Source organism: Periophthalmus magnuspinnatus, chromosome 8, assembly GCF_009829125.3.
Source record: "Periophthalmus magnuspinnatus isolate fPerMag1 chromosome 8, fPerMag1.2.pri, whole genome shotgun sequence".
NCBI classification, from domain to species: Eukaryota; Metazoa; Chordata; class Actinopteri; order Gobiiformes; family Gobiidae; genus Periophthalmus; species Periophthalmus magnuspinnatus.
In genome coordinates this window covers 8,619,636-8,691,724 of record NC_047133.1, presented here as the reverse complement: position 1 = coordinate 8,691,724, position 72,089 = coordinate 8,619,636, and the positions used below count along the sequence as shown (strand labels likewise).

At 40.6% G+C, this 72,089-nt stretch overlaps 1 protein-coding gene across 6 annotated transcripts; it reads right to left on the bottom strand.

Moving 5' to 3' along the window:
- Nucleotides 1-30,736: 30,736 nt before the first annotated feature.
- med25 (mediator complex subunit 25) lies at nt 30,737-68,382 on the bottom strand. Of its 6 annotated transcripts, none has more exons than XM_033971424.2 (20): nt 68,234-68,382; nt 66,871-67,014; nt 66,021-66,066; nt 65,704-65,828; nt 65,211-65,309; nt 64,459-64,579; nt 63,882-64,038; nt 62,545-62,657; nt 62,158-62,215; nt 61,699-61,937; nt 61,079-61,177; nt 54,183-54,268; nt 53,721-53,778; nt 53,034-53,141; nt 50,242-50,418; nt 39,799-39,918; nt 37,940-38,011; nt 35,087-35,248; nt 34,774-34,894; nt 30,737-33,038 (listed from the first exon to the last, which is right to left on the bottom strand). In XM_033971424.2, exons 2-20 carry the CDS (start codon nt 67,008-67,010, stop codon nt 32,938-32,940), a joined length of 2,202 nt encoding a protein of 733 aa, XP_033827315.1. In that variant the 5' UTR covers nt 67,011-67,014; nt 68,234-68,382; the 3' UTR covers nt 30,737-32,937. The 6 variants fall into 6 exon arrangements, with proteins under 6 accessions (XP_033827315.1, XP_033827314.1, XP_033827316.1 ...); XM_033971423.2 differs by having other exon boundaries at nt 34,774-34,897; nt 68,234-68,344; XM_033971425.2 differs by having other exon boundaries at nt 34,774-34,897; nt 39,799-39,915; nt 68,234-68,344.
- Nucleotides 68,383-72,089: the final 3,707 nt, after the last annotated feature.

Genomic DNA, 72,089 nt, shown 5'->3' with positions numbered 1-72,089 from the left:
CCCCTCTTTTTTCTGTCCTTTCCTCTCTCTCCTTTCCTCCCTGTCCTCTCTCCTACAATCTTTTCCTCCTCACCTCCCCTCCTCTTTTTTCACTCTCTCTTCTCCCCTCTCTCCCTTGCTGTTCTCCTTCCCCTCTATTTTCACTCCCTCTTTTCTATTTCCTCTCTTCTTTATCCTACATCCCTCTCTTTTCTCCTCCTTCCTACTACAACTACTTTTACTCACTCACTTTCTCTCCATCTCTCTTTTCTCTTATAATTTTTCCTCCCCTCCCCTCTTTCTATCCTCTCTCTCCTCCCTCCCTTCCTTCTTCCCTCCCTCCATCCCTTTCTGTCCTCCCTCCCTCTTTCTATTCTCTCTCTCCTCCCTCCCTTCCTTCTTCCCTCCTCCCTCTCTCTTCTCCTTCCCTCCCTCCATCCCTTTCTCTACTCCCTCTCTCCATTCCTCTCTCTCCTCCTTCTCTCCCTCTCTCCATCCTTCCTTCCATCCCTTTCTCTCCTCCCTCCCTCCATTCCTCTCTCTCCTCCTTCTCTCCCTCTCTCTCCCTCTCTCTTCTCCTTCCCTCCCTCCATCCCTTTCTCTACTCCCTCTCTCTCCTCCTTCTCTCCCTCTCTCATCCCTCTCTCCCTCTCTCTTGTCCTTCCCTCCCTCCATCCCTTTCTCTACTCCCTCCCTCCATTCCTCTCTCCCCTCCTTCTCTCCCTCTCTCATCCCTCTCTCTTCCTGGCCTGGAGTCACATGTATCTTGTGATTCTGTCGTTCCTCTTTGACTCACTTCATATTCAAATGTTCAGATGCATTTTCACTATTTTTATCCTGTCACATGATGATAAACAAAACACGCCTCATAACACGGAACCTTCTATTCATGTCCACTTAAAGCCTCAGTGTGGAACTTTTTACACTACACATACACTCAAATACCAGCGTGTTTTCTTTATTTAGTTTGCGTTTATTCCACTGAAATATGCGTCCCTAGAGGGCTTGCATCTCCACAAACCTGACTCTTATTTGGCCTGGAGGAGGGACAGCTGCTGTTCGTTTCCATGGAAATGTTCCTTTGGCTCTAATATTCCACAGTATGGGAAACATTAAAGGTACCATGAACTGTTTCCACGGTATCATGCAGGTGATGTGCTGCCCGCTGAAAGTTACACACTTTTCCTTTATGTGGTCTTCACTCATTCAGACTGATTTGTTTATTCTGTCACTTTTTAGGTCATTTTGCTTTGCCTGGAATGTTCCACAGTTTGGCATTATCACAACTATACACTACCAGTCAAAAGTGTGGACGCACCCTCTCATTCTGTGTTTTTACTACTTCCTACATTTTATATACACACAGAAGACATCACATATATGAAGTAACGTATATGGAATTATGTACTAAAAAAATAAAATAAACAAATATTTTTCGACAAAGCAAAGGATGGCTACTTTGAACATTTGTCTACAAAAATATAAAGAAAATAAATTTGTTTTATTTTTAATTTTTTCACTACATAACTCCATATATCTTACTTCATATATTTAATGTATTCTGTGTGTATATAAATGTAGAAAGTAGGATAATAGAAAAAAAAAAAAAAAATGAGAAAGTGTGTCCGAACTTTTGGCTGGTTGTGTATTTTAAGGAGGCAAAAATACACAAACAGGTCAAGCTACAAGTCAGATCTTTGAAGAGGCGAACCCGCTTCCAATAAGAACGCTATGGATATTCTGAGCAATAAAAACACCTGAAATCGAATATATGAAAAATATATAAATTTAATGGCATATTGCGGAACATTCAAGACAAAGCAATAACATCTCCATGGAGACCGACCACGCCTCTTAGTGCAGCTTTAAAAATAATCCTGAAGCAAAAAGTGAAAAGAAACAAAAAACGAAAATGAATCCAAACGTAAATATTCCATTAAAAGCGTGACATTTATGTGCTGCTGTTTCGTGCAGGGCCCCTCCTCTCCGAGCTCGACTTTAATCTGGTTCCTGCTCAATTAAACATGGCCGCCATCTGCCGCTTGTTTCCCAGCGGCTTTTCTGCAGCGATATCAAACACAACTGCACTGGTGGAATGTGCCGCACAAACTGCTCTCACCTGTTTGAGAGCACGGACATGTCTACCATTATGTTAGTTTTATTGGCTAAATGAATGTGGCTAAATGGCTAGCACTCACGCGTCATAGCAACGAGGCAAAGCACGGCAAGTTAGAACACAACTCAAAGAGAACACAACTCAAAGAGAACACAACTCAAAGTACTTCAACAAGAAACACTTTAAAATCACTATACAACAAATCAAAACATACAAAATCACAACCAAACCAGCAAGGTCAAGGACTCAAACATCCTTTCTGTGTGGAGTTTGCATGTTCTCCTTGTGTCTGTGTGGAGTTTACGTGTTCTCCCTCTGTCTGTGTGGCATTTACATGTTCTTCCTGTGTCTGTGTGGAGTTTGCATGTTCTTCCTGTGTCTGTGTGGAGTTTGCATGTTCTTACTGTGTCTGTGTGGAGTTTGCATGTTCTCCCTGTGTCTGTGTGGAGTTTGCATGTTCTTCCTGTGTCTGTGTGGAGTTTGCATGTTCTCTCTCTGTCTGTGTGGTGTTTACGTGTTCTCTGTGTCTGTGTGGAGTTTGCATGTTCTCCCTCTGTCTGTGTGGAGTTTATATGTTCTCCCTGTGTCTGTGTGGAGTTTGCATGCTCTCCCTCTGTCTATGTGGAGTTTATATGTTCTCCCTCTGTCTGTGTGGCATTTACATGTTCTTCCTGTGTCTGTGTGGAGTTTGCATGTTCTTTCTGTGTCTGTGTGGAGTTTGCATGTTCTTTCTGTGTCTGTGTGGAGTTTGCATGTTCTTCCTGTGTCTGTGTGGAGTTTGCATGTTCTTCCTGTGTCTGTGTGGAGTTTGCATGTTCTCTCTCTGTCTGTGTGGTGTTTACGTGTTCTCTGTGTCTGTGTGGAGTTTGCATGTTCTCCCTCTGTCTGTGTGGAGTTTATATGTTCTCCCTGTGTCTGTGTGGAGTTTGCATGCTCTCCCTCTGTCTATGTGGAGTTTATATGTTCTCCCTCTGTCTGTGTGGCATTTACATGTTCTTCCTGTGTCTGTGTGGAGTTTGCATGTTCTTTCTGTGTCTGTGTGGAGTTTGCATGTTCTTTCTGTGTCTGTGTGGAGTTTGCATGTTCCCCCTGTGTCTGTGTGGAGTTTGCATGTTCTCCCTCTGTCTGTGTGGCATTTACATGTGTGTGTGTGTGTGTGTGTGTGTGTCTGTGTGGAGTTTGCATGTTCTTCCTGTGTCTGTGGGGAGTTAGCATGTTCTCCCTGTGTCTGTGTGGAGTTTGCATGTTCTCCCTGTGTCTGTGTGGAGTTTGCATGTTCTCTTTCTGTGTCTGTGTGGAGTTTGCATGTTCTTCCTGTGTCTGTGTGATATTTGCATGTTCTCTCTCTGTGTCTGTATGGAGTTTGCATGTTCTCTCTCTGTGTCTGTATGGAATTTGCATGTTCTCCCCGTGTCTGGGTTGGTTTCCTCTATTCACTCCAGTTTCACCCATCAAAAGCACAAAAGGTCAAATGTACACAATAGACACATATAGTAACAAGTAACAAGAAATGAGTCAAATAGAGAGTAGACAAATTTTGGAAAAATACTACTCAAGTAAGAGTAGCTGAGAACAACAAAAGTCTGAAATAATACTTTGTTAAATACATCGATCAATTGATATTTTTGTATAATTGTGTCATAAACTGTAAGAAGAAGTGGACTAAGTGAGTGTGACGTCACCCATAGCGTTCAGCTCCAGTCAAGTGAAGCTCATCCAGGCTAGAGCATTTATAGGGACGATTTTTGAAGCTGAGTTTCATATTTGGAATTCCGACCGCGAGTATCATAGCAACCAAAGAGCCAATCTGGAGCGAGGCTGTTGAAGGAAATGCGCTTTCCCTCCCGCACCAATGGTTTAGCTGAAAAGGGAGCTTAGCAACGCTGTCAATCAAACCTGCTGCTAACGCCAGAAAGAAGAAGGCGCCTGATTTGTCTGTTATTAATGTTCATATCTTGATTTACGGACACAATAGCGACATAAAAACACCAGGATCATGTAGAGCGGATTAATACAAACATTTTAAGACCAAAATAATGAGTCTGACAACAGCAGTTAGAGGGGCCAAAGTAAAGTAAATTGAAGCCAGAGTTGATGGAGCTGGAAGCGCGTCCATGCTCACTTCCTATTTGAAACACAGCAGCTAGCATGTTAGCGATGTCCATTTATATAGAGTATACAGTCTATGAATTGTACCGATTGCTAATTCAGCTTAAATGCAGAGAAAGTAAATTGAAAGATGAATTACCCTTTCATTTAAGATCTTGACATTTTAATTATGCAAATTAATTCAATTCAGTTTTTGTACTTGAAATAGTTTTTAAGACATGTCTTTATGAAACTAAAACTGTAAATGGGTTTTAAAAAAGGACCACAGGAAGACTCGGTGGTCCATAGATACAGCTAACGAAGATGCTAATAAATAAACCAATATGGCTCTCTGTACAGTCACAAGATGGCCGCCGTTTCTACCTCAGCAGCAGTTGCCATGGCATCAGTTTTATTACCTCTCTCCAGTCCAGACTAGTTAACTAGCATCATAACCCTGACCTCTAAGCCTCCCTGCGCTGTATTTCTGATGTACGTTTGAGTGACAGCGGCGTGCGGTGCTTAAACTTTATTAGCGCGAACACGAACGGGCAGCTCTCCGTCTCCTCGACAACGCGTGTACAGTATTATAAATGTCCGGGCTTAAACCGCGATCGATAAACTAATCAAGAGTGAAAGCTAATCAATGAGTCGGAGCGGTGGAGCGGGGCCGGAGACTGGGGACTCATTTGTACATGAACCAGAGCTGAAATATCACATGACTTATGCTGTTTGTAACTGGTCGATCATTTCGGTTAAAGTTCATGGAAAATTGTGATTGATCAATATTTGACCATATCGCCCAGTTAGACGTTAAAACTATGCCGCCATGTTTTACTTGCTAACCTGAGGCACTGCTCTGTCTGAAGCTCAGTTCGGATACTGAATTTACACTTTGATCTGAGGTATAACGTTATTCCCTAATCAAAAACATGCCTGAAGAGGTTTTAGATGTCATCCATGCATTTTTGAGTGTTTTAGAGATCACTCCCGGGCCCTGAACCCTCCTTACGGTTAGCGGTTAGCGGTTAGCTGTACGATCTTGTCCAAAGCTCAGACAGTCCAAAACATACAAAATATACAAGACATGATATAAAACAATACACTACAACTGCACAAACCTGACGCAATGTGCAGTAGCTTCATTAGCAAAATACAGGGTGATTGTGTTGTGTTAGTGCTGTGAAGGGGGAGTGACTTAGCGCAGAGAGAGCTCAGACCATCAAAAATGAAACTGATACGTATTACACATTTTAATATGTTGTTTTTGACAAATATTACATTTTCAAAACAGTAAACGCTGATCTAAATATGTTATGTGCTAGCAGGTAATACACAGTTAAGTGTAATAACATTATAATCATAAGCTAGCTAGCATTAGCCAACAGTTTTTCAGTTTCACTCTCACCAGATACGCTCGTATTGATCACAGGCTCCTGAAAATGTTTTTCTTTAAATCCATTTCACATATTTTTTTGTTGCTTTTTCAAGCGCAATTTAACACAGTATGACATATTCCTCAATTTCGACCCTAAAGACTCAAATCTTGAATCACATCATTGTTGTAAATAACATTTAAAGGGCTTCTGCCTCTAAACGGAAAGCGTTTATTTCCGGTAATCTAGAAACTTAGTTTTTCTGCCTTCCTAAAGTCGGTAATCTGATTATTGTAATCCAGTTAGACATAGGCTCTGGCCCTGCTCTGCGCGTGGGTGGTGCAGAGGAAACATGCATACCAAAGAAAAGTGTCTCCTGATTTACATGTAGTCTGCAGCCCATGTTAGCACCGGGAGTCGTGCCATGTGGATTAGCGATTAGCATATAGAGAAGTGTGCTATGTGTTATCTGTGAGGAGGGAGATAGCGTTAGCATGTGCTTCCATAGGAGCCACAGTGCGGTAATGACTTTCTGTGATACAGTAATTTACCATTTTTATTTTCAATTTGATGGGTTTTTTTTTCCTTTTACGAAATACTTTTTGTCTTCATCTAACATTCTTATTTCATATTTACAAAGTCAAAGTCCCAGCTGATAGTATTAGCCCAGGAGTTTTTACACATGGGCCACAGTGTGTTTTAAATTTGACAGAAAAATAAATTATTCAAATAAATTAAAACAAAGACTACCCAATTATTTTTATATGTGGACTACATGAGTTTGTGGAGTTGTTTTAATATTTATTATGCCTCAAAATTAGTATTAACGTTAGCATTGAGACACAAACCTCCCTCCCGTGAAGTATTCATTTTATTTGTGTTGTGTTTCATATGTTGTCAGTGACATCCACACACAGCTCCCTGTCCACTGCCTCATCTTTAAATATTTATTCATTTTAGAGTGAAACCTCAGGAAGGGATGGACAGGAAGAAGTGACCTGTTGTAATACCGGAGGATTAGTTTATGTGCATGATTTGGGCCATTGTACTTGTTATTTTCTGTTGAGTAAAACTTTTGTTCCATCAGTTTAAAAACCCAATTGCGTCTCTCCGTTATAATCTAAACTTCTGCACGCGGTTCTCTGCTTGTTGCTATCTCCGCTCATATTTGCATAGGCAGGTTTCATCTCATTTGCACCAGGCTCACACTTCACCTGCAGGGTGTGGCGCGATCGCAACTGTTCAGGACAATTTGTAAGTGAAGAGTGCACGTGCCCACGCTGCTCCGTTATACAAGAGTCTGTGCACGGAAGAACTTTGGGTCGGCAGCAGGAGGAGACAGACGAAAGGAGGAATTTGAAGTTTTGGGAGAAAGGCAAGGCAAGTTTATTTGTATAGCACAATTCGTACACAAGGTAATTCAAAGTGCTTTACAGAATAAGAAAGACATTAAAATCACACAAATCAAAACATAAATAATCACCCAATCTGCAACTCTTTCACCCACTCGTTTGCCCCTTTAAAAACTCTCTCTCTCTCTCACTCTTTAAACACTGTCTTGCTCAGTTTAAGAACTTTCCCATTACTTTACAAAACTTTCCTGTCACTTCTCAAATACTTTCCTGTCACTTTACTGTGTCTAATAAAAGTCCATCAGTCCATGTTTCTTTTGTCATCATAAAATTACCATTAAAGGAGAAGAGTGCAGAATAAAAACCTTTCAGTCATATGCACAGATAAACAGAACCGTTTTGAGCCTGGATTTAAATATTGTCAAAGTAGAGGCCTGTCTCACATCTTCGGGAAGACTGTTCCAAGTTTTAGCTGCATAAAACTTAAACGCTGATTCTCCATGTTTGGTCCTGACTCTGGGACCAGCAGGAGGCCGGTCCCTGAAGTCCTCAGAGTGTGAGATGGTTCATATGACACTAACATGTCAGAGATATACTTTGGACCTAGGCCATGGAGAGACTTATACACAAGCAGAGCTGCTTTAAAGTCTATTCTTTGAGCTACAGGAGCCAGTGCAGAGACCTGAGCACAGGACGCATGTGCTCGTACTTCCTGGTTCTAGTCAGGGCCTGAGCAGCAGTGTTCTGGATGTACTGCAGCTGTGTTAAGGCTCGTTTGGAGAGGCCAGTGAGCAGGAGACTTAACAGGGGCAGTGTGGAACAGCAGTAATCGTGTCATATATTAAACATTTATCTTTATTCTTCTGATGCTTGTGTACTTTGCGTTGCAACAGTGGAATTTCCCCATTGTGGGACAAGTAGGGGTCCTCTTGTCTATATGATTTACAAAACTAGAAACATCCTGGGATCTTCAGACACAAAATGGCTTCAGCATTTGCTCTCCGTTCTCACCATATGAATATGAACTGACATTTGTGCCATAATGTCTTAAACTTTTGCTCAAAATGTGAAAGATTGTGTGAATATAAGTTTAAGGTAAAGTACGTGTCCCCCGTAGGTAAATCTGTTCTCTGCATTTGACCCAAAACCTGTTCTACACATAAGTCTGGGACGGATCTCACTGAAAATGATTGTAAATAGCGATTGGAGCGTTCAAACAAATGCTTCACACTGATTGGTCGAAGCGTCACAACGGCAGAACAACCCAAGAAATCAAACTAGAATGAAATGAGTTAAATCCAGTTGAGTTAAAGCACAAACATGTTTCCTCCACGTGTTTCTTACCTCTGCAAGATTTTCACAAACTAAATACCGTATTTTCTGGACTAAGTTGCACCAGCAAAAAATGCATAATAATGAAGAAAAAAAACCCATATAAATAGCATTTTTGGGGGAAATTTATTTTACAACATCCGAGACCAAAAACAGACATTTTATCTTTAAAGGCAAGTTGTAATAATAGCAATAAAACAGAGAACAACAGGCTGAATATCAGTACAGGACGCTAACGTAACACATTTATATTTATTCAGCGACATGAAGCACAGACAGAACTGAATACGTGTCTGGTGTGTTAACGTAAGATATTAAGATAACTCAAAAACAAGCTAGTTTACTCTCGATCTCACTCCAAATCACTAAATCAATTTAATTCTTCATCCTCTGTGTCGCTTCTGAATTTTGAATAATCTCACATATAAGTCGCATCTGAGTATAAGTCGCAACCCTGGACAAACTATGAAAAAAAGTGCAATTTATAGTCCAGAAAATCAGTTTTTTCCACTAAAACAGTCTGAAGTACGTTTGTCAGCGTCGCCATGTTTGCTACGGTTTGTTTGCCGCTAGTTTCCATCCAAACCACAGATCTGCCCTCTGATTGGTCAGTTGGATCTATCACATGCAAACGATTCAGGTAAAACTCGACAAGACGAATTTGTGAAAGAATTCAGAAAAATCGCAAGAAATTCACCATTACATGTAATTATTTAAATAGTCAACTCATCACTGGTCATATCCTGATTAACCGTTGGAGCCGTACATATTAAAAACAGCATGCATCCATCCAAATGAGCAGATTTTCACTGTAAATACTTGAACTTCAGAGCAGATAAAACAGATAAAGACACAGCACATAATCCAGTCTGAATACATATGTTCACTGCACATCACTAATTCATGAGCGTGTCCAACCTCATTCATGCACCAACCAGTCCAACCAAACATACTCTTTACATAATTTCACATCAAAATTGAATTGTACTTTTAAAAATAGATCAAGCGGCGCGTGCTGGTGGTTGGAGGAGGAGGTGGAGGTGGTGGAGGAGGAGGGGCTTTTCACAGTCTTGTCTGATGCTAAGTGATTTCTGCACGCGCTAAGGGACCGTCCATGCTCCTCTATGGCACTTACGCACACCCCCTTTTGTAGTGTTATTACAGAGCTCCAGCGCGGCGTCTGGAGGTCACGGCTGATTTTAGCGAGCGCTATATCAAGGTCAAACCAGTGCCTGTCTGCTTCGTTTGGTCCACTGTGAAACACAAAAGAAACGAACACCCTGACAATCAATACGGATTTAACACTGTATTCACTGGATGTTTTCATTATAAACAGATAAATGGATCATAGACTGTATATATTAATGTATATAGCTAACCCGCTAGCTAGCATGGACGTGTTTCTGGGTTTTTGGCTCACTTTATATTGAAAAAACTCATCATTTTGGTCTTAAAATGTTCGTATTAACCCGCTCTACGTGACATATGATATTTTTGTTTCACTTTTTTGTCCGTAAATAAATATATAAACATTAATAACAGACCAACTAGACGCCTTCTTTCCCTGACGTCGCTCCCGCTACGGTGAGCAACAGGTTTTATTGACAGCGTTGCTAAGCGCCCACCTCATGTCAAACCAGTGGTGAAGGCAGGGAGGGGCTTTACCTTCAACAAAGTCTCTCCGGATTGGCTCTTTGGTTGCTATGATACTCATGATTGGAACTGCAAATATGGAAAACGGCTCCAAATTAGCATCTACAACTGCTAGCCTCGATGAGCTTTATTGGATCTCAAATAAACCAAGCCAGTCCAAAAAATAAGTGAATCAAAACCAGGGGCGGCGGCGGCAGATATTTTTGGTTGGAGGAGCTATGGGGGGGCACACTTAACATGTTCATTTGGAGTCAAGTTTAAATGTAGTTAGCCCCTGTATTGATTTATAAAAGCTAACATTCAATTCTTTCTCTATCGTAGTCACATTTTAGACGCTTTGAAGTCGCCATTTGAATATTTTTAGTCAGGACTGAATGTTAGTGCTATAAAAATGGGACTAAAATCTTTGTGCGAACAAGGGGGGGGGGCCTTTCTAGGGAAGGCCAGTGCCAAGCCCCCATCCCCTCTAGCGCCGCCCCTGATCAAAACTGCTCAATTTCATCCAAAATGTTGGGTTTATGCGCAAGAAACACATTTTTTCACATTAAATAAACAAAATTAAGTTGTTGTAATGTATTTTTATTAATCTAGTCATAGTTATTGTGTAATTTAGACAAGTTTTGGCCCTTTTCACATTGCGGTTGCTAGGTAACAGTTATGTAATTACCTCTAAGTATCACACATCAGCGGCCCGCGTCCAACCAGGAAGAAAAATTATAAGATTTGCCAAAATAAAGTATTGAAAATGAGCTACTAATATCGAAGCTAGACACTCATTTAAGCAGGAATCGATACTACTACTATCATCTACTACTACTACTACTATCCTACCTGGACAGTAATAGTAGTAGTCTCACATTGTATTGTTCTCATCATGGTATTTTAATCAGTATCGAGTATCGAGTCTATTCCTTAGTACTGATATCATAAGTACCACAGTTTGAGAAACGCTGCACTATGAAAAAACTTATGTAATTACTGCCTCACTCTGGCCCCGCCCCCCTGTTTGTTCTGCAGAAGGGCGTGTGTTTCCCTCAGGGGGCGGAGCCAATCGACCGGTACAGATGAGTTATTGATCTGAGGTTGCGCTGCGGAGGGGAAGCGTCTCGGGGAGAGGGAGACCACAGCAGCAGATAGAAAGAAGAAAAAGGACAGGAGCGCACCGATGACACGTCAGCCATGTTGTTTTAGAGGGGGGTTCTGGGAAATCTTTAGGGTAATCTACGAGCGTGGACGTCGTAGGTCGGAACCACCCACTGTGACGAAAGGGAGTAATGTGTCTTGCCAATGGACACGAGGGCAGTAGTAGAGTAAGGGTTGAATTACTGCTTGGATTTGACTTAGGTAGGTCTAATTAATTGCCTTGAGATGTTTTAAAGCTACCATCTGCTCGTTTTTTGTTTTTTTTGTTTTTGTTTTTTGCACCAGTAGATGTCGCTGGTGAGTCTCTCCTGTGCTCGTTGCTCTTCTTCTATTAGATCAAAGCTGGGACACTATCAGACAGCAGTAACCTGGACAGTATCTAGTGGTGGTATGTGAGAATACAACGGGGGAGGGTCAGCCAGTCTAATTACAGATGGTAGCTTTAACGGAGAAAATATTGGTTCTCAAATATATTGCTAAATTATATAAACGATAATGGTTTTTGGTACAAATCAGACTGTTTGGACATTTTTAAGATGTCCAACTGCTGCATTATTCATTCACAGATTTTGTTTGTGTTTTGTTTTTCTGCGTTAGAACAATGAAAGTTTGGTCCTAAATAAAATCTATTTATTTATTTATGTACTTACTTATTTTAGATCAACCAAAAATCTAATAATTTCATGTCAATTGAAAACAAATGATTTAAACAGATGACAATATTCCTTTTTTTTTTTTTTTTTTTTTTTAAAGGGGGTGTATTCTTAAACATGTCTGAAGAGGTTTAAGATGTCCAGCATGTTTGAGAAATTTAGCGATCTCTCCAAGGCCCTACCGAACCCTCCTTACTGTTAGCTGTAAGATTCTGTACAAGGCTCCGCCCACAAGCCTACGTCACCTACGCTCCCACACGACAATTCTCCATAAATATACAAAAACATGATACAAAACTGTACACGGCAACTCAACAAACCTGATATGATGTGCAGTAGCTTCATTAGTGGGAATGTTTTGTGACAGCGCTCTGAAGGGGGAGTGACTTAGCATGGAGAGCAGAAGAGAGAGTAGGCTCAGAATGTCAGAGATTAAAGTAAAACTCATAAAACGTGCTAATACATTGTTTTTGGACAAATATAACATTTTCAAAACAATAAACGCTAACATGGCGACCTAAATATGTTACGTGTTAGCGGTTAATACCCCACAAAAGTCAAATATTCCTCTTCTTTCTTTTTATCCTTCGTTCTCTGAGCCACTGCAGCGCTCACATAATAAATCATTCAAACTATAGATTTTCCTTTTTTTTTCTTCTTTTTTTTGCTTTTTTTTCGCTCCTCTGTCACTCCGTCCCTACGCCGCTACATGACACAAATTGTACACTCATGATTTTTACATGTAAACCTGGCAACCCAACCAGCGGCAGCAGACTGTCTCTTTTACGCAGAGGAAATGGTGTCATCTCCGAGCGCCGTGTGCGGAATCAGAGGTGGCATCCCGAGACTAAAATATATATATATGCAGATCTATATATATATACACACATACATACATTCATACAGGCTGTGGGTACATGTGTCAAACTGTAAAGCTGTTTACACAATCTGTCGTATTTGTGGAGACGGGCCCCGAGAGCATGATACGAGCAACATTCAAACAAGAGAAAAGAGAGAGAACAGGCTCGGAGCAAATCAAGAAAGCCTTAAAACAACAATGCGGAACTTTAAGTGTACGAAAAATGCACAGATAGAGAAAGTCGCTGGTTTTGTCTTAGATCTACAATACACACTTGTTCAGTACTTTATGTGTGTGTGTATGTATAAAGATGTGAGTCTGATCACTGAGTTTGGATGGGCGTGATTGACAGGTGGATCGGCCAATCAGGGACAAGCTTGGGCCGTTCGTATCAAAACAAATATGGCTGCCGATGAGTTTATAAGTGTTTTTCACAACTTTCAGAGACTAGAGCGTTCAATGCTAACAGCACACTTCCTGAACACAATACAATACAATGCTATATAATTAGACGCAGAGGACAAACATCGTTCTCGTTTTAACCCAAAGAGCTGCTTTTACTATATATTTGTACATGGGAAAAAAATAAAAAAAATGAATGAAAATCGGCCTTTAATTCAGTATTTTAAAAGACACATATTACACTATTTTCTAATGTTTCCTCATCACAAACAGACCTGGAGTTGTGTTTTGTTTCATTCACACGTTTAACACACAAACCCTGCATATTTAGGCTCTTTCTCTCACACAGAAAACACTCCGTTCCACCTTGTGATGTCACGTGGTAAAAGAGGAAGTGCTCCTCTGTGTTTTTAAACTCATCTTCACTAGAATCATTTGGATGATGGAAGCGTTGGAACTGTCAGTCTCTGCTGTAGGGGGCGTGTCTTCAGTGCGTTCCCACAATCCCCCCGTGTCTCCGCCCCCAGCCCCGCCCCTCTCCTGGAGCCCTCCCCCGACTCTCTATTAGCCTCAACAAACTGGAGTCCACTGCAGATGTTTTTGTGAAATCTGGCAACTTTTCCCTCAACTAATCCCCAAAGCGGCGAATGAGAGGATGTGAGGTGACAGGCCAGACAGACGAGAGGGCTGCAGGAGAGAGGGATACAGGACGGAGAGAGAGAAAGAGAGAGGAGAGAGGGATACAGGGAGGAGAGAGAGAAAGAGAGAGGAGAGGGATACAGGGAGGAGAGAGAGAAAGAGAGAGGAGAGAGAGAGAGGGGGGGTACAGACGAGAGGACTGCAAGAGAGAGGGATACAGGGAGGAGAGAGAGAAAGAGAGAGGAGAGAGGGATACAGGGAGGAGAGAGAGAAAGAGAGAGGAGAGGGATACAGGGAGGAGAGAGAGAAAGAGAGAGGAGAGGGATACAGGGAGGAGAGAGAGAAAGAGAGAGGAGAGAGAGAGGGGGTACAGACGAGAGGGCTGCAGGAGAGAGGGATACAGGATGGAGAGAGAGAAAGAGAGAGGAGAGGAGAGAGGGATACAGGGAGGAGAGAGAGAAAGAGGGGAGAGGAGAGAAGGATACAGGGAGGAGAGAGAGAAAGAGAGGAGAGGGATACAGGGAGGAGAGAGAGAAAGAGAGGAGAGAGATACAGGGAGGAGAGAAAGAGAGAGGAGAGAAAGGAGAGGAGAGAGAGAGAGGGGGGTACAGAAGAGAGGGATATGGGATGGAGAGAGAGAAAGAGAGAGGAGAGGAGAGAGGGATACAGGGAGGAGAGAGAGAAGAGGAGAGAGAGGGGGGTACATAAGAGAGGGATATATGGAGGAGAGAGCAAAAGAGAGAGAGAGAGGAGACCACTATGAGTACGGAAGAGAGGGATACAGGGAGCAGGGAGAGAAAGAGGGGGGGAGAGATGAGAGCGTGGCAGGGAGGTGTAAAGAAGGAGAGAGAAAGGGAGAGAGGGGATAGGATAGGATAGATACAGGAAGGAGAGGAGAGAGACGGTGTAACGAACGAGAGAAGGAGGGAGAGAGATAATGAAGGACAGAGAAAGAAGAAAAGAGGAGAGAGATGAGGGGGGTTAAGGAGATAGAGAGAGCTAAAAAAGGAGAGAAAGAGGAGAGGGATAGAGGAAGGAGAGGAGAGAGAGGGGTAAAGAAGGAGGGAAAGAGATGACAGAGAGGGGGATAAAGAAGAGGAGACAGGGGGAGGGAAAAAGAGGTAAAGAAGGAGCAGAAGAAGAGAAAAAACAGGAGAGGAATATAGGAAGGAGAGAAGAGAGAGGGGGGTAAAGAAGGAGAGAAAGGGGAGAGAGAGATAGAGGAGAGGGATACAGAAAGGAGAGAGAGGGGGCGATAGAGAGAGGTAAAGAAAGAGACAAAGAGGAGAGGGATACAGAAAGAGGAGAGAGGGAGGGTAAGAAGGAGCGAGAGAGGCAGATAGTGGGATAAAGTGAGATAGCAGTAGAAAGATGAGAAAAAAGATAGAGGAGAGGCGTAGAGGCAGGACAGAGGGGGGTTAAGAAGGAGAGAGAGGTAAAGGAGAGAAAGAAAAGAGAGAAGAAAGGGATACAGGAGAGAGAGATGAAAAGGGAGGGGGAGGAGAGGGGCTGAGACAAGAGAAGGGAGAGTAAGGGGGGAGAAGAGGGAGGGGAAAAGATGTAAAATATACAGTTATCGGATGAACAGAGACAGAGGGAGGTAAAGAAAAGACAGGATGAGCAGAGCTGAAGTGAGGCAGAAACATGAGGGTCTCTGAAAGGTCAAAGAAACACTGATGTAATGGACCCTATAGGACAGAGATACAGGCAGTTATCTGTGTGAACAGAGAGAGAGGAAGAGAGGGGGGAGAGAGAGAGATAGAGGGGAGAGAGGACAGGAGAGATAGAGGGAGGAAGAGAGGGGAGAGAGGGGGGAGAGAGAGAGAGGGGAGAGGAAGGGGAGAGAGAGAGAAAAGGGAGGACAGGAGAGATAGAGGCGGGGAGAGAGGGGAGAGAGAGAGAAGGGAGAGAAAGGGGAGAGAGAAAACAGGAGAGATAGAGGGGGGAAGAGAGAAGAGAGGGGAGAGAGAGAGAGAAACCAGGGGAGATGGGGAAGAGAAAGGAGAGAGAGTTAGGGAGCAGAGATAGTGGGGGGAAGGTAGAGGTAGGGGGAGAGAGAGACAGAGAGAGAGAGACCAAGGGGAGATGGGAGAGAGAGAGAAAAGAGAGATATAGAGAGGAGAGACAGAGGGGGAGAAATAGAGAGAAAAAAGTTAGAGAAGAGATAAAAGATATAGGGACAGAGTGGGAGAGAGAAAAAGAGAGAGGGAGGAGAGAAAAAAGAGAGACAGAGAGGAGAGAAGAAGATATAGAGGGGGAGTGCTGGAGGAAGAAAGAGAGACCAGGGGGAGATGGGAAAAAGAAAAAAAAGAGAAAAGAGAGAGGAAGGGAGAAGAGAAGAGACAGAAAAAGAGAGATAGAGAGGGCAAAGAAGAGACAGAAGGGGAGAGTGGGGGAGACCGGGGTAGGGGAGAGAGAAGAGATAGAATGTGGGAGGAGGTAGAGAGGTGAAAGAAAAGAGATAGAGATGGTGATTGGGAGGGTGAAAGAGAGGTAGAAGAGAGAGAGGAGGGATAGTGGGATTAAAGAGAGAGGACAGATTGGGGAGAGGACAGAAAAGGGGGAGGTAGCGAGAAGAGAGTGAGAGAGAGGAGAGAGTTGAAAGGGGGTAGCAGTGAGAGACAAAGTAGAAAGTGAAAGAAAAAACAACAGAGGAAAGATGAGGGATGGGAGAGAGGTGCAGAAAGAAGAGACAGAGAAAAAGAGGAGAGGAACAGATGCTCTGGCAGACACAGTAGTTATGACCACAGTCTACAGCTGCAGGTGGAGCTGGACACATCTGGACTGAAGGTAAGAAAATAAACATCTACTTTCAACAAAATCACAAGTATTTTGGTTAAAGACGGGGTGTTTAGCAAAGTTTTTATGATTTTATTTTATTTTTTTACTTTCTACCATGTTATAACGTTGTTTCCTCATCAAAAACAGGCCTGAAGAGGTTTTAAATGTCATCCGTGCATGTTTGAGTAATTTAGCAATCTCTCCTGCTCCCTATTCAAACCCTCTGTACGTTTAGCAGTAACATTCTGTACGAGGCTCCGCCCACAAATCTACATCACCCATGGCCATAATCACCCATTCTCCATAAATATACAAAAACATGAAACAAACTGTACACAGCAACTTGTCAAACCTGATGTGATGTGCAGTAGTTTCATTAGCGGATGCAGCTGATTGTGTTGTGATAGCGCTCTGAAGGAGGAGTGACTTAGCACGGAGAGCAAAGGAAGGGGAAACTCAGAGCGTCAAAAACAAAAATGACACTTAATAAACATGTTAATACGTTGTTTTTGCTGAATATAGCATTTTCAAAACAATAAAAGGTAACATGTTATCGTGAAAATTAGATGCAAAATGATACCAAAACATACAAGAAGACTGTCTGTGTTGGTTTTGTCACGTTTGCACCGGTAAAAACAAACGGTCCCACTACCGACACACAGTTTTCTGCGGCAGTGACCCGGGGCAGTGGGATAACACACTGAAATACTGTCTGAGGTCCAAGCCCTTCCCCTGGTACAATTTATATTTAGGTCAGTCTGGCTGGACATTTGGTCTTCTTGGCTCAGAGAAATAACACGTTTAACATTAGCATTTAAATACAGACAAGGATGACCAAACAACACACATGTAAATGGAAAACAAAGATATCTATTGCCTCCTGTGAGACTAAAGGATTTGACTAGTATGGCTTTTAACACTTGCAGTATATATTGACTGTGTCTGCCAATCTGCACCAACAAATCACATTCACAGTGTCTTGCCCAATGACACAACAACAATGTAAACTGGCTACAACCCTGATGAACCACGAACAATCTGGTTAGAAGATGACGGCTCAACTGCACAAAAGGCCAATATGACACTATTTTCTGATCTATGTTTTATCTGGAGTTGTGTTTTGTTTCATTCACACATGTTTAACACACAAACGCTGCATATTTAGGTGGAGTTCTTCTCTCAAACTGAAAACACTCCGTTCCACCTTGTGATGTCATCGTGTGGTAATACAGGAAGTGCTCCACTGTGTTTTTAAACTCCACGCACCTTCACTAGAATCATCTGGATCATTTCAGCCCAACGATTTGCAAATCTCTACACATACAACAAGGTAAAAGTAGCTGTTAACTTGAAAACTACCATTTCATGACATCACAAGGTGGAACAGAGCATTTTGAGGTTTGGTAACAACATTATAACACATCTTAAAGCTCACACGAGTTCATTTTGTGTAATATAAGACCTTTAAAGTCAACATTTGCTGCTTTTTAGAGATAGACTTATAAGCATGATACATATACAGATCCAGTTCGTGCATGGCGTGTGTCACTTTTACCTCTATAAATGACGACGTTGTAACTCGGAGTCGCGCTGGTTTCCATGGAAACCCATCAGACCTGAGCTGACAATGGGGCCTATGCGTTGGGTCTGCCATAGAGGCTAATTATCTCCAGCATTTAGCGTCAGCAGCACAACCGACCTGTACAAACAAGAGAGGTGAGATTAGACGTCCCCGATGCGAACAAGCCTCCAATCAGAGAACGGGAAGTTTTGGGGTTGTGCCAACTTATTTCTGACTGATTTCAATTTGTTTTTGGGTAGCTCTTTATAATAACAGCTCTCATGTCTTAGTAAAGCGCTTAAAACGTATTTCATCATAAACAAATTGTGTATTAAAGGGCCAGTACGTGTTTTTTCCCATGTATTTGAGCGACGTTATCTTGCCTCAGTGCAGATATATTGTATAAACAGCTCCTGAGGTCAAAATAAGTCCACTGCGTTCTGTCTGCATCTAATTATAAAGCGTTTTACTGTCGGATAATCAGGAAGTGTGTGTTAGCATGCTAGCAGTTATTAGCTTTGCCATGACAGCTCTGGTCTCTGAAAGTTGTGAAAAGACTTATAAACGTATGACGGTGAATAATAGGCTCTGTGCACAATAGCTCCCAGCAGCCTCACTGTTAGCATCATTACTTCCTGTTTAATTTTGCCGAGTCGTGCTAAAATGAATAAATATTGAAAGATCAGGCAGTGGACAGGGAGCTGTGTGTGGATGTCACTGACAACATGTTAAACACCACAAAAATAAAATGAATACATCACCAGAGGACACGTTTATGTTTAGAAAGAGAGATGTTTGTGTCTCAATGCTAACGCTAATGCTAATTTTGACACATAATAAACATTAATACAACACCACACATTGAAGAATTCTGCATTTAAATATAATTGGATGGTGTTTATTTTAATTAATTTGAGTTTTAATAGGGTGGAGAGTCCGTGCCTCAAGTTTTAATAGGTTATTTACTTTATGTTTTCCGATTTTAATAAAAGTAACCGTTAACGTCGAGACACAGTGAGCTAGCTAACGTGCCGCCGTGCCCAGAACCTATTAGGACGCCCAGAATGCTTAAGGTAAGTGAGGAATAACTCTGGACCTCTGCAAACCGTTTAAAACCAGTTCTGTTTTTCACATTTTCACGACAGTAAAAATCCAGTACGGTGCCTTTAAACGAGCTATAAAAACACTTGAGTCTGCGCTGGCCTTGGTCGCCCTGCGCTCGTAACGGCTCGTGTGTTACTGATGTATTGGTATTCTCCGAGGAGCCGCTGTCTGCTAAATGACCCAATAATGATGACAATGATAACAATGCTAACAAAGACGCTAGGGACAAGGACGCGGCACACGCAGGGACAGTGGAGGTGTGACGGGGACGCAAGGAGGCAGGGTAAGACGGTGGTCAAGGTGTGATTCATTACAAACTTAGAAGAAAAAAAAAAAGAATAGGCTAGTATGACATTAAACGAATACATTTTGCCTTTATTCAGTTATACGCGTGTTCATTGCTAACGTATTTAGATCACCATGTTACCTTTTATTGTTTTGAAAATGCTAAATTCACCGTAAACAACATATTGACATGTTTTATACTGTAGGTTTCACTTTCGAGTCTCCTCCCCCTCTCTCTGCTAAGTCACTCCCCCTTCAGAGCGCTATCACAAAACAATCAGCTGCATCCCGCTAATGAAACTACTGCACATCACATCAGGTTTGTCAAGGTGCTGTGTACAGTTTTGCGTCATGTTTTTGTATATTTATGGAGAATTGGATGGATGATGTAGGCTTGTGGGCGGAGTCTTGCACAGGCTGTTCGAATAGGGCCCGGGAGAGATCACTAAATTACTCAAACATGCATGGATGACGTCTAAAACCTCTTCAGGCATGTTTTTGATGAGGGAACAACATTATAACATGGTAGAAAGCTAAAAAAAACAAACATAATACTTCCTCTTTAACTCAGTTTAGGTCTAGACTGAAAACCCGCTTCTTCTCCCTGGCATTTAATACTAGATAGTCAGGTTATCTTTGTATTTTTATCCTACTTTTCCTATGTGTCACTGTATTTCGTGTTACTTCTGCTTGTACTGTATTTTTGCTCACTCTCATGTTATATGTTTATTTTTAAAAATGTACTTTCTAGTGTGAACACAGGTTCCCTCTCCGTAGATCTGACCTGTAACTTGGTCTAGTGGTGTCACCTGCTTGTCTTCGATGAGATAGACCGTTGATTATCATACTGTCAAACATTCAGCAACTCAATAACATCTCCATGGAGACAAGCAGGTAGCCGACACTTCACCGGAAAAGTTACACAGTGGACCTTTAAGAAGCTCAAATGTGAGATGAACGAAAATAGTCTCAACGAAAGGCTAGTTTAGACCTGGTTGGATCGTGATTTAGTCCTGACGTAGACCTGGTTTGGTCCTTTTCTAATCCAGGTCGAGTTCTGGTTCAGTTTTGACGTGGTGTGTACGTGCAAGTGCGCCTCGCTAGCTCAAGTTAGCAGTTTTTAGCGTGACATAACAATCCAACAGTGAACAAGTGGCGTTAGCATTAGCTCCGCGCTCACACATCCTCGGTCGCCCGCCCCGCACACGCCGCACCGGCCTCTCTCTCTCCCCTCTGCAGCAGCGGCGTTTCCATGGCGACGGAGCAATTGTGGGAAAACCTCTGTCCTTCAGCGAGGAAAGGAGACAAGGAGAGAGAAGACGAGATGGGAGATAGGAGAGGAAGGGAGGAGAGGAGGGGGGGAGTTAGGAAGGAGGAGAAGAAAGAGGAGACAAGAGACGAGGAAGGAGGACAGAAGGGAAGGATGGAGGAGGCTGCCAAACAAGAACCCTGTTATGAAACTCACAAATGTTAGTTTAAAATGAAAATTATGTTCCACACTGCAAAAATATATTTACTGCACGGGTTAAATCATTTATAATAAAAATGTAGAGGATTTTAGTCACTTAGGAGCTTCAAATGAATTAGCCAGACCAGTGGAAAAAGGACCTATGGGACTTTTCTGAATCTACTTTACTTGGAGTCTGAATTTTTGAAGTATTGTGAGTAAGTACAGAGCAGTGGGTGGAGATAGGGGGTAGGTGAAAACAGGATTTTTCCAAGCACTCAAGTCTCAGACGCAGGACAATACAAGATTACTCACATAAATCAATCAAAAATACGTACGAGTATGCTAACGCCGGTATAACATGACTAAAAACTCATTAAACGGGGTATTATGTAAAATCTTTCTACCGTGTTATAACATTGTTCCCTCATCAAAAACATGTCTGAAGAATCTCCATAAATATACAAATAAATATACAAAACCTGATGCGATGTGCAGTAGTTTCATTAGCGTCATGCATGCTAACTGTGTTGTGATAGCGCTCTGAAGGGGGAGTGGCTTAGCGTGGAGGGAGGGGAGACTCAGAGCATCAAATACGAAAGTGAAACTCATAAAACACGTTGTTAATACGTTGTTTTCGGCAAATATAGCATTTCCAAAACAATAAAAGGTAACATGGTGATCTAAATGTGTTAATACTCCTTTAAAGTTAATAAAATATGATCCTTATACTTTCAAATACACATTGAGCAAGTTACTCTCCTGCTATTCATAATACAACTGTTACTCTAGGCTTACTCCAACTACTACTACGACTACCACTACTACTATTACTCCAGTCAACTTCTACACAGTGATTTGACTACACCTTCCCAGCAGTGATCCGGTTGCCGTATTTTGCATTTTGCTAGTTTTTCCAGTGAATCTCATTTACAGGAAAAAGCTTTGAAGTTTCGCTCATTCACAACAACTAACAATATGAATCCACAATGATAAACTAAGGGCGTTTTCACAACAGTTACAGGAACTGAGATTCAGACACTCCCACCCTCTGAGCCCTTCGAGGAACCTCATTACTGCTCACATCCACCCACCCTTCACTGGAAGCAGACAATCTTGGGAAAATACTTCGAAGGGCACATATTACTCTATTTTCTGATCTGTTATAATGTTGCTTCCTCATCACAAACAGACCTGGAGTTGTGTTTTGTTTCATTTGCACATGTTTAACACACAAATCCTGCATATTCAGATCATAAACTGTATAAGGAAGTGGAGAAGAAGGCTAGCAGTTGTTGAAGACAATGCCCCTTTCCGCCAGGATCGTGTAGAGCGGGTTAATACGAACATTTTAAGACCAAATTGACGATTCTGACAGCAGCAGTTACAGAGAGAGGGGCGACGTTTTTTCAATAGAAACTGAACTGGAGCCAGAGTCGATGGGGCCAGAAGCACGTCCACGATCACTTCTTATTTGGAACATGGCAGCTAGCAGGTTAGCTATGTCCCTTTACATATATAGTCCATGATTTAGGCTGAGTTCTTCTCTCAAAAAAAAAGAAAACACTCTGTTCCACCTTGCGATGTCATGTGGTGATACAGGAAGTGCTCCACTGTGTTTTTAAACTCCACACACTTTCACTAGAATCATTTGGATGATTTCAGTCCTGGAATTGCCGATGTCTACTGAACTAAAGGGAATGTTAACTTGAACTTACACTGAAGAGGACACTGGAAATGATCGTCTGGTAGAACATCAGCAGGAGATTCGAGCGGATGTTGAAGAACTACAACCTTCTGAGAAAGTCCTAACTGCTCTGTCCCTTTTCCGTAGAGTAGGTCCATATTCACAGATCAGTCCCGTCTGTGGTCGAGCTGTAGGCCCACGACCTCCACAGCGTCCACGTCCATGGTCTCCGGCTGATGCTGTGTCCTGCTGCACCATCTCCTTCATCTTGGAGTTCAGCTGAAGGAGGTTAGTTCTTCTGCCTGTGACACATCTCTGTGTGGTATTTTGAGGATCTGAATCTAAAATATATATAAAAAATATGAGTACTTAGTTATTTAGAGACTTTTTTTTTTCTTTACTACATTATTCCATATCCATCTTACTTACATATATTTGATGTCCTCTCTGTGCACCGTTTTTTCTGGATTATAAGTTGCACTTTTTTCATAGTTTGGTCAGGGTGCGACTTATACTCAGATGCGACTTATACTCCAGAAAATATGTTATATAAAATGTCGAAAGTAGTAAAAAAAAAAAAAAAAAACTATGAATGAGAAGGTGAGTCCAAACTTTTGTCTAGTAGTGTAGTGCATTTATAATAATATTTATAATCAGTGATGGGAAGAATACTTGAAAATGTATTCAGCTACAGAATATTAAATACCTGAATAAAAATGTATTTTGTAAAGTACTCTGATACACAGTCCAATCAGAGTACTATATTCTGAATACTTCGAATACTTTTACCCTGTTTGTTCTGCATATCGCTAGTTGTAGAAGTTAAAATCACACATCCACTCACTATAAGAGCAGTATTTTCTATATTTCTCATTGATTCTGTGTTTAAAACCTAAACTGTGCCAAGTACTATAATGTATTCCTTTGAGTTTAGAAAAGTAATTGTACTCTAAACACCACCAAATGACAAAGTAACTGTGCCAGAATACATTTACTCAAAAGTAGTATTTGGAACACGCACTGTCAGTACATGTATTCAGTTACATCTAAGAACTGTTTTTAATATGCCCATTTTTGTTACGTCATAGAAAAAAACTAATATTTCACACTGCTTCGCCATTAGACAAAAGCAGATATTTTAAACAGTAATACTCGCAGTAAACCTCATAAACTGCTACTCTGAGGTTTGTATCTGAATGCTTATATTTTCAGCCTGTGTGTTCAGACCCGCTCCGCTCTGGTCCTTCACTGTTTATGTACCTGCGCCGAGTTTCTATGACAACCATCTCCACCAAAATAGGCCCACTGCCTCCACCGCGTTCACCTTGTTTACCTCACTCCTCTCTCCATCGCTCTCTTTTAATCCTTCACTCTCTCTCCGTCGCTTTCCTCTGGTGTAAGTCTATCCAAAATATCAAGTGCTACAACTACTACGAGTACTACAACTACTCCCAGCGCTAATTAGCCTACTGCTGTTACCACTACTTCTATTACCAACGCAATTAAAATCATTATACTCAACAACTACTAGCAGTAATAGTACAAGTGTTACCACAACAACAAAGTTAACTAGATAAATACTAAAATAAGTACGACTCTTACTCTACTGCGCTACTATACTATCAAAGTAATAGTTTAATGGACACATTTACTACTACTGCTACTTGTAGGAGCCACTACTAGCCTATGCTACTACTTCAGCTGCTACTACTACTACTACTAATATTGTTATAACTACTACAAGCAGCTACTACAAACAAGGTAGTACACTTCACTACTAGTACCACTATTACTCATACTCCACTACCCCTGCCTACGACTACTACAACTAGCCTATTACTACAACTACTATCCTAAACTACTGCTAGCCTACTACTACTACTTTTAGCAATCCTACTAGAGTATTGCTGGCCTGTACTACTACTGCAGCTCCTACTACTACTACTATTGTTATAACTACTACAACCAACTACAAAGAAGGTGGAACACTTCACTACTAGTAGCACTATTACTCATACTCCACCTACTACTACTACAGCCCCTGCCCCTACTACTTCTACTTCTACTACTACTACTAGCTTATACTACTACTGCAGCTATTACTACTAATATTGTTACTACTACAGCCAACCACAAACAAGGTAGTACACGTCACTACTAGTACCACTATTAGTTATACTCCAAAAGCCATGCCTACGACTACTACAACTAGCCTACAACTAATAATAGCCTATTATTAAAACTACTAGTCTAAACTACTACTTGCCTACTCCTAGTACGTTTAGCAGTTCTACTAGAGTACTACTGCCCTATTCTACAACTGCAGTTACTACTACTAGTATTGTTATAACCACTACAAGCAACGACAAACAAGGTAGAACACTTCACTACTCATAGTCTACTACTACTACTCCTGCTACTCCTGAAACTACTACTACTACTACTGTTGCTAATAATAATAACAGTAGTACTCCTCCTCCTCCTCCTCCTCCTCGTCCTCGTCCTCGTCCTGCTCTGTCTCAGTCCATAATGTGCCGTGTCCCTGTGTCTCAGAGCTGCACCTGTGCGTCGACCTGTCTTCACATGGTTTTATTGGCACCTCACATTTCCATGGAAACGTCTGGAAACCATGGAAACTGTTTGAACCAATCTCGTCTCCTCGCCATGTCTCCTCTCTCCTCTGCTTTATTATGATTATGAGGGTTATTATTATTATTTTGATTATTATTATTGGTATTTTTTATTATTATTATTATTATTATTATTATTATTATTATTATTATTATTATTAAGAGTTTTCTCACACTTTTTACTTAAAGGTCCATATTACGCTATTTCTGATCTCTGTTCTAATGTTGTTTCCACATCACAAACAGACCTGGAGTAGTGTTTTGTTTTATTCACACATGTTTAACACACAAACCCGACATATTTAGGCTGAGAAAACACTCTGTTCCACCTTGTGATGTCATCATGTGGTAATACAGGAAGTGCTTCACTGTGTTTTTAAACTCCACACACCTTCACTAGACTCATTTGGATCATTTCTGCTCTGGAATTGCAAATCTCTACTGAACTTAAGGTAAGAGGTTGCTAAAACTACCACTTCATGACATCACAAGGTGGAACAGAGCATTTTGAGCTTTGCAGATGTAAACAGACTAATAATAAAGAAACATTATAACATGACTTAAACCTCACAAGAGTCAGTTTTGAGTAATATAGGACCTTTAAAGCCCCTGTACCTCGTTTTGTATTTGAGCTGTCTGCATCTAATTAAAGCATTTTACTGTACAATAGTGAGGAAGTGTGTGTTAGCATGCTAGTGGTTGTTTGTGTTACCGTCACAGCAAAACTAAATAGGATGCTCAGAATGCATCAGGTAAGTGAGGAAGACTATAGTAGTTATGTTTTCAAGGCAAGGCAAAAGCTACATTGTGGAACATTTTTGCAAGATCAGCCACCTGCTTGTCTCCAAAAAGTTGCCTGGAATGTTCCACAGTATGGCATTAAATGTATCCACCTATGGAGACAAGCAGGCAGTGCCTCCAGGCCAAGCAAGTTACAGGTCAGATCTGTGGAGAGGTGAACCTGCTCACAATAAGAAGTTTAAAAAAAACTTTAAATCTTTGCAATAAAAACATGCAATTTAATAAATGTTAGATATGTTTAATGCCATACTGTGAAAAATTCTAGGCAAAATAATATCACCATGGAGACAACAGTACCATTAAAAGGTCCTACATTACACAAAAGTGACTTGTGAGATTTAAGTCATGTTTCATTCACACATGTTTGAGTAACTTTTTATTATTAGTCTGTTCACATCTGCAAAGCTCAAAATGCTCTGTTCCACCTTGTGATGTCACAAAGTGGTAGTTTTCAAGTTAAAGCTTCCACATACCTTTAATTCTATAGATATTGGCAATTCCAGGGTCGAAATCATCCAAATGATTCTAGTGAAGGTGTGTGGAGTTTAAAAAAACAGTGGAGCACTTCCTGTATTACCACATGATGACATCACAAGGTGGAACAGAGTGTTTTTGGTTTGAGAGAAGTGTGTAAATGAAACAAAACAAAACCTCCAGGTCTGTTTGTGATGAGGAAACATAACATAGATCAAAAAATAGTGTCACATGGGCCGTTTAAGATCAAGATTTAAAGTTCTAACATTTTACTTTTTTTGGGTGTAAGTTTCATTTAAATCAAAAATAATCCCGTTGATATAAATGTGCTTTTTGATTCTTGTTTGACTGAGGACGTTCTATATTTCGTTTTGCATTTGCAGTAAATTAAAGCTTCGCTCTATACGAGATGGGCCTCCCGCGGCGCGAGGAGAGGCTGGGGTATTATGGGATGCTGCGAGTAGAGAGGGTCCACTGTGTGATCGCTCGGCAACAAGAACCCCACTGTCTCCGTCACTTAGCAACCGCCTCCGCCTCCTGTCCATCTCCATCACAGAGAGAGAGGAGGCCGCTCCAACCGCAGAAATACCCAAATGATGTAAGAACAGTTATTTCAATGCAACACGGGGTTATTGTGGTCTAAGCTGCCGCACGGACGGGCTACATTTGAGTATTATGTTTCACAATGTGACTCGTAAAACCTCAATTAAACTTACGGGTCTCCATGGAGTTAGTTACAGGTCAGATCTGTGAAGAGGTGATCAAGCTTAAAGTAAGAATACATGTTTTTAAGGTAGTTAAAGTGACAGGTTCGGTTACATTTCTCTACGACAGTTATTCATTATATTTAAAGCACCTTTGCACCGTTAATCTCACCTTAATTTTGTTTATATTCACACTTTTGTTCATTTCCTATAATTTTTTTTCAATTTTCAATCAAACACTAAACGTAACTATCCCGGGTTTGTTTTGTTTAGTCTTTTAGTTAGTCTACGTTTCAGTTAAATACCACACTTACAGCAGGTTTTATTTGGTTAAACGTGTTCAAATGAGTTAGAACACATATACAAGAGGGGGCGTGTCCTATGTCGGCCATTTTTAAAGACTTGGGTGTGGTCGTGGGCCGGACCATGTGGAGCGGAGAACTGGTTTAAGTTAATTTTTTGGTTTCAATGTCTCTGCGTATTTTGTTTCGATGTTTAAGTGTTAGTTTATAGTTTATTTTGAAACACTTTTGAGTTAAAGGGACTCAAAAGTACAGTTGATTATGAGATCCTGCTAAAGTTATAACTAAAATACGCTGTCTGGCCCAAAAAAAAGTCACCACCAAAAAAAAAAAGTTCACACACTCTAATACAGCCCAAAAGTCACTGACAGTTGAAAACAATTCCATAACTCTTTTTTTTCTAATTATTTTATTTTATTTTTTCAGAGCATTTAGAACACACGTGTCAAACTCAAGGCCCCTGGGCCAAATGTTGCCCGCCACGTCATTTTATGTGGCCCGCGACAAGGTAAATTAAAACTTGACTGTCTTAAAATATCAGTTTATCAGGAAATACACAGTTACACAGCTATTTTTTCATGTCTATGCAACTTCGTACACAATATTTTGAATTTAAATAAGTAATAAATATAGAAACGGATAATTAACAAGATTAAAAAGCGGTTGCATTTATTTTACATTAGATTTGTTCACATTTAGTTACATTTATATTGTCTTACAGTTACATCTGGCCCTTTGAGAGTGACCATTTTGTTGATGTGGCCCTCAGTGAAAATGAGTTTGACGCCGCTGATTTAGAACCACCTTTCTGATATTAATACGAGCAAATATAGCACTGAGGAACGAACCCTCATCGTACAGCGGTACTTTGAGTCACAGGGGTCAAACTCACAAACCCAGCGGTGTTACGTCGACATTTTAATACCAGAGATGCCCCGAGCGTAAATGCCATTAAAGGAATAAGTGGTTTTCAAAGACAGGGGGCAGTACGTGATCTCCACAGACCTGACTAGTCCCGATTTGTTCCTGCGGGGCTATGTTAAAGAAAAGGTGTTTGTGAATAAACCTCAGACACTAAACAACTTAAAACGTAATATCGAGGATCAAATAAGAGCCATAAGTTCGTAAATCCTTTCAAATGTGACGCAAAGTGTGTTGGATTGGGCGATTCAGAGTGAAACCGAAAATGGTGGACACTTAAAAAACATTAGGTCAGTTTTACTTCCACTAGTTTAAGTAGTGATAAGTTCAAGTGTAAGTGAACAATTATAACCGTATATATTGCCAAAAATCTCGGAAGGTTCATTTTACCTACTGCTAAAATTTGGCGAGTGTAACTTAAGAATTATAGGAGTTATTGAAGATTTAAAAGTGTCAGTGACTTTTGGGTATTTCGCTGGACCGTCTTTCGCTTTGATTACAGCACTCATTCGCCGTGGCATTGTTTCGATTTCGCTTCTGCAATGTCACAAGATTTATTTCCATTTATTGTCGCTTTTCCCAGAATATATCACAGTATGACATTGAACTTACCTATCTTCAAGGAGACAAAGAGGTGACATCACATCTGTGGAGAGGCAAGTCTTTTTTTTTTTATCAATAAAACATAAAACATCTGTAATTGAATAAATACTGTATGTCTAGGGCGAAATGTTCAGCAGTTACCTTGGTGACACTATGCACACATTAACAATAACTACCAAAAACAGTTTTAAGATTGGCTGAAACTTCAAGAAAAAATACTAAATTATCCTGTTTAGGCGTTTGATTTTCAACAAAAAGGTGAGAGACTAACTGAAAAACTTTTGGCCAATGTTATTTGAGAGACTTGTTTAAGTGCGTTCATCCGCTCACGTGTTGTATTTCCAGCTAAATCAGTTCTTTCTGGTCTGATTGTGTTAAAATTAAACTCAGATTAAAGTCTAAGAAAATATCAGACAGAGCAGTGCCTCCGGTTAGCATCACACCCCTAAGGAACGTTGATGACATCAGCTGCAAAGTATCAAAAGTGTATTATTGATCAGAAAATGAGAATTAGGTTATTCTTTTTGTTATAAGTGTTTGTGGCATGTGTTTCAGAGTCTGTATAATCCAGATTAACGATTCCGATTATGTAAATAAAACACAATCAGGCCGTGTTTATTGCAGCCTTAGTCCCGCTTTAATCTGAGATCCACATATCAATGAATAGGAGTATGGAGTTTATGCACAGTGCCACACGCGGTCAGCCTCATTGTAAGTGATGCCAACAGGAAACATGCCCAAATCCAACCATCTGCCGCCCCTGCCTCCTCTCGGCTCTCAACATGGCCGCCGGTTAAAATTAACACTGTGACACCATTTGGCAGAAAAAGGCCAATGATTGCCTCATAACTGTAACCAGCCTCCCCTTTCACCTCACAGCTCAGAACACACTGTACACAGCAGAGGAGTACTCAGGTACACCCAAGTACAGTCACGGTTACTTTAATACAACTGTACTTCTAAGAGCGGGTTTACTATTACTTTAGTAATACATGGGACAGTGTAACAGTACTCTTACTCGAGTAAAAGTTGCGGTTCCTCTTCCCACTGTGAGTAAAGTAACTTGAGCTTTATGTCGACAAAATGAAATGATTTGAACATTTGTGTTTTTTTGCTGCTGATATTGTTGATAAATATGACGTTGACGTGACATTTTGTTTATTGTAAACCACAATAATTCCCTTGCTCCTGCTCCAGTTCCTGCCTCTACTATGGTCCCGTCTCCTCCTGCCCCTGTCTCTGTTCGTGTCTCTGCTCCCATCTCTACTGCCATCTCTGGTCCTGTCCATGTCTCTAGTCATGTCCCTACTCCTGTCTCCTCCTTTCCGTGCTCCCGTCTCTGCTCCCGTCTCCTCCTGTCCCTGCTCCCGTCCCTGCTCCCGTCCCTGCTCCCGTCCCTGCTCCCGTCCCTGCTCCCGTCCCTGCTCCCGTCCCTGCTCCCGTCCCTGCTCCCGTCCCTGCTCCCGTCTCTGCTCCCGTCTCTGCTCCCGTCTCTGCTCCCGTCTCTGCTCCCGTCTCTGCTCCCGTCTCTGCTCTCTGGTACATGTGTGTTTCCTGCTCCTACAGATATAATTTCGTTTTCCTCATTACTGTGATCTACACTTTGAAAATCCCAAATTCTTGTGCAATATTCATGAATATGTCCTTCAAATTGTATTAACTTCAATTTATAAATCCAAACAGTTACAAGAAGTAGCACTTTCTCCAAATACTTTTTTACTCTTACTTGCATGGATCACTACTTTGTACTTCTACTTGAGTAATATGATTTTGAAGTAATGGTACTTTTACTTCTAGCTACCCACCTTTGCCACACAGGCATTTGAATACTACTACAATCAAGACAAGGTTCATGACTTTATTTGTACATTATTGTAAGAAAATAAAGAAAATAGAAACAATAAAACCTTTATGGCACGTCAATCAAGCAAAACAATATGACCACTTGTTTAATATGGACTGAAAATTACCGTTTTTCAGTAACTTTTGGGCAGCCGCCATTTTAACACGATTCCTTCATTAAATCATGAGATACACTACTTACATTCAGAATACATTAAATTAAAATGGTTAGGTTGGATTTACTTTACTTAAATTGCCTGATTAATTAAAAAATGCCCATAAAAAGTGAAAATAATCTGGTTTGAAATAAAATAAATCTGCCACAGAATGAGATTTTCACACCAAATTACAAATAACTTGGCTTGAAATAAGTAGCAATGCAATTCAAAACAGTCAAATAATCTAGATATATAAATAAATTCAATCTTCTATAAAAAAACAAAACAAAACATGAACACAACCTACTGCTGGATTTCAGATGACATCAGGCTGGGGGTGTTCTTCTCGTATGTTTATGGTGGAATGTTCAGCAGTTACCATGGTGATATGATGCACACATTAGCAATAACTAGCAAGTGTTCAACGTTATGTTTATGTGTTTGATTTTCAGCAAAAAGGTGAGCGTGACTAACTGGAAAACTGTTGGCTAAGGCTAATGCTAATGCTAATGCTAGCTAGCTTGTGACTGCAATGTTATGTGATAGAGACTTGTTTGACAGCACAAATCACCTGTTGTAGTTCCAGTTAAATCGGTTCTTCATGGTCAGACTGTGTTAAAACAAAGCTCAGATTAAACTCTAACTTGTGTAACAGACCTTCAGACACCGCAGTGCCTACAGTTAGCATCATACCCCCAGAGAATGTTGACGACATCAGCTGCAAAGTATGAATTTCACAAGTTTCAGGCGCAATGATTCCTTCCCGATTTGAAGGATTCGGCATGGCGACGGTCCTCTGTTGTCATAGCGATAACGCAATCGAAATCAATATCTTATATTTTTGGAACGGGGAAAGGTCCTCACAAAATCCTGCAAATCGGGAAGGAAATATTTGCCTGAAACATATGAATACAACACATTTATTCACTCGTTTTAACAAATGTAGTTGACTTTTTGTAATTTATACTTTAAAATTTGCTCCTTTAAATGTTTTTTGTTACATAGTACAGAATCTGCATTATTGCGGCGTAAGTGGTCGTATTGTTTTGGCTGATGGGCGTGTACAGTCGCGGCACAAGTGTCACATAGTAATCCGGTTTGCAGGGACGCGGGGACAGTCTGCTCCCAATTAACTCCAGCAGAACTAGCCTAGCGCATGATTTGTTTCTTAATTATGTCCAACATTTCAGCAGCAAGAAATTGGAAAGAAACGGCAAAAAGTCCAAAAATGGTGGAACGGGAGCAGGTACGTGTCCAAAAAGTAGGAGCGGAATTATAACTAGTGACCATTTTCAAAGTATTTACAACAATTATATCAAAACAGCGAGCGGAAAACATGATGTGAATACGTTTATATGCTAGTTTCTAAACAAAATAGTAGACTCTATTCTGGGGTTGTGTTGATTAAAGCTGGACTATGTAACTTTTCTGGTAAAAGGTCCACTACCTGCTTGTCATGGAGATGTTATTGCTTTGCCTGGAATGTTCCACAGCGCAGCATTAAACTCATCCGTCTTGTATTTATTCATGTACTGGTGTTTTCGTCGCTAACAAATACGATCATAGTCATGCATTTTTAGCACGGTTTGGGCTCGTCTCTCCACAGATCTGACCTGTAACTTGGCCTGATACCTTTAATGACGTACAGAGGAACTTTTGAGCGAAGCAATTAGTGGGGAGACAAGCAAGTTCTGTGGAAAAGCGAGACCGCACAATGTAAAAATGCAGGTTTTTCTGAGGTAATTGAGCAAAATGCGAGATAGAGGTCAGTTTAAAGCCGTACAATGAAACATTTCAGGAAAAGCGATAGCATCTCCATGGAGACAAGCAGGTAACGAATCTACTAGAAAGGTTATATACTGCGTACACCTTTAATGAAAACATCTACCACTTCATTTAGCAAACCTGTTGAAACGTAAGAAAATAAGTTGACTTTTATCTTTCGTAATCTTGTGGTTGAATCCGTGTTCCGGTCCCGTTCCCTGCTCCCGTTTCCTGCTCCCGTTCCCTGCTCCGGCTCTGATCCACGGATAAACTACCCGTGTTTATATCAAGTCCATAAGAATCTCGTCCTCCATCACACTGGAGACCTGTGGCATCCCGGGCTGAGGCACAGCTCCTCTCTGCCCAGACATCATCATCTGACCTGAGGACAGACAGAGGGAAGAGGAGGGGGCGGAGTCTATCAGGAAGTGAACGATGTACGAGTTTAACCCTTTAAGGACTGAGCACAGTATAGACCAGTATAGCCATAAAAATCATGTTAAAGGAAGTATCAGAATGTACTGCCTTTTTCACACAATTAACTCTATTTTACATATCCATTTTATTTTTCCTTTGACGCATCAAATAAGTGACTGGGAGAATCCGTGTGGCACCTGCGCTCTGATTGGTCGTCTTCGAGGGACAACATTAAGCACATCACCGTAATGACAGTAACATATTTAAAGAGCCCCGTGCCTCTGCTTTGAGACGCTGTTTGAATTTACACGATAGCACAATTGGTTGCAGAGTTACGGTAATGGAAAGTCGGCAACCTCGAGTCTTATCGGCGACCTTCATCCGACGCTATAGGATTAAGATGCAAGTTTTCTAATGTCGTTCCCATGTCAAAAACATGTCTGAAGAGGTTTTAGACGTCATCCAAGCATGTTTGAGTAATTTCGCGATCTCTCCCGGCCCCTATTCGAACCCTCCAATCCCCACCCACGCTCCCACGTGACAATTCTCCATAAATTTACACACGTGATACAAAATTGTACACAGCAACGTAACATTATAACATACATCAGAAAACAGTAATATGAGCCATTTAATATTACTGTATTTTCCGGAGTGTAAGTCAAAAAATGCATAATAATGAAGAAAAAAACACGGTTATTCCACATATAAGTCGCATCTGAGTATAAGTCGCACCCGGGCCAAACTATGAAAAGAAAAAAAAGTGTGACTTTTTGTCCGGAAAATATAGTATTTAACTTTTATCAGAACGTCCAACTTATTAACCTGCATTTTGACGTAACCATAGACCTCAAATATTTCTTTAAACTTTTTTCCTACCGTTTTAAAACTGTGTCACGAAGAAATCTGTGTCGATGCATTTAACTCAAAGTTCTGTAAATATATAACTTTTATTACACGAGAAGGGCTAAAAAGTTTCCAGAGTCTGTTGAATTTTCCTACAGTGACTCAGACTTTCAGTGTTTGATGCAACGATTACGTGGCTACAAAAAGGAGCTGCTAAAATCATTTGGTTTAAAAATGGGTTCACCACAAGTTCTCCCTAAATCAAGCTGATCTTTAAAAGGGCCTGAACTAGATTTTTTCCCATGTATTTGAGCAAATTTGGTCCAGATAAATTGTGTAACCCTTGTGTGTTGTTAAGGGTTTAAGTTTGCGTATCTGACGGTACTTTTACCAAAACACTCCCAACAAGGCACAAGGGATCAGCCGCTCTTCAGATCAAAATAAGTCCACTGTCTGCATCGAATTATAAAGTTTTTTGGGGGTTTTTTTGGTCCAATAATCAGTAAGTACACTGTTAGCATGCTATTCATCGTTAGCTTTACGGTAACAAAAAAATAAACTGCGCTCTGGTCTCTGGAAGCTGTAAAAAAAGCGCTTGAAAACTCTTGCGATAATTGTGATGCTCAGGAGGTACACTGTTAGCATGCTAGTCGTCTTTAGCGTTACAGTCTAAAAAAAAATCTGCACTCTGTTCTCTGAAAACTGTGAAAAGTGCTTATAAAGTCATCAGGGTGAATAATTAGGATGTGAGGAATAACTAATAATAAGGGCCTCTGTAAACTGTAAATATCAGGTACATTAACTATTTTTGTGTTGTCGGTGCTGTTGTGTGTTGTGATTTCTTCTTCACTCACCTCCTAAAGGCTGCCTCCACTGGCCCTGCATCTGAGCGCCCCCTCCTGGTGTGGGGTGGACCAGCTGCTGCCCCATGCCCTGGTGGGCCATCATTCCGGACATGTGGGGCATCCCGGCCTGCTGCTGAGAGGAAAGAGGGTGAGACGAGGGGGCAAGAATCACCGGGATCTCACACTGGCTACGTTTACAGCCACACCAAAATCTAACTTTTTTGTACTTCATAGTTACTCCAAAATCCACAGATTAACTGACACTTCACAAAAGGTTTTTATAATCACTCAGTCACAGTTCACAGTTGAATAGACTTCTTACCGGCTGCTGTTGGCTGAGCAGGAGGCTGCGCAGCTGTGGATTGGCTCCCGGGTTTGACAGGCGCAGAATCTGGCCTTGTGATTGGGCCTGGCCTCCCTGAGTGGGCGGGGCTCCACTGACCGGAGGCTGCTGATTGGCTGGGCCCGCCGCTCTCATTGCCATCTGTGCAAATCCCACAAAACAGTGAAGGTAAAGCCAGAACAGGGCTGAAAAGCTAAGGCTATCGACAGCTAATATTATCGATTTGGCCATTACAATTACAATATTTGACTTAGGCCAGCAAAAATAAATTGGTTTTACTTTGAATTTGGTACATCATATTTTGCATTTCAAACTAAAACGATGTAAGCATGGGACGATATTGAAATTTAGTGTCACGATTATCCAAAATAATTGCGATTAACAATTATATCACGATAATTATTAAAGTTGCTGACAGTTTAAAATGTTCTGGATATCAATAATTATAATTTTAATCTCATGAATCATAAGTTCTATGTTTAAAGAGCTGTTATAGTCTTGTACTTTGTCATCAGCGAAACAACTACGATCTAGCGAAGAATATTCTGGATCTGGAGCAGGGCCGTCAACTGAAATTTGCGGGCCCGGGGCAAGAAGTCTCACATGGGCCCCCCTCTAATACGAATTAATAGGAAATGAGTCCAATTCTGGGCCCCTAAACTCCGGGACAACAGACTCCTTTGTCCCCCCTGTTGACTCCCCTGTGGATAAATAGTTTTTTTCTGCATGTTCTGGTGATTTAATGGCGAATATCTTTGCTGACGATTATCACAATTATATAAAATGCCCCACGAACGATTATTGTCAACTCTTTTTCATCACGATAAGCGATATTATTGTTTATTGTCCCGTCCTTAGTTTCATGCAGGTTGTCAGTAAAATGTGGAGTTTATGACATGCTAAGAAAAAACTTTCTTGCGAGAAAAACATGCTTAGAGACTGTTAAATAGTGACATGCAGCTGTGCACAAAACAACAGTCTAAGGAAAAATGAATTTGACTGAGTTACCATAGCAACAGTCAGTAACAAAACATTTATTTTTTTATTATTATTTGATCTGATCTCTGTTATAATGTCGTTTCCTCATCACAAACAGACCTGGAGTTGTGTTTTGTTTCATTCACTCATATATTTAACACACAAACCCTGCACATTTACAGTAGAGTGAGCTCTTCTCTCAAGCAGAAAACACTCTGTTCCACCTTGTGATGTCATCATGTGGTGATACAGGAAGTGCTCCACTGTGTTTTTAAACTCCACACACCTTCACTAGAATCATTTGGATCATTTCAGCCCTGGAATTGCCCATTTCTACTGAACCAAAGGGAAAATGAAAGTAGCTGTTAACTTGAAAACTACCACTTCATGACATCACAAGGTGGAACGGAGCGTTTTGAGCTTTGGAGCTGTTGACAGACTAATAACGCAGGGTTACTTAAACATGTGTGAATGAAACAAAACACAAGTCCAGGTATGTTTTTGAGGAGATAACAACATTACAACATGACTTAAATCTCACAAGAGTCAATTTTGTGTAATATAGGCCCTTTAATTTTTGTATTTCCTCTGCATTTGACCCATTCCTTCGATGTGTTAGAACCAGTGGACCTCGCACAAGCCATAATTCATATACAACTCCATTCACTTTCGAATCTCCTTTTACATTTTTCGTATAGCGCAGTTAGCATACATGTAAATAAAATTCTAACTCTTCAGGCCATTCCCGATCACACATTTTGAAACAATAATATTGAAACTACTTTAAGCCACTGACACCATAACAGTAAAGCGGGTTAATGCCAGTGAACCGTTTTTATGTAGACATCATAAAGGCCTGAGCTGCAGCAAATAAAAAGTGACTTATTCAACCCTCTACAGCTCAAACCTCATCGCATCACAACAAAAACAGCAAAAATATCCACGTTACTGTAAAGAAAACGTGCACACGATAAATACTGAGCCCGAGAGATTTCATGTATTGAATGATAAGTCGATATATACTGATTACCAGGATGATTATAATGACCAAAAACAAGTAGTGTTGATCGCAATGTGTCTCCATGGAAACGATACTGAGCCGTTAGGGACTGGGAGTAACGAAGGAGCTATAAATCAAACTAATAATTTCAAATGCGTCCTGTCCAGAAGGAGGGTCAAAGGTACGGCAGGACGCAATTAGCAGATCGCACAGGCTGCAGTTTCTGAAGTAGATGAATTTCATCCACAAACAAATATCCAGTTTTATTGTGCATAAAAAAAAAAAAACGCTAAACATGTAGTTTAGATCTGTGCAAACTCTGAAATGTCCCTGTGTGTCAGATGCCCTCCCTGTGCCCTCCCCGTGTGTCAGATGCCCTCCCCGTGTGTCAGATGCCCTCCCCGTGTGTCAGATGCCCTCCCTGTGCGTCAGATGCCCTCCCTGTGTGTCAGATGCCCTCCCTGTGTGTCAGATGCCCTCCCTGTGTGTCAGATGCCCTCCCTGTGCGTCAGATGCCCTCCCTGTGCGTCAGATGCCCTCCCTGTGTCTCCGTGAGGTCTTATTCTGCATAAAAACCCAGTAGTTTAGTTCCGTACAAACTTGCTCTGAAACGCGATCCCCAATCAGACATTTTTCTCATATTGTTTAGCCTAGGGGGCGCTCTGGGACAGTTATCCGTTTGCTTGTTTCCTGTGAACGCTGGCCGACGATTTCCTGGTTTGATTTTGTAACTTTCTCTTAAATAATTCTGTAAAGCCCCACGAGGCGACTGTTGTAGTGATTTTGGGTTAAGCATAAACACGATGAATTAAAAACTGAACTGTAGGCGACTTTGTGTGTCTTTTGAAGCTCACCATGTTGTTCTGCCTCTGCTGCTCCTCCATCAGAGCCACCTGACTCACATTGGGCATTCCCACCACCACAGACTGGACAGGACCGCCCCCAAGCATCCAGTGAGAGAAGAGGGGAGGAGGAGGAGGAGGAGGAGGAGAGGGGGAAGAAGGAGGGAGGACGAGGAGTGAAGGAGAGAGTCAGTCCACATGCACATAACATCAAGCAGAGGGACAGAAGAGCGGAGAGAGGAGTTAAAAAAGATACAGCATACAACTCTAGAGTGGACTTTATGCTTTCTGCTCCACCTTGTGATGTCATGAAGTGGGAGTTTTCAAGTTAACAGCTACTTTTTTACCTTTTTTCCAGAATGTACAGTTCTAGCATTTCCAGAGCGAAAATCATCCTAATGATTCTAGTCCAGGTGTATAGAGTTTAAAAACACAACGGAGCACGTCCTGTATCACCGTATGACATCACAAGGTGGAACAGAGTGTTTTCTGTTTGAAAGAAAAGGGTTTGTGTGTTAAACATGTGCGAATAAAACAAAACAGAGCAAAACAGAGACCAGGTCAGTTTGTGATGAGGAAATATTATAACATAGGTCAGAAAATAGAGTAATATGGCCCTTTAAAGTTTATATGGAAGGTTTTCACGGTTTTATATTTATTACTTTATTGGTGGGTTAGTATCTGTGGTAAATATTTATCATAGTTTTATATCACTTTAGTAATAGTCTGTGGAAAATTTTGTTGAATAAAATAGTTTAATTCATTACTACTTTCTATAATTTAACATGAATTTATCCACATAAAAGGTGTTGTCCTGTGTTTTTTCCGGTCAAATCATAAATATTGTCTAAATAAAAACGGTTTTGGCCCTTGTTATTCTCGTTGCCTGGTAACACTTGTGAAATTACCTCTGAGCATGTCACATCGAACGAGATATAAATAAGGGACCAGAGAGATCGTTGCCACGGTGATCTATAGGTAAGAATGTACAGTTCCAGCGACGTGGAGAGTGGAATAATCTCAAGACATTTTATATATTTACAATTAAATACGTAAATGAAAAACAAATATTTAAATTGGTAATTGGGGATCTTAACCAGTATTTCTGCATGCTAGACTGTCAGTAAACCTTTGTTATCAACTTAATTAGCAAGATAAGATTTTTGTGTGAATTCATGTTTCAGGGGAAAAAATACATTTGTTTAAAATGTTGTCCCTATAAACTCTAGGCCAACTTAAATTTTCACCCTCCTCTGGTCCATATGGCATGGCAAGAATCACAGGCCCGGGAGGAGCCTGAAGCATCAGTAGCAGTGCTCACGGGGGTTGGCTGCATAATGTGAAAAGAAGTCAAAAGAATAGAGCAACGCAAAGAAAACTGAACAGGTTGTGTGAGAGGAGTGAGCTCGAAACAGAGAGACTATGTAAGTAAGACTGTAAGACTGTGGATGGACTGTGTTCCAAATAGGACGGGAATTAATAACAGTAAATGGGAGATAATTAATAACAGACAAATCAGGTGCTCCCGCCAGCGTTAGCAACAGGTTTGATTGACAACATTCCCAAGTGCCCGCCCCCTGCTAAACCAGCGATGCAGAAGATCCCAGGAAAAATATCTGACAGTGAAGAGACTCCTCAAGAATCCTCAAGCTCCCAGGCCTCTGGTGGAGGACCTATTTTTTTTTCTGTATTTATATTTGTATGTATGAAAAAAAATGCCAATGCTACAGCTCCAATAAGACCGAGAGTAAAATACAGCCCTGGCCGGAAGCCAAGAAAATGTCCACTCTAGAGTTTTCTATCCCCATCTCTCTGTGGTTAAAATGAACAGCAGGCATCACACTGAAGAGGTGGGAGAGGTCAAGGGTCACCTGTTGCTGGACGTTGCCGTGGGAGACAGGGATCCCGGATCCTGGAGCTCTGTTCATGAAGTTCTGGCTCTGAGGCACCTGTCCCGGCTGCATGGGACCTCCGGCGGCACCCATCTGCTGCTGAGAAACAAACAGGGACATAACAGGAAGAGTTTGAGAAACGCTGTGAAGTAAATATGATCAGATAGAAGCCAAATGAAAAGGTTCAGTATGTCCAGAAACCAAAGAGGTGGTATTACGTTAAATAGATTTTTTTAAACTTTCTACCATGTTATAATGCTGTTTCCTCATCAGAAACATGTCTGAAGAGGTTTTAGATGTCGTTCATGCATGTTTCAGTAATTTAACAATCTCCCCTGGGCCGTATTCAAACCCTCTTTGTGGTTAGATTGTCCACAAACCTTCTTAGTCAGATTGCTTTAAAACAAGCTCAGATTAAAGTCCGTCTTGAGCAACAGAGCCTCAGACAAAGCAGTGCCTACAGCTAGCATCACATCCCCCGGTAAAGTAGATGACATCCGCTGCAGAGTATCAATAGAGATTCTAGAAAGTTGAGATGAACACTACCCATTTTTATATGTCATAAAGTGGTGTGGTAGTTTTAGCGTTGTGCACTGCAGTTGCATGGCCCATTGGAAAAGGGAGATTGCAGCCAGTTTTAGCCGAGCTCCGAGCACAAATTATGAACTCCAGCCTGGAATGGAATCCGGCTTTAGTCATCCATCTTACTACGGATTTAAAAACCACGCTCCTCCTCTCTACACATCTGAATCCACCCAGAGACTGTACAAACACATGGCCCCAGCTGCCCCATCCCAATGCATTACTCATGATTTATGCCCTGTCCTTAACCCACTAACCTGTGAAATCTAGAGCGGGATTTATGTAATACTCGCACGAAATGAAGAAATTAAGTCACGAGATACAACCATGTGGAAAGTTTTGATTATGAAATGATTAATAGTGTGTAGTGGTCAAGTATACGGTATATCTACGCTTGAAAAATGAGCTTTATTGGAGTTTTTACCATGTTATAATGTTGTTCCCTCATCAAAAACATGCCTGAAGAGGTTTTAAACGTCATCCTTGCATGTTTGAGTAATTTAACGATCTCTCCCGAGCACTAGTTGGAACTCTCTTTATGGTTCGCTGTTAGATCTGTGCAAGGCTCCGCCCACAAGCCTACGTCACCCAAGCTCCCACACGACGATTCTCCATAAATATATGAAAACATGATACAAAACTGTACACAGCAACTTGACAAACCTGATGTGATGTGCAGTAGTTTCATTAACAGGACGCACGCTGATTGTGTTTGTGATAGCGCTCTGAAGGGGGAGGTGACTTAGTGCAGAGAGCAAGAGGAGGGGAGACTCAGCGCATCAAAAATGAAATGTTAATACGTTGTTTTTGGAGAATATAGCATTTTCAAAACAATAAAGGTAACACAGTGATCTAAATATGTTATGTGTTAGCATTTAATACCCAATAGAAGTAAAATACCGCCTCTTTAAAGTAACTGTACACGATTTGTTTCGGTGCAGTTGAGCAAAATTTGTTTCATCCCAGTACGCATATAATGTACACGCAGCTCTGAAGGTAGAAATGAGCTCGCGTGCCATCCTCAGAGAATCAGGAAGTGTGCTGTTAGCATGTTAGCCGCTGTTAGTATTACTGTGAAGCCAAAACTCTGATCTGGTCTCTGAGATTTATGAAAAGTGCTTATAAACTCATCTCTGTGAATAATTAGGATGCTCAGAATGCATAAGGTAAGTGAGACTTTTGAGCTCTGAAGACGATGGCACATATTATATGGCAGGTTTTCATGTTTTTAGCAAATATTTCTCGTAGTTTTGCATCAGTTGAGTGGCAGTTTATGGAAAAAAGTAAAAAAGAAAAGTTTGAAAATACAGGAAATATCTGTGGATTTGGGAGTGATTAAAATAGATTCTGGATTCTGTTCAGAGTGTGCAGAGTAAATAACTCCAAGAGGCATAACATTTGAGAAAAGACTGAAATCTGAACTGATAAACTGATATAAGAATCCCATGCATTTCAGAACATGTTTGTAGAGTCTAAACCATAGGGCGGATCTATCTCATAATCACTGCAGCTTTTGTGATCTCATGATTCAACTCAATTTTGATTTGATTACTATATTGTTAAAGCAAACCTATTCTGCAAAATGGACTTTTCAGAGCTTTCAACCATGTTATAATCATTTCCTTTTCATTTCCAAGACGCCATTTTGCTGATGAACCCCAGTTTTCACCTCCACGGTCCACGCCCACTGTGACATACGCACTTCGTTCTCCAGTTTTATTTTGTTGATCGATGATACACGCAGGATTTGCAAGGTCGCGTAGCCATTTTGGTATAAACTTGCTGCGCGTTAGTGTGACGTGCATCTATCCATAGGAGGGACCGACTCTTTTTTTTTTTGTGATGACGTTTACGGGAACAATTTTCTACTGGGGACTTTTATTAAGAAGTTTTAGCTGAATATTGTGATTATAAATGTGCAAATTATAACATAATGATCCATGGGTGTCATAGATTATAACTATAGAGCGACACAAGCACAAAATGTCTTCTTTAATGGTATCGATATTTTTAATACAGCAACAAATATTATATCATTCTTCGTTTGCTCCTAAACTAAATAAACCCACCACCTTCCACTGCTTTTCCTGGTCTCTGCAGCTCTGCAAAGCCTTAACGACTGAAAGTGAAATTTTAATTATGTTAAGATTGCTGTAGCGCTTCCCTATTAGCAATGCAGGGCTGAATATGCAACGATACACTAGAGAGGGAGGAAAAATCATCATCATTTAATGTGTTTCTGTGCCATACACACCGAGGCTGCACACACGTATGAGGAGGAGGCCGTGTTTCTGTACCATACACACCGAGGCTGCACAAACATGTGAGCGGGAGGCCGTGTTTTACTAAGACATAAAATTAGTGAAGTGAGTAAACAAGCCGTGATGAGCCGGGATCGATCCACTGTGAACGTCTGTTTATTTTGACAGGTCGAGGCAGCGGCAGTGATGGAATTCCCACTCATTTCAACAGGGTTTTTCCAGGGATTGGAAACAGTTGCATTAGTTACAACATAAAAGACACAGAAATGGGCATTAAAACAAGTATTTAAGCTTGTATTTCGTGCAGATTGAGGTCTTATAAAGCTTCAAATGTAGTGATTTTGATTAAGATTTGTGCAACAGAAACAATTCGTCAACAAATCAATCATTTTTAGTTGTATATTTTTTGTTTGCTCAAATTATGAACAGGTTAATAAGCCCCTTTTTAGACTTTTGAGCAGGTCTGAAACTATAATAAACATACTTAAATGTAGTAGGAAGTACAGATACCTGCTCTAAGATGTAGTGAAGTAAAAGTAAAAAGTATCCACTATAAAATCTAATTTGTACAGCTAAAATTTGTACTTAAGTATAGTACTTTACGACTAGACCTGTCACAATAACACATTTTAAATTTTATATATTGCTGGAGTTACAAACAAAAAGTATTCCAAATGTACAGTTTTGTTAAATATTGCTGAGCGGTATAAATGAATAGCAGAATCCAAGACTTAGTACCGCAAATTTCGTACTTTCAGTTTTGTTTTTTGTTTTTTTTTTGTACATATATAAGCCGCACCTGAATATAAGCTGCATGTTTTCATATTGTAACATAAGATATTTATACAGAAAGACAGTACCGTACATGGAAGTTGTTTTTTTGTTTTTTGTTTTGATTTAAGACACACTTTTTTAAAAACTGTGCCTGAAAATCGCCACACCATCAACACGAAATGAACATACCTGCGTGTTTAGAAAATAAAACTGTCCCAACACGAGCGATCTGCAGGGTTCAAAGTGTGGTGGAAAAAAGTAGTGGCTTATCGTCTGAAATTTACGATAATTATTGTGACAGGCCTATTTACTACTTTTACTTTGTTCCTACGTTCCACCACTTTCACTCACAAGTCTGTTCAAAAAGACAACACCGACACACTAAGGACAAACTGGGAACGACGCACAGACTGGGGACACGCAGAAAAAACACAATCCATGTCAAATATCGGCAGATTTTTTTGGAAATTTCTACATCAGCCAAAACCGATATATCAGTGAAAACCTGGTCTGATACAATATAAACAAGTCTAGAACCACTGAGCAGATTTCTGAAGCTCCAGCTCTTGTCCATCTCTCACGTCCTTCCTTTTTACCGTTTTCAGCTGATATAAAACACCCAGCACACTGTTTTTCACAGGCCTCAGAACTGAGCATTGTCTAAAAACTATCCAACCCGTCGCCCTTATGTTGGGGCCAATACAAGTACGTGGTAGTGTCTTGTTTTAGTGCCAGAATGGGAGAAAGCATCGGCCATTTGCGCTGGAATATGTACTGTAGCTGCTTTTATGGGGCTTTTGTGCAGCGCAGCCATAAGAACAAAGCTGTGATGCCTTGTCAAAAGATATAAAAATGTGTGTGTTCGTGTTATCGCTCTATGTAGACGCTCTGTGCTCGGAGCCGGGAGCGATTTCCTGTCACAAATATGCAACATGGACACTTATCTGTGGTGGAGGGGGCGAGAGAGAGATGGACGGGCTTCAAATGTGGACAGAAGTGCTGAGAGAGAGGGAGGGATGGAGAGGGGGTGAGAGAGGGGGAGGAGAGAGAGAAAGAGGGAGGGGAGAGAGAGAGAAAGAGGGGAGAGAGAGAGATGGACGGGCTTCAAATGTGGACAGAAGTGCTGAGAGACAGGGAGGGATGGAGCGGGGGTGAGAGAGGGGGAGGAGAGAGAGAAAGAGGGAGGGGGAGAGAGAGAAAGAGGGGAGAGAGAGAGATGGACGGGCTTCAAATGTGGACAGAAGTGCTGAGAGAGAGGGAGGGATGGAGCGGGGGTGAGAGAGGGGGAGGAGAGAGAGAAAGAGGGAGGGGAGAGAGAGAGAAAGAGGGGAGAGAGAGAGGGGGGAGAGAGAGATGGACGGGCTTCAAATGTGGACAGAAGTGCTGAGAGAGAGGGAGGGATGGACGGCGAGAGAGGGAGAGAAAGAGGGAGGGGAGAGAGAGAGGGAGGGGGGAGAGAGAGGGAGGGGGGAGAGAGAGAGATGGACGGGCTTTCAAATGTGGACAGAAGTGCTGAGAGAGAGGGAGGGAGGGAAAAAGGGAGGGAGAGTGAGAGAGAGATGGGGAGAGAGGGAGAGGGGAAAAGAGAGAGTGAGAGAGAGTGATGGAGAGAGAGTGTGTGTGAGAGAGAGATGGGGAGAGAGAGAGAGTGTGTGTGAGAGAGAGAGAGATGGGGAGAGAGAAGCAGAGAGAGAGAGAGAGAGAGAGGGGGGGATGGAGAGAGAGGGAGGGTGAGAGAAAAAGAGAGCGAAAAAAATGGAGACAGAGAAAGAGAGGGAGAAAGATGAGAGAGATAGGGAGAGAGAGATGAGAGAGATAGAGAATGGGAAGTAGAAAGGGAGAAAGAGGAGTGAGAGAGCGAGAGGGAGAGCGAAGGAGAGAGAGGGTGAAAGAGGGTGAAAGAAAGACACAGGGAGAAGGTGAGAGAGAGACACACATTCTCAGCCTCTCTCTCAGAGTGTGTGTGACGGGGAGATAGAGAAAGAGAGAGGGAGCGATACAGATAAAGAGAGAGAGTGTGCGTGTTTGTGAGAGATAGAGAATGAAAGAGAGAGGGAGATAGAAGGAATGTGTGTTTGTGTGTGAGAGCAAGAGCGAGGGAGACAGAAATCGAGAGAAAGAAAGAGTGAGAGAGTGGTTTATTGACATGATGAAAGAAAGACAAGAAAATGTATGTCTTGTTTCCTGTTTTTTATGGATAATAATGACGGTGGGATCAGTGGCTGTGGTTATTTGGAAATCCGGTTGCAGAAGTAAAATTTCCATAAATTTTTCCTGTAGACTTTTCGAAAAATTCAGATATTAAGATTTCAAAGGCATCGCGGAGGCTAAGCAGTTTTTTAAGTAATATCCATAAATCAGGTGTTTTAAGTCCAAAAAGCAGATTTAAAACGCAAGATTTGGCAAAATGTTTTAATAACTTGGCGGTTTATGAAGATCCAGAAACAGATTTTTTTTCTTTTCTTGTGGTCATGTGGCTGATTATCTACGAGCTTTTAAACTTTCACTATAAATTCGAAAAGTCTACGACAAAAATCCGTTGAGGAAATGCTCCGATTCTCGTGCATTTCATGGATATAAAACGTTATTTGTGATGCGACTCTTTGCGGCGGGAGCACAAACGGACGACTACAGCGGGAGGGACACGTGCGTCTAGAGTTTACAGATCGTTTACAGACAGTGGACACGGCTCACGCTGCTCATGCTCGTCTAATGTCTGTTTGGCGATTCACCTCTGGTTTTACTCGTGTATCAGCTCCGTCATCTGGCGTGCTCGTGTTTGTAATGTTCTGATATCTGAGCGTTGGTGAGTGCAGTTTGGCCACAGTGTGTTGTGTAAAGGGGACAGGGGTTTGTTGTGCGTTGTTGTGTCTGTACAGTTGTGAGTCTGTGTTGGTGAGTTCGATTTCTGTGGAGGAGAATGATTTCTGGATCTAGGTTCATTTGGTGATTTACAGGTCAAATAAGGCTGAATATAGTTAACTTTTACAGTAAAAGCAGCTGGGGGGGTTCATTTGTAATTTAATATTTCTGGTAGATCACACAGTAACACAAATTACTCTGGGGGCAATAATAACGGGTATCTGCTCATTAAGAAGGGGGTATTACACTTTTCTGGGGTATTAACTGTTTGCACTTTTAGATAGCCGTGTTACATGTTGAATTTGTTTTCCCTGTGCTAAGTCACCACCCCTTCAGAGCACTATCACAACACAATCGGCGTGCATTCCCCTAATGAAACTACTGCACATCGACTCGGGTTTGTTACGTTGTAGTGAATTGTTTTGTATCATGCTCTTGTGTGTTATTGAAAAGTGGGAGTGATGGAGCATGTACTGTAGGCCTGTGGGTGGTGGATCACATAAAAAACACCATCAGGCATGTTTTTGATGAGGGGACAACATTATAACATGGTAAAAACGCATAATACCCCCCTCTTTAATATACATATAAATAGCGTAGCTTTGGCGTTATGTGCATATATAATGTATAACTGTATATAAGGAAAATAAGTTGATTTGTTTAAATCCGTGTCCACTGCATGATCTGGACTGATTATGGGTAGCAGGAAACAGCTTGGTTAGTTGTGACGTTAAGAGGAGGTAAATCTTGAAATGAACTGAATGAGTATAGTACTGGGTGTATGGACTGTAAAGTGGCACAGTGGCAGAGTAGGCAGCATTCTTGCCTCATAGCAAGAAGGTTCTGGGTTTGAATCCCAGGCTGCCCAAGCCTTTTTGTGTGGGTTTTTTTTTTAAATGTTTCTCCCTGTGTCTGGGTGGGTTTCCTTTGATTCTTCCCATGATCCCAAAACATCTAAGGTAGACCTGACCAGAGAGCAGACATGGGCAAACTACGGCCCGGGGGCCACACATGCCAAATGTGACAAAATTATATTAAAATAGATAAGAGTAAACCTTGTTCAAAGTTTTTCTGTTATGTTTATTTAACTGAAATTGTATAAATAAATTAATTAATTAATTATTAATTGAATTAATGCATTTGGAAAACAATTAGTACAATGAGCCTTGCATATTCATGCTTTGTTAGATGTTAAAGGCCAAATCTCTAATGTAATATATACATATATATATATATATGTACTTATATAAAGGCCCCTCTGTCAAATTTTAGAACACATTATGGCCTGTGTGTCAAAAAGTTCGCCCACCCCTGCCATAGACTGTATATATAAATGGAGCTAACCCGTTAGCTGTCGTGTTACAAATAAGAACTGATCATGGATGTGCTTCAGGCTCCATCGACTCTGGCTCCAATTCACTTTTTATTGAAAAACTGTCGCCACTCTCTCTGTAACAACTTATGTCATTTTGTCTTAAACTGTTGATATTAACCCACTTAGATTATCCTGGGGTTTTTATTTTACTGTTATGTCCATAAATCAAGATGGGTTAGGTTAATAACAGACAAATCAGGTGCCTTCTTTCCCCGAGGTCACTCCCACTAGCGTTAGCAACGCTGTCAATAAAACCTGTTGCTAAGCTCCCGCTCCCTGCTAAACCAGTGGTGTGGGCGGGAAGGGGTGTTACTTTCAACAGCCTCGCTCCAGATCGGCTCTTTGGAATCCCGACCGCGAGTGTCACAGCAACCAAATATCAAACTCGGGTCTAAAGTCGCCCGTATAACTGCTAGCCTCGATGAGCGTCATTTGACTGGAGCTGAATGCTAAGTGACACACTCACACTCCACTTCTTTACACAGTCGATGATCCTGACCAAACCTAGCACTGAAGGGTGGGTCAAATGCAGAGAACAGATTTCGCTTAAAGACAATAAAACATAGTCTTAACCTTAATCTAGGGCAGCAATTAAGGCTCACCCATTTTCAGGGATAATGATGCAAACTGACACTAAAATACTGCACAAATCCAGGGAGGAAAAACCCTCTCCTTCATTCTGTTGACATGCTTAAACGTTTCCTTTCATTTAGCACATAACTTACCTCTACTAACAGCTAGATTGGTTTGATTGTTGCATTATTTAGCTCCAATTACCGCTGTAACTTAAAATTAAAATTCCGTCATTAATCCTAAACATTCATGCATAAAACAACAGCTTCAAATTCCCTGGAACGCTTGGACGTATGGGGCACTTACATTTTCATTAGAGCCGGGTAATGAGCTAACTGTAGCTAAAGCTAGCCCCATTAGCCTGTAGTGCGGTGTTTTGCAGGGGAGATACGCAGCTGGGTAAATGAAATGTCAATAACAATGCCGTTTAATGCCATAGACAATGCAGCTCTATTCCCAGTCGGTGCGGTGTAATTCCTGGTCATTATTACCTCTGAGCAGTGTTAGGGCCATAAGAAATAGTCTCTGAGGGTTTGGACTAACATCTGGAGGTGATTAACTAGCAACATTAAAGGAGATGGTCAAGTCTGTGACAACCAGGATGAAGAGAGCACATCCAGACAATACAGAGACTGGAGGAAACGTTTGGGTAACACTTTATAATAACTACACTAGTGAGAGTATTAATAAAACGTGAACGAAGACTGAATTCATAATGAACAAACGGTAACTAATGAAGTAGTTTATTAAGGATGATTCAGGATTAAAGGCATTAGGGTTAAGAGCATAGACTGTATAGATAAATGGACATGGCTAACCTGCTAGCTGCCGCGGTAGGAAGTGATCATGGGCACGCTTCTGGCTCCGATTCACTTTCTATTGAAAAACTGTCGCCGCTTTCTCTGTAACTGCTGCTGTCAGACTCTGCATTTTGGTCTTAAAATGTTCGTATTAACTTGCTCGAGGTGATCCTAGTGTTTTTATTTTGCTATTTTGTCCATAAATCAAGATATGAACATTAATAACAGACAAATCAGGCGCCTTCTTACCCCGAGGTTGCTTCCAATAGTGTTAGCAACAGGTTTGATTGGCAGTATTGCTAAGCGGCTGCTCCCTGCTAAACCAACGGTGCGGGTGGGAAGGGGCGTTACTTCCAACAGCCTCGCTCTGGATTGGCTCTTTGGTTGCTATGATACTTGTCGGAATTCCAAATATGGATCTCGGCTCTAAATTCACCCCTATAACCGCTAGTCTCGATAAGCTTCATTTGACTGGATGGGTAACGTCACACTCACTTAGTCCACTCCTTTAAACAGTCTGTGGTTATGAGTTAGGGTATTAAGTAGCCCAAATCATTTTTAATAAAGTTATGAATGAAATCTTTCTTCCATGTTTTTCAAGGGTAACAATTTATGCTATAATATGATAATGCTCTAGACCAGGGGCGTCCGACCTATGGCCCGGGAGCCAAATGCAGCCCTCGGACCAGTTTTTATTGGCCATCACGCCGCCTGCTGAACCGGCCCAATTGATCATGAACAGTAATTTTAACAGCAAATTAAACTATTTCTACCACTATGACCTCAAACATCACAGACAGACCACACAGCGGCTCTGTCACCGCACTGCATTGATCACCGGTCTGTGGCCCTCCGCTTCGAATATGTTTTAAGATGTGGCCCTCGATAAAAAAAGGTTTGGGCACCTCTGCAATAGACCCATTGTAAGTGACTGTGCATAGTGATCTACTGAAAGTGCCTGAGTCAGGACTTGCACCAGTGACCCTATGATTCAAGGGCGTGCGGTGAATCCACTACACCACTGCCTGTACAGAACAACCTGGACTGTTGGAGCTGTTGGGTTGGAACTTCACCTTTTCACCTCACCCCTGGCTCCCTCCCCCATCTAGTTGTCACCCTCTCTCTCCCTCTTTCCTTCCCCGGTTGTCCCCTTCTCTCACTCCCTCCACCTCTCTTACCCCCTCTCGTTGCTTACCGCTCGGTGCTGCTGGACCTGCTTGTGGTTGGTGATGACTTGGCGGATGCCGTTGACGAAGCCGCTCTGATCGTTGGGGATGAGGCCCATGAAGATCCTCTTTTTGGACGAGTACAGCAGCATCAGGACCCGGACCTCACAGGGCGACGTGGTGTGGGGGAAGTGCACGCAGCCCGCCTGAAAAACAACAACAAAAACATTCAGCTCATTAAGAATAGAGATTGACCCATATGGGGTTTTTGGTCGTTTTTTTATGTACTTAAAATTGACTACAAACTCACCCACAGCCTCTTTTTAACCACAAACCTATAAGACAGCTGTGTAGTCACGTTTTCTGCTGTTATCGCTTTGCACTGAAGTGTTCAAATAAAGCTTTATGTGTGTTCTTTTGGCAGCAGGTTGACCAAAACAAAATATCGGCCTGTGGTGATTTAAGATTTAAGGCCAATAGCCGCTTAAAAGTGCAAATATCGGCCAACAGATATATCAGTCTATCTCTAAGATTTATTAAAGGTACACTATTTAACTTCACTGATGTCATCGTTTTCTACATGATGGTATAAAACTTATCATTCTTGCATCTGTTCTGGTACCAAACAACACCTGGGTAAACATGCATTCATAAATCAAACCTATTCTGCAAAATGGACTTTTCAGAGCGTTTAACCATGTTCTAGTTGTTTCCTTCTCATTCACCTTCTTGAAGTTGTATTTGAAGTGATTCATGCATATCTGAGGAATCTTTAATCGCTTATTTTCAAGACGCCATATGACATGACAAGGTGGAACAGAGCATTTTGAGCTTTGGAGATATAAACAGACTAATAATAATGGATTACTTAAACAAAACACAACTCGAGGTATGTTTTTTATGTTTGTTTCCTTCTAATTTACCCTCTCGAAGTTATATTTGGAGTAATTCGTGCATGTTGGAGCAATATTTAATCGCTTATCTTCAAGACGCCATGTTGCCGACCTCCGAGTTCATCGTTACTGCTCTGTACTTACTTATTTTCTTAATCTTTGATACGCGTAGGAAAACCTGCCACTTGCTAGTCTGACAACATCACGCTTCTTTGTTGTGATGAGGTTTACAGCGACATCAGCTCCCATCGGGCACCGCAGTTTTCAAACGCAGAAGTGAGCGGAGTTGTTTCTTTTATTAAGTCGTTTTAGATGAATATTGTGATTTCAAATGTCCAAATTATAACAGATTATAACGATAAAGCAGACACAAGCACAGTGGGTCTTCTTAAAAAAAGGTGAATTTCTGTCAAATGTAGAACTGTGTGTTGCGATTTTTTTTTTTAATTTTCCTGCGATATCGATTGTTGCTTCTGCCAGTAATCCGATATCAATATTTTGGCGATATCCTGGGCAGCTACAACAAGCTAAATTCTTTTCAGCAGAGAACACATGTGTGAGCAGATGCAGATGGCCTATTACAGAGTTAAAACCAAAAGAGGGCCCCAGATGTAATTTGGGATCTGCTGCAGTTCGGGGACATCCTCTGCCCACTCAAACATGGCCGCTCGGAAATTGAATGCAAATGATGTTAAGTTAATTCTGAGCATGGCGCCTTCCCTCGGCCGTGAATCGCAGAGGGACAGAGCTCAGCTGGTGCAGGGGCTGTCGGCCTTTTCTCTACGGCAAAACCTCATTAAAGTGCATATGACAGGTTAGACTACTCATTTCACTAAAACAGTCAACAGAATTCATATATTTGTTTACTAAAAAGATCTTGCCTAGATTTTTTTTTTTTTTTTTAAGTTGATTATTTTACTTCCTGGTTGGACACGGGCAGCAGATGTGATATAGTCTGTGTCCAAATGTCCAAACTATTCTCTACTTAGGACATAAAGTAAGGCCTTAAACCATTTTTAGTGGTGTCCGAATGACCAATGAGTGAAAAAATAGTGGACTCAAAACTTCTCACAGTGCAATTTGAAAAGTAGTGTCCATCGCTGATCACTAGAGCTGTCAATATAGACCACAATGCACTGCGAGAGTTAGAAAAACAAAAGCGGTGACAGATCTTTATCTGGACACAACACGACTGAATGAAGCAGATTGAAGTGCTGTTTTATTGCACTGTTGATCCTGTGTTATGAAAAAAACACTATTAAAGTTGCTAGCGTTAGCCGTTCACCTTAGCTTGAGCAGTTAAAGTTATTCAGTTTTAGAACCTGGCACTACTTCCTGTATTTTTTTCCTCAGCTTTTTTCCACAAACCAATCACTTAAAGGGCTCACATTTAACTATTTTCTGATCTGTGTTAAATTGTTGTTTCCTCATCACAAACAGACCTGGAGTTGTGTTTTGTTTCATTCATGTTTTAACACACAAACCCTGCGTATTTAGGCTGTGTTCTTCTCTCAAACAGAAAACACTCGTTCCACCTTGTGATGTCATCATGTGGTAATACAGGAAGTGCTCCACCGTGTTTTTAAACTCCACACACCTTCACTAGAATCGTGATAAATATTTAGTGCAGGTTCTATCTCACCAAACCAAGTCAGAATTAGAAAAACATGAAAACCTGTCATAGTCACTTTAAGAATGCAGCACAGCAGGTTTATGAATACTGTATAATACTGTAATACTGCATAATACTGTAATACTGTAGTCTGGGCTCAGAGGGAGGAAATACACAGGCAGGGGCTCCCTCTAGAGGTGAGAAGAGGTAATGGCAGAATGGAAGTGTTAATGTGAAAACTGGGTCAGATTTAGTGTTTTTCGATGTAAAGACAGATTGTGCAGATCGACAGAATGAACAGAACTGAAGCACTTACAAATCCATTGCCCATGATGCGGTACAGGCCTTTGAGCGACTCCATGTCTTTGTTGGTGAAAAGAAACTGCACCATCCTCGAGTTTCTGAACAGAGGGCCCAGAGTCGTCTAAGGAGGGAGGGAGGGAAGAAGGAGAGAGACAGGGAGGGATGCAGGGAGGGAATAAAAAAGAAGAGGGAGAGAGGGAGGGACAAAGAAGAGGGAGAGACAGAGGGAGGGAAGAAGGGGAGAGGCAGGGAGGGAATAAAAAGGACAGGGAGAGAGGGAGGGAAAAAGGGGAGGGAGAGAGAGGGAGGGACAGAGAGAGGGAGGGGAAAAAGAAGAGTGAGAAGGGAGGAGGGAAGAATAAAGGGGAAAAGGTGAGACGGGGAGGTAGAGAAAAATACAGTGAGGGAGTGAGGGAGAGAGAGGGAGGGAAAGAAGAAGAGAGGGAGGGAGAAAGAGGGGGAAAGACAGGGGGAGGGAGGGAGAGAGAGAAATCGAGAGGGAAAAGAGAGAGAGAAAGAGAGGGAGAAGGAGAGGGAGGGAGAAGAGAGTTACCAACTTCAAAATGCAATGTATGTACTGAATATACTGTAATAACCCATTACGATAATGATTTATTCCTTTTACAGATAAAGACAAACAATTATTGTCGTCGGTGTCAATACGACACAACAGAGAAGAGGAAGTGTAAAACGTCTTTACCAGTAAAGCCTGTGGGATCAGCTGCATGATCAGCTTCTGTGGCCACTGCTCTGTGTTTCTGAAAGTGAACAAACAGGTCAAACAATTGAAAAAAATCTAAATATAAACATTCACTTAACAAACTAAATATTAATAAATAAATAATAAAGGGTCACATTTTTATACAGCTCTTTTCCACCTTCAAGGATCAACGCTCTTTACATCAAGGAACCACTCACACATTCACACACACATTCATACACCAGTGTGTCTTCTGTGTGTCAGGGGACCCAACCATCTACCACCAACAATGTTTATGAGAGAAGTGGGATTCAATCTACCAACCTTCAACACTCTACTGCCGCTCCAATAAATATTTTAAGTTATTATGATGCAGTCTATTGAGTTTCGCCTTCAAACAAAACCTGAAAATCTAAACGTGTCCATCTGAAATCACGAATCACATCAGACGGTTTTACTCACAGGTTTTCTCCCTGGTTGACGTGGACTTGACACGGAAGAGACCGGGTCAGTTTTGTGTTCTGGTCCATGGTCGACGCTTTGGGTTTCTGAGGAAATAAAAAAAATTTAGGTCAAAGGTTACGGTGGAGATTTACTTTAAATCACATGACATGACCTCAACTCATTGCACTAAAGGTACAGTGTGAAACCTTCTGGAGGTGGCACATCAGCTGCATGACTACACGGAAATAAGATACTTGAATCCATACTTCGGAACATTCTCCATGGAGCTATAGAAGTTTTTTGTCATACTATGGAACAACAACAAGCAGGAGGAGGCCAAGTAAGAGTCAGGTTTGTGGAAGTGCAAGCTCGCTAACAGTAAGAACACATTTCAGTGCAATAAACACAACCAAAATGATAAAAGAACAACAACACACTTTTATTTTGTTCTAATTTTTGGCAAAAACTTACATACTCTGACTTTAAGTAGTTTTGACCTGTTATGGTAATAAAAAAATAAAAAAACCTGCTTGGTACATTGGCATATTCCAAATTTGCACGTACGCATTTCAACTATTTATAAATGTTGTATCTTTTGTAAATCTTTTAAAACAACATTCAAATTACAAATGACATCAAATACCACCACTAAAAGTAAAACTCATAGATGTTGATTTTTTTTGCAGAGAACATTCCGATCTCTTTCAAACCAGTGCGGGCCTGTTCTCCTCCATTGTCTCTTGTTAATGAAGCATCAATGTGAAATCAACTAGCGCTGATTAAAACTCTCTAAAAGCTACACTTCAGCCATGAGACCCTCCTCCATCAGACACAAAGACAAAAACTTCCTGTCTGCTCTAGAAGAAGTTGCAATCATGGCCTGTCTGTGTCCTTCGATCTGAGGACATCAAATATAGCTTTTACTGAAAACAACTGTAAAGCTGATGCTTATTTTTAGTTACAAAAACATTGGACATGTTGTTATAACTCTCAAGATGACTGTCCAATCAGAAATCAGAATGAAGTATAGTACATAAAAGAGTCTCTCTGATCTGAATGGTCAAACCCCAGCACCCGCAGCCAACCATAAATCAGTGCTAGTGCAGCCTCTGTAGCTCAATGAGTGAATTCTGGAGGTTCAGAGATTTCACATGAGGCCTTAGTTTACGCAATTTAAATAGGGTTTTCTTTAAGTTTATAAGTTAAAATTGACATTGTTTATTTTAACCATCAAAAACATGTCTGGGCTTGTATTTTACTCCAGTCACGCTTATTTTATTCATCCGTGGATCCAAAATTGTCTCAGCACTCAAGAAATGCTCTGTTTGCATTATGCTCAAATTGTTGCGTCACAGGTAAAAGAATAAAAGAAAAGTTTTTGACGTGAGGCCTGTCCATATACTAAGAATGAGAAAGACTTGTACGTGTCCTCTGTCTGCAGGTTAAGGCTCTGGCAATGCAGATTCAGATGTGAACCTGTAAAACTGTGAATGGGCGCAGGCTACACACATTTACTATAATAAATAAATTCCAGTTTTAGTGTGAAGTGAATGAATAATGCTGTGTAAAGCGCCTGAGTGTTCAAAGAAGCTCTACGTAAACCTGACGCATTATTACACTTTAAACTATAGGCGGTAAAGAATGTCATGACGTCACACGAACCCGACCGATTTTACTGCAGCGACCTCCATCAGGACGAGCAATTAAAACATGGCCGCTCCGATGCGCTTTTAAAGATTTGATTTTCCACCGCAAAATGTCAGAGAGAATGAACAGCTCTTTGTAAAGACATTATCACTCAGGTCCTATTGGCTGCTTCATCTGGATCCATCAATACCGAGTCTATGCCCGATCCATCACCTTCCGACCAATGCAGATCGCACATTACAAGTGACACGTTTTTCTCCGCAGACTGCACTTTAGCACAGAAAGCTCCTGTTCCGATTACTAAACCATTTCCTATCGATAATGTTGTTTACAATAAGCAAAATGTAAAGTAAAGTAATGATCCGCACGCGTTAAAGTTTCATGCTAACTACCCGAAAAAGCGTAACAACGATTCTTTAAGATTTATAGCTTTTGCACACTTGGCTGCGGTCCTCCACTTCCATGTTCCATTAACAGTAGTGCTCAGAATAAAAGGGAATTACAAACGACTCCAGCGGTCACGCATTTTCAGATCACTATATTACATTTACTTTAGTCTCCTGGTCCATGGCGCGGTTTGTCCTTATATTACCGGTATACGTTTTGCACCCTCGGCAGTAAAAACTCATTTGAGGAATTAGTTGTTGATAAAATCCCGGCTCTCCGGCCAACTCGGCTCGGGACACGCCCTGATTGCATTGTTAACAGCTCAGAGATACATGGCTTTTTGGCAGAATTCTTACTTGTCCTAACTCCCAGACTCATTTAAAGAATATTAGGCTGATCTGCAATTGTTTTATGCTTAGGCTCAGATAGGCTGTATCGCGCCACCAGGGAAATTACCCACACGCCGTAATGAAGCAAATACAATCACAATGAATGGTAACAGCAGCTACTAGTAATAGAAGTAAAAAGTGTGTACTAGCAGTAGAAGTAGTAGTTCTAAATGGTAAATGGTCATTTTTTTAGAGCGCTTTTCCACCTTCAAGTCACTCAAAACCCTTTACACCGAGGAACCACTGAAATCCAGCAGGTGGACTGGACCGCTCAATCTGTTGTTTTACGTCGAGAGCGGGATTCGAACCGGCAACCTTCGAATCAGCGGACAACAGCTCTACCAAATGAGCCACTGTTACCCTTAAGAACGTGAATAACACCTCATTTTTCCCCACGTACCTTATGCACTCTGAGCATCCTATCCCTCCCATCATGATGAATTTATAAGCGCTTTTCACAACTCTCTCAGAACAGCGCAGAGATTTCCTGTGACGGTAAAGCTAACGACAACTAGCATTCTAACATGTGCTTCCTGATTATTGGACAATAACATGCTTTGATTAGATGCAGACACCACCCAGCTCTTAGAAGTAACCACCGTTAGAAGAAATAACTCAACCAATGATCCAATGATGTTTGTCGAGCGTAGTAGTTGTAGTATTCGTACTTATAGTGGTAGTCATAGTCATCGTAGTAGTAGTCGTAGTAATCATAGTAGTAGTCGTTGTCGTCGTAGTAGTATTAGTAGTAGTAACAGCAGTATTCGTATTCGTCGCAGTAGTAGTAGTAGTCAAAGTTGTAGTAGTCATAGTCGTAGTAATAGTAGTAGTCGTATTCATCGTAGCAGTAGTAGTCGTCGTAGTAGTAGTCGTCATAGTCGTAGTAATAGTAGTAGTCGTATTCGTCGGAGTAGTAGTATTCATAGTCGTAGTAATAGTAGTAGTCGTATTCGTCGTAGCAGTAGTCGTAGTAGCAGTAGTCGTAGTAGTAGTAGTCGTAGTAGTCGTCATAGTAGTCGTCATAGTAGAAGTAATCATAGTCATATTCGTCATAGCAGTAGTCGTCGTAGTAGTAGTAGTCGTAGTCGTAGTAGTCGTTGTAGTAATAGTAGTATTCGTATTCGTCATAGTAGTAGTAGGAGTTGTCATAGTCATAGTAGTCGTCGTCGTAGTAGTAATGGTCAGTCGTAGTAATAGTAGTATTCGTCATAGTAGTAGTAGTATTCGTCGTAGTAGTAGTGGTAGTCATAGTTGTAGTCGTCGTCGTCGTAGTATTCGTCGTAGCAGTAGTCGTCATAGTAATAGTAGTAGTCGTATTCGTCGTAGTAATAGTAGTAGTCGTATTCGTCGTAGTAATAGTAGTAGTCGTATTCGTCGTAGCAGTAGTCGTAGCAATAGTAGTAGTCGTATTTGTCGTAGTAATAGTAGTAGTCGTATTCGTCGTAGCAGTAGTCGTAGTCGTAGCAATAGTAGTAGTCGTATTCGTCGTAGCAGTAGTCGTAGTAATAGTCATCATAGTCGTAGTAATAGTAGTAGTCGTTGCAATAGTAGTAGTCGTATTCGTAGCAATAGTAGTAGTCGTATTCATCGTAGTCATAGTAGTCGTCGTCGTAGTAGTCATAGTCGTAGTAATAGTAGTAGTCGTATTCGTCGTAGCAGTAGTCGTAGTAGTAGTCGTCATAGTCGTAGTAATAGTAGTAGTCGTATTCGTCGTAGCAGTAGTCGTAGCAATAGTAGTAGTCGTATTTGTCGTAGTAATAGTAGTAGTCGTATTCATCGTAGCAGTAGTCGTAGTCGTAGCAATAGTAGTAGTCGTATTCGTCGTAGCAGTAGTCGTAGTAATAGTCATCATAGTCGTAGTAATAGTAGTAGTCGTATTCGTAGCAATAGTAGTAGTCGTATTCGTAGCAATAGTAGTAGTCGTATTCATCGTAGTCATAGTAGTCGTCGTCGTAGTAGTCATAGTCGTAGTAATAGTAGTAGTCGTATTCGTCGTAGCAGTAGTCGTAGTAGTAGTCGTCATAGTTGTAGTAATAGTAGTAGTCGTATTCGTCGTAGCAGTAGTCGTAGTCGTATTTGTATTGATAAAGATCAGACTGGTGTAGTCCTTGGCAGTTCTTTCTACACGTGATGTCTACTCTCTTGCTTCTTTATGGTTCTCATCAATAAAATGCCTTCTCAATTTTAAAAATACAAATACATCTTTTAGCTCCTCATACATTTTATCTTGCATGACCAGCTATTTCAACTTTTACATTTCGTCCAGTAAAGTTATAACTGTAGTGTGTGGTGGTTATTGTTACTTTATGGTTCTCATCACATACAACAACATACAATACTAAATACATTTTTTATTGTATACATTAAATTAAAGTTATAATGTTGTTTCCTCATCACAAACAGACCTGGAGTTGTGTTTTGTTTCATTCACACGTTAAACACACAAACCCTGCACATTTAGGCGGAGAGCTTCTAAAACAGAAAACACTCTGTTCCACCTTGTGATGTCATCATGTGGTAATACAGGAAGTGCTCCACTGTTCTTTTTAAACTCCATACACCTTCACTAGAATCATTTGGAAAATTTCAGCCGTGGAATTGCCAATCTCAACTTTTAACAAATTGTAAAAAGTAGATGTTAACTTGAAAACTACCACTTCATGACATCACAAGGTGGAACAGAGCATTTTGAGGTTTGGAGACATAGACAGACTAATAACTGACTAACAAAACACAACTCCGGGTATGTTTTTGAGGAGGTAACAACACCATAACACGGCATAAATCTCACGAGAGTTAATTTTGGCGTAATACATCACCTTTAAGACCCCCCTTTTGTCTTATCGTTTTCTGTCTGATTGTCACGGTCGATGTTCAGGATTGATCCAGACTCCACAAATACACAAACCCAGGATGACGATTAGTGACATAAACATTTCAGCTTTTTTTTTTTAGACTCGTCAGAACTGTACACTGAATCAATGTGACCTTGACTGAAACCAAAGGAGAAGCGGCTACAGTGATGCCCAGTTACTCACAGTCACTATAATCAATGTTTATGATGACGTACCACGCACATAAATCTAACAGCACTGTGGGCCTTTAATTGTCTTCTGTTTTTAATGTCTTTTTTGTACTGTAGCACTTTGGGATTTGTTGTTCAAATGTAAAGTGCGTTATAAATAAAATGTATTATTATGATTATTATTATTATTATTATTATTAGGCATTCAGTCGCTTAATCGGTTGATGGCGTCTTAGTTGACCAAAATTTGTATAGGTTAACTAATTATTTTCTTTACATTATAACGATTTAAATGGGACAACAGCAGGAAGGAGACATGAGTGAGTGAGTCAGAAGAAGATTTGGTATGTTTATATGTAAAAGGTCAGATTAAACGATTCACGATTCACAAGTTTATTCTGTGTTTATAAGAATACTTTGTTTCTTAGTACTTTTTTATGCATTAAATTGTTGTTTTTGCGTGAACTCCCACAGCAGGTGTAGTCTTGTGAGTGCAGTTTGGGTCAAATAGACAGAAACGTAATAGTTTTGAGAGATTTTAGCTTAGCGGACTAAATCGATCGGCAGGATCTTCAACAGCTTCACTCCACATTGGCCCTTTGGTTGCTATGATACTTGTAGTCGAAAAATACAAAAAATACAGCAAATACAAAACACGGTTCCAAATTTTCCCCTATTTATAAGTTGTGGTAATTTAAAGGACGTATATTATGGAAAATTGACATTGTTAAGTTTAACCATCAAAATATGTCTGGGCTTGTATTTTACTTCAGTCATGCTATTAACTCATGAATCCAAAGTTGTCTGAGCACTCAAAAATGCTCTGTTTGCATTTTGCCCAAATTGTTGCGTCACAGGTAAAAGAATATGGACTTCTCCTGCTCAGTTTTTGCTGTCAAATTGTGTTCACGACTAAACACGAGACTCTAGTACAGCATTCACAGAGGAAAAGGACTTCATTTGTTTCTAAAGAATCACATTGCAGACAGAACAAAACTGGACTTCTAATAAAATTTTAAGAAATAAAAATGTAATACGCACAACCAGTCAAAAGGCAAATTTTTTCAAGATATCTAGTAAAGAAAAAAAGAAAAAAACGTTCTGAAGTGGCTTTAGTTTAGATTTTAATTTCTTTTTTTAATAGCCACTCTTTTACTTTAAACTCTGATTTACACTTTTGGCATTTTTTGACTCTGACAAGGCACAACTGTGAAGAGAGAAGGCCAAGGGTTTACAGCTGTGTCCAAAGTAAAGGCTGGATACTTTGAGCATTTCAATATAAAGTATAAAAAATATTTAGTCAAGTTATTACTTTTTTTTTTTCTTTGCTACATAATATCTTACTTCATATATTTAATGTCTTCTATATGCATCTAAAATGTAGAAAGTAGTAAACATAAAGAAAAAAACTCTTGAATAATAGAGTGTGTCTTTTTACTGGCAGTGTATGTTTGAGAAGACGTTACCTCCTGCCACTCCAGCACACCGGTCCAGGCCACCACTTTGCTGGGGCCTTGGGGTTGTCCGATTGGGTTGGCGTTTCCCTGAGCTCCAGAAACTCCAGGCTGTCGACAAAACAAAACAAGAGTGGATCAGATCTCCCACTGTGGCATTGAAATAAAAGCGATTTTACATTAAGACTTAAATGTTTTGAACCTTCCTTTTCTGGTTTTACATTGATTCATTAAAACTACCGTCTGTATGTTTATTTCATTTTACATATTTCCCCTCATCTGGCCTTTGTTCAGTCTGTGCTCTCTGGTCTTCTGTCAGACCAAAGGTGGCACAATGTCACACAGCAGTAACATCGATAGCATCTAGTGGTGATATGTGAGAATACAACAGGGCTGAGGCCATTTACAGAGTTAGATAATTAACCAATTTCAGATGGTAGCTTTAAATCAAATTTGAAAAAAAATCAGATTTTTCAATTACATCAACCTGCAAAATGTTGAAAAAATACTTGAATTATGCACATTTATGTTGATTTTAGTCGATTTAAAGGGCCCATATCATGCTATTAGAATTTATGGCGTCAGGTTTTCAGTTTGTCATAAAACCAATGCCAAAGCTCCCTGTGCGTTACCATATTGGGCTGTCCCGTGGCGGTGGCAGCTTGGTTTGGCGCTTGCTGCTGTTGTTGCTGAGGAACTTGCTGCTGATTGGACACAGACTGTCCGGGGGGCGGGATCTGCGGCTGCTGGTTTGGAGGTACCTGGGCCTGTGACATCATGGAGGAGGGGCCTGTGGTTACCGTGGAGATACTGGGCTGGTTTAGCTTCACACTCGTCATGCTGGGCTGGTTCACAAACGGAGAGACCTGAACTGTTGCGTAAAACAGGGAATTCATTAATACCAAACCAATTTTATTATGTTTTTGTTTAGTTTTCATCATCAAATAATTACATTGATTTCAACTTAAAAACGTATATTATTAATTATAGCCGTTTCATTCCTACTTTACAGACAACAGTTGGTGTTTGGATAAACATTTTAAAGTCATTTTAAATCTATGAGAAAAGTATCTGAACAAAATAACACTTACAACGTGCTTTCTGGTTGGTTGCAACTTCCATCACCTTCTGTGCGACCATGTGAGCATTCTGAAAGTACACACACACTAATTAAAAACAGTTACTATAGCAATTAACAATTCATTAGACACACATTAGTGCTACAGGCAACAACATAAGATACAATGTGCTTTAATGATCACATGTAACACAAAATAATGAACAGTATAAACTAGCAATGCACGATAATATCGGTCACCGATAATTATCAGCCGATAATGGTAATTACGACATCACACTAATAAAACATAAATAATGATAAATATATATTTTATAGTGCTTTTTGGACACTCAAAACGAACAGATTCTATCTTTTGAAGGTGAAAAGTCCTCCTAATGGTCCATGTTTGAGTGTTTACCTGATAGTTCTGGCTGGGGCCCATGTGCGCAGGGGCCTGAGAGGCTGCTGTAATTGGGGGCAGTGACTGTGGAGGAAGCACTGGTTTATGGCCTCCTGATCCCACAGAGGACACTGGAAGAACATAATAATATATATGTTATTAAAAAGTATTAAAATGCTTTATTTCTAAGGCTGCAAATAACAGTTACTTTATTATTACTATGTTTTGATCTTTCTTGTTTCATCATATATATATTTTGTGCTTGTGTCTGCTATATACAGTCATAATCTATGACACCGTGGATCATTATGTTATAATTTGGACATTCCTGGGGACAGCTGCAGATCACACTAGCAGGTGATTTTTTTTCATTTGCACCAAAATGACAATGTGATGCTGATGAATCCTACCTTATCACAGATTTAAAAAATTAAACAGTAGAACAAAGTACAGAGCAGTGAGCATATACCGGTGGAGGTGAAAACAGGGGTGGATCGGCAAAATGAAAATAAGTAATTAAAGATTACTCAAACACGAGTCACTCCAAATACAACGATGGTTAAAAGTCAGTTTTGCAGAATAGGTCTGATTTAATGTGTAAATTATGTGAATAATTTTAAGATCTGCCAAATAAATTGCGCAGTTCAGTTCACAATTTTGGCCTCCCCATCTTTGATTTAATTTAATGTTTTGGCTGTATTTTATTGAAGTTCTATTTTTGAAACTACAGCTTCTCGAGAAGTGTAACTTGCTGCCAGCACTTCTCCTTTGTCCAAATGTTCAAACACATGGGAGAGAAAAACTCTTGAGAGATAATTATATTATATTATATATTTTTCCAATTTGTACACAAGGTTTAAACACACACCAATGGAGCTAAACAGTGACTGCACGCACTGGTTCTGGAAGTCACTTTCCCATTCATTTTTCCCATAGAGTTTCCCAAAAAAAAATTGAGTTAAGTTTCAAGGTTTGCTCAGGGCTAATCACCTACATGTAACTAATGACCACATTACCTATATTTTTATTTAAAATCTATTTCTGAAACTTTACAAACTGCTACGTTATTAAAACATTTTGCAGAATATTGCGTTTTAAAATGTGCCTTTTGGACTTTTTTTTTTATAGCTATAAGTTAGCACGCAGCTGGTTAGCCTCAGTGATGCCTTTGAACTTTCTCCAATTTTTCCAAATGTCTATGGAAAAAATGTATGGAAAATTTACTCCCGGAACTGGAACAGACTTCAAAATGGTCGGGACTGTTGAACTCCATAATCAGATCTAATACGGTGTAGTCTGACTTCTCCAGTTATCCGGTTTCTCCGACCATGTAAATATACTCGAGTGTTCCTGACCTGGCAGTGAGATGCCTCTGACCAGCACCATGTGAAAGACCTCCTGGCTGTAGTCCTGAAGAGGCTCCACTGCGCCCCCCACTGGAGACGCCCGATCAAACAGGGCCCTCAGAGCCGGCAGCTTCCTGGGAGCCACCACAGAGAAATGGATCCCTTTCTGCAAACACAATGTGGTGGAGTGGGTCAAGTGTCATGACACAAAAGTATAATGCAGCACTGAAGTCGGACTTTAAAGGTGCACTATGTAAATGTTCTCGTAGGTTGGGGAGGGGGGATTCACTTGTGTCATGGAGATGCTTCAGCTTTGTCTGGAATGTTCCACAGTGTAGCATTAAACATACCTATACATACCATACCTTACTTTATTCCACAACAAATGTTCAAAAACGGCTTAAAAATCATGAATTCTTATTGCTTCATCTTCACAGATCTAACCTGTAACTTGACCTGAAGGCTTCACATGTTTGTCTTTATAGAGAAAGTTTAATGCCAGGCTGTGTAAAATTCCGGACAAAGCTACGGCGTATCCTCTGTCCAAAAGGTTCCATAGTGCATCTTTAAACATGTGTGAACTTACATCTCGAATGATCTTGACGAGGCTGTCCGCAGCGTGTCCAGTGTAACTGACGCTCTCCACGGCCGGGAGCAGATATGGAGGAGAGTTACACAGAAGCACACACACTTTGTGAGTCTGACCTCTGAAAAACACAGACAGCACAGTGAGAAAAGCAGGTCCTTAGACTGGGTTCATTAGGGGGATAACCTGAACTGAACAATAATTCAATGCACCATTTTGACACCAAAAGTACAGTTAAACGGTATCTTTTATTTACTTTTCAAACGGTCTAAACCAAAAAACACTTTTTCTTTCCTAAGAATATTCTACAAGGCTTGTAACGTGATGCCACAACATCAAGTTATAAGCCAGATCTGAGGCGAGGCGAGCTAGCTCACAGTAATAATCGACTCCATGTAAAGCAATACCATCTCCATAGAAACAAGCAGGTGACGGACATCGCAACAGAAAGAATAAACAAGGCCAAAACTATAGCCAGAACAAGCCTGAATTATACCAAAATCAGAATTCTTTCATTAATTTGAGCATTTATAGGAAGAAATTGTAAACTGTTGTTAGATGGAATATATTCTGTAATTATAATGTTTTGTGAGATTTTTATTTCATTTTATCTGTCTTTATTTATAAAGAGAGAGCCTCTCCTTTTCATATGGCGCTGGGGATCATGTGACATATTTTTTAAATATGATGTACAGTATATGGTGTATGTATGTATGAGTGTGTGTGTGTGTATATATATAATGCAGACTTACATTTGTTCTCTCATCTTCTTAAAGTCGTCAAACAGCTGCAGAGCCACAGACAGTCCCTCTGCGATCAGACTACAGCTCTCTGCTCCTCCTCCCATAAACCTGGGGAACACATTTAGCAAGAACTGGGGTTGTCAAAAATGTGTTAGCCAGATACTAATTCACACTAAAACTTGTAGAGTAAAATATGAAAAAAAAATTGGACATTTCCTGAGTAGTCTTGATTTATAACATCACTACTACAAGACCACAGCACATTTGTGAAACTACAGTTTCCTTTTAGAAAAAAATTTATACCAACTTCTTTCATGGGAAGAAAATAAAGTTCCTTTATTATTACATCAAAAACACGGTTTAAAGCTCTGATACGGGTTAACATAGTTTTGGTTAAGCAAGTGGGAACCCTGGTTAAAGTTAGGATTCGTATCTCCAAAATGAATAAGTCAATGTAGTGTCCCCAAGAAGCATGAAAACCCAACACACATGTGCGTCTTACTGGATGCTGTTGATCCATGAGACAAACTCAAAGGCGGAGCTGGTCGGGGCGTGACACTGCACATACGACTCTGGAGCACAGTCCACGGTGTTAAAGACCACCAGGCCGTACTGCGTCCCACCGTACTACACCAAAACAAGGCAGACAAGTTCATATCAGAAATAATGTGAGACACAAACAGGCCAAGCAGGTCAGGAATACTGACATTTAACACTGTGAGTCTATAAAGCCTATAAGGTCTATAAAGTACCTCAGGAGGACTAATTGAGGATAATGAGGATACTAATAAATAAACAAACAAACAAATCTGAACTTACATCTCCACCAAAATCTGTTTCTGCAGGAGGTCCACCATTAAAATACCTACAGAAAATACACAAGATTTAAATGTACATAGGGAACTTTAAGACAACATTATGCCACGTTCAGTAATGTGTGACAGATTCTAATCATATAAATACAACTCACACCATCTGCTGTTTATACTGTTCATTTACAATATATTTCTTATGTTTTTATTATAGAAAGGTGCACTATGTAACTTTTCACTTGCTTGTCTCCACAGTATGGCATTAAACATATCTGTCTTGCATTTACTGAATTGCAAATGTTGCTATTGCTCAAAAATGTACCCTTACTGTGAAATGAGTCGCCTGTTCACAGATAATAATGAGGGATGCACTGTGCCATCTTTTTCAGCTCCAATACAAATATCGGTTCACTGTTATTGGTTGATATTGGGTATCGAATATGTAAAGACAAAGTAAGGACCAAGAATGACCTTTTTCCCTCAAAAAACACAGTCAATTTATTACAAAATGGATGCAATTATGCCAAGTAATTGTCATTTATCTTGCAACTAACTACTACTTTGTATGAAAAAAGTTCAAACGTACTAGTACCTACATCAGCCAGTCAATAAAAGGCCCAGCAGCTGAACCGATATCATAGGACCAATACTCCATCACAGCATAATTTCCCAGATTGGCGCAGATATCCAATACAAGTACCCTTAAGTATGACATGGCCTGTTGGGTTCACTCGCCTGTCTCCATGGTGACAGAAAGGTTAAATGCCATACCTAAACCATACTGTGGAATCTTACAGACAAAGTTGCACCTTCAAATTGTTGCTAGCTGTAGTGTAATACAGTTACAGTGCACTCACTCGATGGCTGGGAGGATGTAGTTTTTCATGAGCGACTCAAAGTACGGGCCAAGATTTGCCGTTCCCTCGATCACAAAGACCACGTCGGCCACTTGGCTTGGGCCAGACATCACTGCTGGCTCCATCGAACCAGCCACCATTGCCCTGAAGAGACAAGCCAAGGAGAGTTTAGTACCGTGTGAAAAGTGTCAAAGATAACCTGTAAACAGAGGTGGGTAGAGTAGCCAAAGACTGTACTCAAAGAAGAGCGTCATTATTTCAGAATAATATTACTCAAGTAGAAGTCAAGAAACTCAAGAAAGAGTAAACATGTAGCTGGAGAAACTTCTGAAGTTAGAGTAATTGGAAAGTAACTGTCAGGACGTAACATCATATTTATAATTTGAATTTAAGACTATAATATAATGTCTGTGTCCGGGTAAGATCCATAGCAAAAGACTAAGTTTAGATCTGTCAACTGAACAAATCGCTGTAGGAGTGAAGGCGTTTTGCTGCGTCGCTATAACATAACATTGGAAGGACAAAACATATGAAAGACGGTAAAAATCATCATGTTCAATACAAGTAAGTTATTAAGAACTCAAGTACTCAAGTAAGAGTACAGTTGTTACACTGCAAGATATATAATTAAGTATCTTTTGTCCAGTTGAGACCTAAACTTCATCTTTTGCTAAATAATCAAGCAGTAAAAGTATGGAGTCAGAAAAGTACCATTAGAACGGCAATTTTATTACAAGTTAAAAGTAAATATAAAATATAAGCACTGTTTGTTACAGAATACCTGAATTAAAATGTATTTTGTAATATATTCTGATACATGATCCAATCTGACTACTGTATTCTGAATATTTGAAATACTTTTAGATCGAGTTGCATTAAATTAAAGTGTGAAAAGGCAAAACAGAATTAAAAACAGCTTTATGTTTGTTTCACTTTTTGTTCATTTCCTATTTCCTTGGAAATGAAAACCACGCATGCACACAACATAAGAGCAGTGTTTTGTTTTACTCACTAATATTTATCTATTTGATTTAGATAGAGATTATTTAAATTGTATCTTTTGGTTGATTTTACAGTTTTGAAGTCTATTGTATGACACAGTGCCAATGTTGCTATAATGCTATAACACAAACCACATCTAATCTACAGCCACAAACACGATTTTATGGATGGGCCTGTTAAACCAGCTCTTGTACACACCGTTTTTAAAGAACTTTATTTACATTTAATAAAAAGCTGCGTCACAAATACATGAATTGTCTGTGGGTGAACGTCAAACTGCCTCACGCACACACGCTGACTGCTCTGGTTTAAACATTAATCTGAGGCATTTTTCTGTGTGATAAAAATAGACAAAACTCACCTGGAGGCACACGGCCCGCTCCCGGATGGAAAATGCTTTTTGTTTTATTATAAAGCGCTGTTTTTCGCTCCAAAAACTCAGATGGTCAGAGCATTTTAAGCTAACCATTTGTTTTATTATGGCGGAAGTGACGTCACACGGGTCTCTTTGCCGTTGTATTTGAGCACTCCCCCTGCAGGTCACATCCTGAACTACAGCACGTGATGATGTGAGGAGTTATTTAAAGAGCCAACACGCTATTTTCTAATTTGGATTATAACGTTTCCTCGTCAAAAACATACATAGTTTAGTTTTTGATTCATTCACTCTGGAATTAAAGTGAACTAAAGGTAAAAGGAGCTGTTAATATGAAAATGACTGTTTCAGGACAACATAAGGTGGAACAAAGGTCAGAGTATTTTGAGTTTTGGAGATGCAGACAGATTAATAATATAATAAAGAGTTACTCAAACATGTGTGAATGAAACAAAACACAACTCCAGGTCTGTTTTTGAAGAGGTAATAACATTCTAACATGATTTAAAGCTCACTGGAGTCAATTTTGTGTAATATAGGACCTTTTAATAAGTTATAATACAAACTGATATTTCTTCAAAGAATATAAAAAAATATATTGTTGATAACTAGCATATTACCCTGACTGGCCTGTTAATTAATGTCATTGTACTTTACCGTGAAATACCCAAAAGATAAACGCACACATTTTGAACCTGATCATTTATATATTTATTACATCTAATACTCACTGTATTAAAAATAATAATAATTAATTTATAACAAAAAATAAAATAAAAAATAATCTGCATTTTAACATAACATTAGTCTGTCCCAGTCTGCTTTACATAACATTGTCCTATAGGATGATGTCATCTGAAACCTCTAATATTCTGATTTATTTGCACTACTCTGCACAATCCATCCATTTGTATCCATCCATAGGTTAATTTCATACAGCTGCTTTGTAGATGTTTGCCCTACTTTGTGAATCAACACCACCAGATTTGAAAACAACCTTTTAGTTTCTAGTTGTTGTTGAGCACATGTCCGGCAGAGGGCAGCAGACATCCACAGTAGTTTATGTGACAGAACCTGAAGGACTTGACAAGAGCCAGATGGAGTTTAAGAGGCGCTTTGAATAAATTTAAAATAACAGCTACTTAAATGTCAAGGAAGAAGGATCTTTTTTTAGGAAATACGAGCTTGTCAAGATTTATTTTTTTATTTTGAAAAAGACAACATTTTGTTTATAAGTAAAAATAGACTAAATTAATGATAAACACAATATTGAGGTAGACAAAGTAATCAACAAAGTGGGCTAAAGAGGGAGTATTTTACTTCTATGGAGTATTAGTTGCTAACACGTAACACATTTAGATCACAATGTTACCTTTTATTGTTTTGAAAATGTTATATTCGCCGAAAACAATGTATTAACATGTTCCCCTCCCTTTGCTCTCTGCATTAAGTCACTCTCCCTTCAGAGCAAAACGATCAGCGAGCACCCCACTACTGCACATCGCATCAGGTTTGTCATGTTGTGTGTTCAGTTTTGTATCACGTATATTTATGGAGAATTGTCGTGTAGGAGCATGGGTGACATAGACTTGTGGGCGGAGCCTTGTACAGAATCTCACAGCTAACGGTAAGGAGGGTTCGGGAGAGATCGCTAAATTACTCAAACATGCACGGACGACATCTAAAACCTCTTCAGGCGTGTTTTCGATGAGGGAAAAACATTGTAACATGGTAGAAAGCTAAAAAAATACAATCAGCTTTGCATAATACCGCCTCTTTAATGATTTAATAAGGCTAATTAAGATGCAGTTAGTTTATATATGTTCTGTAATCTCCTTCAGTACTAAGGGCTGGAGCGTTCTCTATGATTAGTTAGGCTGCAACTGACTAGTCTGTCCAATACTGTCAAACATTGTCATTTTGAGTTTTAAAAATACCCTTGTCTTTTCACATCTGCCTCCGTACTGCGCGTGCTACAAACATATGGTAATTAGCGTGGCACTGGAGCTATCACCGTACTAACAGAGCGTCAGGGGCACCCCACACGCCCGCGCCCCCGTCAGCCCTCTCTTCGTGTGTGGGGAAGAGCCAACAATAGCACCGCTCCCCTGTGTCTCCTCCAGCTCCTGTCTGCTCTGCTCCACTCTGCAGCCTCACACCGTAACAACACACACTTTAACAATATTATAGGAAATTTGTTTTATTAAGGCGCCATAATAACGAATAAGTATTACGGCGACGGGAGAGAAATGGATTATATAAGATTTGGCGACAGTAGCGCAGCGTGTTTGTCCGCTGATCTGAAGGTTGGCGGTTCGAATCCCGCTCCCACAGATGAATACTGTTGTTGTGTCGTTGAGCAAGACACTTAACCCACCTTGTTTCCAGTGTTTCTTGATGTAAAGCGACGTGAGTGCATTAAAAGTGGAAAAGCACAGTATAAAACGGTCAAAATAAGTCCTCTGCGCACTGTCTTTGGGAGAACGGTCGGATCCACTGACACACAGGTTGTCGGTGCGATTCCAGCTCCCATAAATGAATGCTGCCGTTGTGTCCCTAAGCAAGACACTTAACCCACCCCCAGTGTCTATACGTGTGTGTGTTTCTTGATGTAAAGCGGTTTGAGTGCATTAAAGGTGGAAAAACGCTATGTAAAAAGGTCAAAATAAGTCCTCACTGCGCACTGTCTACGTAAAGCGTGTTACTGTATGATGATCAGGAAGTGCGCCTTAGCATGCTAGTTGTAAACAGCACTTATAAGCTCATTATGGTGAATATTTAGGATGCTCTGAATGCATGAGGTAAGTGAGGAATAACTTTGGATCGCTGCTGCAAACTGTTTAAAATGAACAAGTTCTGTCTCTCTCTCAGACCAGGGCCCATCTGGACTTTATGGCCCAGAATGTGTGCTCGGACTGGGGCAGTGACAACGCCAATCTCCCTTTAGGTGAACCAGGGCTGGAGAGTGACGCTGTGGAGGAGGAAAGGAGGAAAAAGCACAAGCCAGCGTCCTGTTTTTGACTTACTGCTCCATCATGTTTATACCCATTTAGTCCTTGTTTAGTCCTGTTTTAGTCCTGGTTTTGTTCTTTCCTAATCCTGGTTTAGTCCTGGTTTGGATTAGTTTAGTCCGCTTTTAGTTAAGGTGATCTGAGAGCTGAACCGGTCAGAACTTTGTGAAGTTGGACACACTTTTAAAAACACAGAGGAGACATGGATGACATCACGAGGTGGGACCATAGACTGTAGATATAAACGGACATAGCTAACCTGCTAGCTGCCGCGTTCTAAACAGGAAGTGAGCATGGACGCGCTTCCGGCTCCATCGCCTCTGGCTCCAATTCACTTTCTATTGAAAAACTGTCATCCCTCTCTCTGCATCTGCTGCTGTCAGACTCGTCATTTTGGTCTTAAAATGTTTGCATTAACCCGTTCTGCCCAATCCTGTTTTTTTTTTTTTTTTTACATTTTGCTATTGTGTCTGTAAATAAAGATATGAACATTAATAATAGACAAATCGTCTTTGCTCATACTGTCTCTGTGTCCTTGGGCAAGACTCTTTGCCCATTGCCCGCTGCTGTAACAGCAATAGCTGACTCCAGCGGGTGGGACATTCATCGTGACCAGGACCAGGACTAAACCAGAAATAAACCAGGACTAAACTAGGACTAAACCAGGAATAAACTAGGACTAAACCAGGACTAAACCAGGACTAAACCAGGACTAAACCAGAATTAAACTAGGACTAAATCAGGACTAAACCAGAAATAAACCAGGACTAAACTAGGACTAAACCAGGAATAAACTAGGACTAAACCAGGACTAAACCGGAACTAAACCA

What these genes read in the sequence shown, in the direction of transcription:
- med25 (XM_033971423.2), bottom strand. Translation starts at nt 67,010, where the DNA reads ATGGTGGCTGGTTCGATGGAGCCAGCAGTGATGTCTGGCCCAAGCCAA. An exon ending in GTGTGCTGGAGTGGCAGGAG is followed by an intron (nt 54,269 to 61,078) that starts GTAACGTCTTCT and finishes TTATTTCCTCAG; the next exon opens with AAACCCAAAGCGTCGACCAT. An exon ending in AGCAGAGGCAGAACAACATG is followed by an intron (nt 35,249 to 37,939) that starts GTGAGCTTCAAA and finishes GGATTTGCACAG; the next exon opens with ATGGCAATGAGAGCGGCGGG.